This window comes from Balaenoptera musculus, chromosome 17 (genome assembly GCF_009873245.2).
Source record: "Balaenoptera musculus isolate JJ_BM4_2016_0621 chromosome 17, mBalMus1.pri.v3, whole genome shotgun sequence".
Lineage (NCBI taxonomy): Eukaryota > Metazoa > Chordata > Mammalia > Artiodactyla > Balaenopteridae > Balaenoptera > Balaenoptera musculus.
Genome location: NC_045801.1, coordinates 81,152,717 through 81,207,215, shown reverse-complemented (window position 1 = coordinate 81,207,215; position 54,499 = coordinate 81,152,717). Strand labels below are relative to the sequence as shown.

At 42.4% G+C, this 54,499-nt stretch overlaps 2 pseudogenes; both read left to right on the top strand.

Moving 5' to 3' along the window:
• Window positions 1–22,036: 22,036 nt before the first annotated feature.
• LOC118883372 lies at window positions 22,037–42,098 on the top strand (annotated as a pseudogene).
• A 10,966-nt stretch (window positions 42,099–53,064) lies between these two features.
• Window positions 53,065–53,415, top strand: LOC118883286 (annotated as a pseudogene).
• The last annotated feature ends 1,084 nt before the right edge of the window (window positions 53,416–54,499 follow it).

Genomic DNA, 54,499 nt, shown 5'->3' with positions numbered 1-54,499 from the left:
TCAGTAAAGCTGCAGGATACAAAAGAAAGAAAAATCAATGCACAAAAATCATTTGTGATTCTATACACTGATAATGAACCATCAGAAAAAGAATTTTTTAAAAAAATCCCACTTACAATTGCATCCAAAAAGATAACTAGGAGTAAATTTAACCAAGGACGTGAAGGACCTGCACAATGAAAACTGGAAGACACTGATAAAGGAAACTGAACAGACAAAAATAAATGGAAAGATACCCCGTGCTCATGGGTAAAAAGAATAGTGTGAAAATATGCATTCTAAGGTGGGACTTCCCTGGCCGTCCAGGGGTTGGGACTCTGCGCTCCCACTGCAGGGGGCGCAGGTTCGATCCCTGGTTGGGGAACTAAGATCCCGCATCCTGCATGCCACATGGTGTGGCCTAAATTTTTTTTTTAATTTTAAAAAATATGCATTCTAGCCAAATTAATGTACACATTCAACACAATCCCTACCAAAAGTCCAAAGACATTTTCCATAGAAACAGAGCAAACAATCTTAAGATGTGTGTGGAACCACAAAGGACCCAGAAGAGCCAAAGCCACCCTGAGGAAGGAGAATGGGCTGGAGGCATCTCGCTCCCTGACTTCACACTTCATTACGAAGCTACATTCCCCAAAAAGTGTGGAATTGGCACAAAAACAGGCGCACAGACCAGAGGAACAGAGCAGAGAGCCCAGGAACCAACCTACAGGTATGTGATCAGTTAATTCACAAGCAAGGAGCCAAGAACATACACCAGGGAAAGGACAGTCCCCTCAATGAACGGTGCTGGGAAAACCGGACGCCACTCGCCAAAGAACAACGCTGCACTCTGTCTACACCACACACAAAAGCGGCCAAAAACCCAGTTTTCCACATCAAGCCCTTCCTCTCCTGGGTCCTCTGAAGACAGACACCCTCAGCGGTCAGCAACGCTCAGGAATCTTCTCCCCACATTCCCTCACCTTTTCCCTCAGTGGTGTCACCTCCCGGCAGGTCCTGAGGAGACCAGGCTCCTCTCAGCATGAACTGGACCCCACAGTGTCCCAAAGCTGAAGCCTCAGGGGGTCCTGAGGAGACTCGGCTTCTGTTAGCGTGGACTCAACCCCAGCTTGTCCTGAAGCCCGGCCGTCAGCGTGGACGCAACCCACGTGTCCCAGAAGCCAAAGCCCCAGTGGGTCCTGAGGAGACAGGGCTCCTCTAAGCATGAACGTGAACAGCATGATCTGAACAGACATCCCGCCATAAAAAGATATACAGATGGTAAAACTCATACAGAAACAAGCTCAACATCATATACCATTAGGGAATTACAAATTAAAATCATGAGATATCACAGCATACCTATTAGCACTGCTAAACTCCAAAAATATGAAAATACCAATTGCTAGAGGGTGAGGAATAAAAGGAGCTCTCCTTCATAGCTGGGGGGATGCATGTGCAGCCACTTTGTAAGGCAATTTGGCAGTTTTTTCCAAAACTAAACAAGTCTCACGTTGGGATCCAACAATCATGCTTCCAGTATTCAGGCAACTGCTTTGAAAATCTATGTCCAAATGCAAACAAGGATGCAATTATGCACAGCAGCACTTTCATAATGGCTAAAAACTTGAAGAAATCAGGATATCCTTCAAAAGATGAATGTATAAGCAAATTGGGGTACATCCATGTCAAGGCGAGTAGAATATGCCACCCCAAAATATGTCTCTCTGGCATAAGGATTATTGGTCTGCTTTAAAAAAAAAAAAGGGGGGGCTTCCCTGGAGGCTCAGTGGTTAAGAGTCTGCCTGCCAATGCAGGGGACACGGGTTCGAGCCCTGGTCCGGGAAGATCCCACATGCCGCAGAGCAACTAAGCCCGTGCTCCACAACTACTGAGCCTGCGCTCTAGAGCCCACGAGCCACAACTATTGACCCCGTGTGCCACAACTACTGAAGCCTGCACACCTAGAGCCTGTGCTCCGCAAGAAGAAAAGCCACAATGAGAAGCCCATGCACTGCAAAGAAAAGTAGCCCCTGCTCGCCACAACCAGAGAAAAGCCTGCACGCAGCAACGAAGACCCAATGCAGCCAAAAATAAAATAATATATCCAATAAAAATATCTCAGAAAACTGAGATTGCTGTTTTATGAAAGACATTTACAATACAGAAGTCTCCGTTTATAAGGGTATGTCCCTCTTTGCACCAAAAATGGAAGGATAATTAAATCTTAAGTAACTCTTTTCAATGGAGAAGTCCTGACTTAAATGTGCAAACAATCATACCCTTGTTTACTGTGCTTTGCATGATAACCTGCCATAAGTGGTCTTCCCCCCTTCCCCAGCATATTTCTTCTGTTTTTAGCTGAAGAGGTATTTAAGGGGATGGTTTTGGTCATTTCAGGGAGTGACTCAGTTTTCCTTGCTATCCCCCCTGTATTCAGAAGGTATACATGTAATTAAACTTCTGCTTTTCTCCTGGTAATCTGTCTTTTATTTCAGGGGCAGGGGGGCCTCAACCAAGAACCTAGAAAAGTAGAGGGAAAATTGTTTTTCCGCCCATACACATGCAGTGGAATACTACTCAGCAGAAAGGAATGCACCATCAGCCTATGGAAAGACATGGATAAATCCTCAGTATATACTGCTACGTGAAAGCATCCAGGCTGAGGAGGCTGCACACAGTATGACCCCATTGGTGACACTCTGGGAAAGGCAAAGCTACACAGATGATAAGCAGATCATGCGGTGGGGGGTTTGAAGTATTCCATGTGACACTCTAGGATGGATACCTGTCACTATGCATTTGTCTAAACCCATAGATGTGTGTAGCCCAAGGGGTCAATCATAATCTATTCAAATTTAGTTATTTAGGATGTAGGAGTGTTGCAGGATGGAATACATTATGTGACAGAGTCGAACTGTATTAGAAATATATGGAAACAACTCACCGTAGGGGATGGGATCAAAGGTGCTGACCTAAGTTACCTTTGGAAATGAATGGAATCTGTAGATTAAAGGCAAAATGGACAGTATATAAACAGTGGGCTTTATTTTACGAAGTTCTTTCCAGGGTGTAGTAGCTAACAACTCTGAAACCTCTGCACATGTAACCTGGAAAGGAGCAATGCATACAGAAATGGCAGATGGTGGGAGCCAGGCTCCTCACTGTGGGAGCGGGAAGTTACAGATAAGCAAGGGGAGAGCCTCTGCCCTCGTAATGCTGGATCTGGGCTTCCTGGGCGGATGTTGACTGGCCGGGGAAACACACAGATCTTCACGCTGGGAAGACCCTGCAGACACAGGAACTTCACGCCCCATCTTTCCACCCATACCTGCTGGAAACACTCAGCCCTCTATCATCAGTCAATTGCAGCGTTTAAGACATTCTCGCCCCCAGGCAGATAAAGGAACATGAGGGTCTTGCTTACCCCTAAGCTGTCCCAGAATCCAGGCCCTGGGGGTGGAGCCAGGTTGGGGGTGCCTGGGCCTCTGACCAGCAGGTGAGAGGAAGGAGGAAGACCAGTCCTGAGGACAGAGGTTCCCTCAAGTCTGTGAGCCCAGGAGCCCCGATGGGATTCATTCCCACTGAGGACATGGGCGGGGTCTGCAGTGGTTCTGTGTTCCCCCTGGGCCCCTTTGATGAAGCCATGGCAGCACTGGGCCCAGACATCTACTGGCAGTGTCTCAAACTCTGACACAGTGGTTTTACAAAGGAACAAGAGAATGGAGCTGAGCCCCTGACGGCCACTCCTTTCTGGCTCTGAGTTGCTTCCAACAGGACCGCAGTCACCTGCACATAGTCTGCTGTGACCTACCTGCCCCCACTGGCCTTTCCTCTCCCTCCCTGCGATGATTCCCGTGACATTTCCAGCCTCGACCCCTCTCGCAGGCCAGATGCCTCTGTCCAGTCACTGCACCCCCATCTCACCTTGGGGGCTAACAGGCCCCTCAGAGGACTGGGATCCTGCAGCTCCCCACACCCAGGAGCAGCCCCACCTTCCCAGGTTGCCGAGCCCAGGCACCGGGTGTAACCGAGCAGGACCCTACGGGGCCTTCCTAGGACAGACCCCTCCCCGACATCCTCTGCTGTAGCTCCTCTCTGAAGTACCTGGATAACAGTATCTGATGCACGCTTCCTGAGTTGTTTTACAGATGCTGAAACCACCACCAAACGGAAGAAATTAACTACCTGATGATCTTGAACAGGTAGCCCCGGAACTTCTGGTGCCTAAGAATTTATAATGTTAACCGCCTGTTACCTCACCATCAACCAGAGAATTGTGCACCAGCTGATCGCATACCCTGCGACCCCCCCTCCTTCACTTGGCCTTTAAAATTCCTTTGCTGAAATCCTTCAGGGAGTTTGGGGTTTTAGAGCACAGGCCACCTGGCCTCCTTGTATTGGCACTCTTACAATTAAAGCTGCACTTCCCTTCACCACACCCGGTGTCAGTAGACTGGCTTTACTGCACTCGGGCAAGCGGCCCCAAGTTTCGTTCGGTAACACTGGGGTCTCCCAGGCTCCCACTCTCCTTGTGCCCCACTGACTGTCATCTGCTCCTCCAGAGTCTTGTTGCAGCAAAAATAGAAATGAAGTTTTCCCTCCCCTGAGAACAAGGAAAACAAAGGGAACAGTGAATAGGCTAGAGAAGAAACATAATCTGGCCTGAAAGAGTTAATCACTCCTTGTTTTACTTTGTCACTACTTTGTAGTAACTAGATGTGTACTTTACAAAGCTAATCTCACTCCCTGACACTATGTAATTTACCTCTGGCACCCATTACCCCTAACTCTGTGTGAGTTCCATCCCCTGCCTCTCACTCCCTAACCTTATTATGTCCAGCACTTACATTCTATACGCCCTTCATAACAAGTCACCCCCTATAGTTTTTGCATTTCAGAAACAAGGTCACCGGTCGATAAACCAGAAGCAAACGGACGCAATTACCAGACTGCCGGACCCCAATTACCGGGCAGCCTGATGCCAACTATGACTGTTTTGAAATAATGCAAAGGAAAGGAGGAATGCAAGACCTTCACTACTTCGATCCTCATCCTATACCCCGGACTGCGAGAGCCCCACGTATAAAATCTTCCCTGATTCTCAAGGAGGGGTGCCCAGTTCTTGAGGCGCTAGCCGGCTGTGTCTTCCCTGTTGTCTGGCAGAAGAATAAAGCCATCTCTCTCTTCCTCCAAAATCCCTGTCTCCGTATTTCTGTTTGGCCTCGGTGCACAGGGAAGCCGAGATTTCGACAGCAGTCTGTGGCCAGTTCCCACACTAATTCACCTCTACGCCCACAGTCCTGGCCCAAGCCCGATCTTGTGCCTGGTTCCTCCATCAGGCCCTGACAGAACTCCCTGCCCGCACGGTGCACCTCACATCCCACCCCAACGTGGTCTTTCTGAAGCATAAACGAGACTGTGACTCTCCCCCACCTGTAATCCCCCAAAAGTTTCCCCACTTTCGCTAGGGTATCTGCTGGGAGAGACATCTGCCAAGGCCCTGAGAGTCCCCGGCATCCCCACTAGGCTGCTGGCTCCTGAGTTCCCTGACAATGAGCACCTCAGCCGGCCAGACGACACGGCAGGAAACCCCAGAACTGCTCACCTCAGGAGGGGACTGGCACGGCCACGGCCTGATCAGAGAGAGCAGAGAAGGGCTCCCCAGCTGGGACACAGACTCTGCACGAGTGGCCTCTCCCTGAGCCACTACATCACCTCGTGTGACTTGAGGGAAGGAAGGACCGAGGCACACTTGGCTCCTAAGGAGGATGGGATAGGCTCAGCCATGCCCCCCAAATTCACATGCTGAATCCCTAACCCCCAGGACCCCAGGATGTGGCTGTATTTGGAGATGGGATTTTTAAAGAGGCGATCAAGGTAAAAATGAGGTCACTAGGGTGGATCTTAATCCAATAGGATTGGTGTCCTACAAGAAGAGATTAGGACACAGATAGGCACAGGGGGAGACCACATGAGGACCTGGGGAGAAGATGGCTGTCTAAGTACCAAGTAGAGAGGCCTCAGGAGAAACCAGCCTGCATACACCTTGATCTCAGACAGCATCCAGGACTGGGAGATAGGTCTGTTATTCAAGCTGCACAGTCTGTGGTATTTGTTACAGCGGTCCTGAGCAGACTCACACACAGGGTAACTCAGGGCTCAGACTGGACAGAGCCCACTCTCCATCCCCCTGTACGGGAGTTACAGGATCCTCAGGAACTGAGGAGGGGGTCCCTGAGGAGAGGCACAAGATAGAAGGTGCTAGGCATTAACATGACTGCATTCATGTTAAACGTGCCTGAAGTCCATTCACACGAGATGGTTTTGTCCTGTATGTACATCGGCACCTTCGGTCTGAACTGCAGATCTTTAGCTTCACCACCTCCACTGAGAGCATTAGCTTCACCTACTGTGGACCATCTCCTATAGGATTTCCAGAACCACAAAGCATCGAACCTTCACAGGACCCAGAGTCTGTGCGCTAGCGTCTGGGCGACCCTCACAGCAGGGCCGCGCAGCTACCCATCAGGACCCATTTCCCTTTTTCCTGTTCACAGCTACCCTGCACCTCCCAGCCTTCCCACTCCTTACAGCTAGGGTGTAGTGTCTCGTGTTACCAAGGGGAAGGGGTGGAGGTGGTGAGGGCTTGGCCAGCCTGCATCCTAGGACGGAGGGCATGATGCCCACCTGGTCACCCCACCCTGCTGGTTGGAGCCCTCACCTGGAAGCAGGGAGGAGAAACAAGGGGGACAGAGCCGGGGACCTGACACCCACCTGCCCTGGACTGTCACAAGAAGGGGAAAGAGACAGCTTGAGCTTCAGCCCAGTTTTGGGAGACACTTTGTCCAGCAACAAACTTCTGCCTTAAAAGCCAAGGTGCTTTACAAACCCCTCCCCAGCTGTCACAGAAAGTCAGGCTTAATCTCATCACACTTTTCTCAAACCCCAGCTCACGCTGAGACCACCTCTCAGGTGATGGTGCTTCAGAGCAGCCCCTTTACAAGATCTCTGGAGTTCAGCTCTCCCAGCCCTGCCTTCAGTTTAAGGGAGAAGTTTCCTTGACAAACCTGCTCAGTTTCCTTGACAACCAAGCTTCGCAATCTCCCAAACTCTTCTCCTTCAAACATTCCTATTCTAGGCTTGATGAGCCTAAAGTGACTAGTGCTGTCATCATGTGCCAGAGAGTGACTCCTCCAAGCCCGTAGTTACTGGTTACATGATGCTATTGATGATGAAATCCCAGAAGAGCCAGCTTTGCAAGGTAACCACTTCTGGACTCGGCACTGGGTCCCTTTCCACGGACAGAGTGGAGTGGCTGTTTCCACGGGCCCCGTGGTGGAAGAGCTCACCTAATGCAGCCAGGACTTCATCCCTTCCAGGTGATTCCAGGGTCCTCATTCTCCGCAGACCCCCACCCACATGGCTGCTGTCTATGCCAGTCTATACGGGACCTTGGTAATCTCCTAAAATGAGGGTTATTTTATACACAGGTAATGGGTTGAATGCTGGCCCCAAAAGATGTGTCCCCCGAGAACACGTGAACAGGACCATATCTGGGAAAAGGGTCTTTGTATATGTAGTTAAGGATCTCAAGGTGAGGTCATCTTGGGTTAGGGTGGCCCTCAATCCAACTGAGAGAGTCCTTATGAGAGACAAAAGAGGAGAGGCACAGACACAGAGGAGAAGCCACGTGAAGACAGAGGCAGAGACGGGAGGGATGCAGCCACGAGCCTGGGGACGCCTGGAGCCCCCAGAAGCTGGAAAAGGCAGGAAGAACCCTATCCTGGAGCCTTTGGAGAGACTTCCGTCCTGCAACACCCTGATCTCAGATGTCTGGTCTCCAGGACTGGGGGAGGATGAATTCCTGTTGTTTTAAACCACCCAGCTTGTGGTCATTTGTTACAGAAGCCACAGAACAGTCACACAGACCCTGCTCTGTAGGATCCTGGAAGTGCGGGTCTCATTAAAGGCCAACAAAGGCTGGATCGCAGAGCCCTGAGAGTCAGCATTGGGCCCCAGAAATCCTAAAGCAGTGGCTGGACACCAGAACGTTGAGGGGTCAGTTGGAAGCCCATCCCTAAGGGTGCCGGCTGCACATGGCCTCCCCAGGTTTTTACGCCTGTACATGCGTAAAATAAGTATTTCCATCCTGATTCAGGACCTCTGATATCACCGTTCACATTGCTAATTAAGAACCCACTAGTTACACCGATGAAAACCCTATCAGGGCACTTGCTCCAGTGGTAAACAATTCTGAAGTTGGTCAGAGGTGGGGAATCGTCTCCCATGCAGCCAGCAGCCCCCCCCGCAAGGAGCGTCCTCATTGCAAAGCTGGGGGACCGTGAGAAGGCGTCTCTGAGTAAACGTGAGCTGAGCCCCAGGCCAGCTGCTGCTGAACTTTTCCCACCCTTCCCAGGTAAAACACCTGAATGTGTGCAAGGACTTTAAAGCCTAGAGGAAGGGGCTTGGAGTCACACCAGCGACAGCACGCAGGCCCGAGTTGGTGCCTGCAGGCCAGCCAGGATGGTTGTGGCCCCAGGCGCTCTTCTGGAAGCGTTCCATTTCCCTGCCTGAGGTACCCCTCCTGTCCTGGCCCCCACTGCTTTTTTCCTTCCTCACCTCTGCCCGGGGAGAAATTGCAACAGCAGGTATGGGTGACACATCCTCTTCTTTAGCAGGTGGCAGCCTGGCAACTCCTGCAGAAAGTCCAGCAGAGCCCCACTCACACCGGGCCACCCATAGAGCCGTGGGCCCTACTCCCTCCCACCAGCCCAGCCCCGAGACTGCTGACGGAGCAGAGAATATGGCGTCAGGCACAGCTGCAGGGGCTCTTGCTGCCTGGAGGGGTGTTTATATTGACCTCAACCCAGGCACACCTGGGGAGGGCTGGCCGGCCGGGTCAGGCTGCCCAGGTCAGCCAATCCTCGCCCCTCAGGGGCTCAGAGTTGCAGAAAATGGGCCTTGCTGCACCGGCCAGATCCAAGGAACAGGTGTAGGGTCCCGAGAGTCAGGATAGACAAGGGGCGGCAGCCCTGGCTTGTTTTCTAATCATTTTATCTGGTCCATGAGTGGGAGACAACTTCAAGAAGACCCTCTCCTAATGAGAGGAACCCAGGAGTCAGGGAGAGGAGGGGTGGTGGGTGGAGACAGAGGCCTGGTGCCCCGGCTGCAGTAGAAGCCCCTGGAAGACCAGGTGGAGGCAGGGCGCACAGAGTGAAGCCTAGGGTCACAGACCTGTCGGAGCTGCTGTTTGTTAGTTCAAGCCCTGCTCTGAGGTGCTCTGTGTCAGCTCTGAGCGACAGGTGTGCTGGGGGTGCTCTGCAATGAGGGCTATGTGCACGGTTCCTGTGTGCCCAGCCCTGCCGGGGTACCTGTCCAGGGGAGCTCCATATCCTGGGAGAGGCCTGACCACAAGAGCCCCATAGACTGCTGGGTGCCTGCTCAGGTGAGCTCCATATTCTGGGAGGGGCCTGACCACGAGAGCCCCGTGGGCCGCTGGGTGCCTGTCCAGGTGAGCTCCATATCATTGGAGGGGCCTGACCACGAGAGCCCCGTGGGCTGCTGGGTACCTGCTCAGGTGAGCTCCATACCCGGGGAGGGGCCTGACCACAAGAGCCCCGTGGGCTGCTGGGTAACTGCTCAGGTGAGCTCCATATCCTGGGAGGGGCCTGGCCGTGAGAGCCCCGTGGGCTGCTGGGTACCTGCTCAGGTGAGCTCCATACCCTGGGAGGGGCCTGACCACGAGATCCCCGGGTGCTGGGAGGGGGGGCGTGTGTATGAGCGTCCTCTCTGTGCAGCCGGCACAGAGTTGCTTAGCAACTTCCCTGTGGGCGGTGCTGGGATGAAATGAGAACCAGGAGATGCTGCAGGCCCCATGAACCCCTGTCCATCCAGAGTGATGAGGTCAGTAGGTGGGTGCTGGCCACTGTGCTGCATGAGGGAGGCCCCACGGGTACCTCTTGTGTCTTCCACCTGACACCATGGAGGTCTCCCCAGGACAGAGCAGACAGCCTGCCTGGGGCAGGTGGGAGCTCCTGGTGATGCTGCAGGGGACATGAGAGGGACGGACCAGGCAGGAGGGGGTGGGAGCCCAGGCAGAGCCATGGGGCTCGGGGCCGAGGGGGCTTTTCTGGGTCTGAGCTGGGAGCGGACGTGCAGGTGGTGAGTGTGGTCCAGGAAAGCTGCCGTGGTGACGTGAGGCTGAACCTGCTTCAGAGTGACAAGCTTTCCGGGTGATCCCAGAACAGGATAGTGAGACGGATCCTGTTAGAAGAAGGTGAGTGAATCCCCCCAAGAGGAGGCTCTGTGAGCTGGCCCCGGGAGGGGGGCGAAGGGAACAGGTGTGGAAGCTGTGGGGAGTGGGCAGTCCCCCTGGGTGGGCGGCGGGTGCAGACCCCACTCCGTGGTCTCCCATCTGTGCTTCCGGCTGGATTACTTGGCCTCTCGGAGCCTCAGCTTCCTGGTCTGCTCGTGGAGTGATGGTAGCGTGGACTGACTAGTAATTTGCTCAGAACAGGGTAGAAAGGGGTCTAGTGGAAATTCTACGGAACACCATCAGTATGGGAATCGCAGGTCCTGTTTCCCGCAGGTCTGTTTTCAGGATCAGGAGAGCAAATCCGAGCAGACTTGCAGCAGAGCCTGGGGATGGGCTCCGTTCGGTGGGTCCCCCGGTTTCCTGAATCTCGGAAGGAGCAGCTCCAGTGGGCAGTGGCAGGTTCATCCCACACCTGGAAGCATCCAGACCTCAAGGCCCAGCAGCCCCCGAGCCCTGTGTCTGGGCCCCCAGGAGGCAGACGGGACAGGCCAGCCTCCTCCTCGGCCCTCTTCCTGCCCAGAACATTCGAGGTCCAGGCCGTCATTAGGGAGAAGCAGGGATTCTGGCGTCTCTGAACTTGAAAAGTTCTGCTCTGGATACTAACCCCCTGGTCTCAAGTAGATGGGGAAATAACACCCCTGTCTCCGGCTATCCACGGCTGCAACCATTCCCTAAGCACCGCTTGCTGAATTCATAGCCCATTTCGGGTTACCGTTTCGTTTTATTAAGGCCGGTCCTTGCCTGACAAAGCACACCACGTACGAGCTTTATTTGAAAAACGCCGCGCGGGTTTTTCAGCAGCTCCCTGACCAGGAGGCGACGGCGGCGCTGCGGCCAGTCCAGCGCGTGCTCTGCCGGACCCGGGCCCAGTTACAGGCAGGCCGAGCAGCGCAAGACAACCCGGACCTACAGCTGGTGCCGGCGCCCGGTTCCCAGCGTCCCCACTGTAGGTCAGGGCCAGGAAGCATGGGTAGCAGGGAAACCACGCCCCCGCGCGAGCGTCCGCCAATCGCAGAGTGCAGTGCGGCACGGCGCGCTGGGAGGGCAGTGCGTCCGGAGAAGCCCCGCCCCCAAGCCCGAGCGTCCGCCAATCGCAGAGCGCGGTGCGTCCCGGCGCGCCGAGTTGGTTCGGTGACGCGCAGCCTTCCGGCGGCCTGAGGAGGCGGCGCGCACGGAGATGCCCCGCGGAGGCCAGGCTCGTGGCTGGAAGGTAGGCTGTGGACTTCTGGGCGCCGTCTCCTCGGTCCCCCCACGTCGGCTGGGCCCACGGGGCGCGTGTGGCTGGCCCCGGGCTGGTGGGCGGCCGGGGCATCTGTGGCGTGGACGCAGCCCGCGTTGGAGGCGGGGTGGGAGGAGCCGCCTCCCTGGAGGGCGAGGGTCGCGGCTGCGGGACGACCGGAGAGGGTGAGCCCGGCCGTGCGGCCCGAGTCCAGCTGGTGCTCGCGGGTCTCTGCTGGGCCGTAGCGCGACGGCGGCGTCCTGGGGTCCGGGAGGGCCTGCGTAGCCGCCGCGTCTGCGCCGCGCTGCCTCCCCTGCCCCTTCCGACGCCGGAGCGGGAGCGTCTCGGCCGAGTCGGGCGCGGGGTCCGCCTGATGACCGCGCTGAGAGCGGCGCAGCTACGTTCTGAGTGCATTGCGTTTGTCCTGCGTGTGCCCTTTACCTTTTGAAAGCGATTTCTGAGCTCCTCGCTTACCGACATGCTTGTCTCATCGTACTGAAAACTGAATGAAAGCAGACACTGACTCCTCTCTTGACTCCTCTTTTCTTACCAAAAAAGTTCCTGAAAAAATAGTCCGCGCACGCTGGTTCAGCCGCCGTCTCACTGCTGTGTCTCCTTGCTCCTGGAATACCATTGGTTGTCACACACGCTGTCAGTTTTGTGACTATACATTTACGAAGTCCAGGAAGCCCATGACAAACATACCTAACCCTGATTTCAGAAATACTAAAATGTGAAGAAAGAAAAAACCAAGGAATCAAGGAAGTATGTTAAATTGTTGAAGCCCATGTAACTTGTGTACTTGGTCAGTGTAGCATTTGACACATTTGCCACTTGATTCTCTTCCTGTATTGCAACTGCTCATTTACTTCTTGCTGCCTTCCTGCCAGGTTCTGACTTCTGACTTTGCGCCTTTTTCCTCACTTTCCAAGTTTGTTCTGGGCAGTCTCACACATTGATGTTAGCTGCCCCTCTGTATGGATGATTTTCAGATGTGTATTTGACCTTTCCTTTGAGCGCGGTTTAAACGCAGTGCACCATGAAGTCATCATTCTCTCGCCCTTAGTCCCCTGGGCGCCAACACTTCCTCCTGTGTTGTGTTGGCCTCAGCCTTTTGATACTGATGCTCTCTAATTGTGATTGCAGGGTGCACTTCAGCAGAAACCGTCAGGAGACTAGGAGGAGCAAGGTTCATTACTCACGGATCCTGGAGGGTGCATGGTACACCCAGGGACCGCACGGCGAGGTCGGGGGGCGAGACACAGAGGGAGAGAGGGACGGCACACCTGGGGTCTGCCTTTATTAGGGTCTGAGGGTTAGGTGTCTAGAATTTCGGGGATTCATTCTTCATTGGCTAATTTAAAGCAATAGCAGGGAGGGAGAAGCACGGTCACTCAAATGGTCAGTTATTTAGGTTACCAGGGCTTGTTGAAAGAGGAACCTTCATGGGTGGAGGCAGCCTAGTTCCTTACCTGGTGGTTTTGCAAGTAGCTATGCCATACAGCTGGAGATACTTTTATTCAAGATGGATTTCTTCTGAAGTGGATGCCACCTGGCAATCAGATGCTTAATGTCAGGCACTTACGCTACATCCTCACTTAGAAATCTTCATGTTTTTGACTTGATAGTCACTTTTCCCCTCGTCATTCTATCAGTTTTCAAGACCTTATCATAGCACCTGTCATAATCCCTTGAACATATTAGATACCTAATAGATATCTGATGAATGAATGAAAGGAGAACTAGTATAGAAGTTTGCAAGTATTGTAGATATGAAGAAACATGGGGAAATACCCTGGTCAGAAGACTTGGGTACCAGTCTCAGCTCTACAGCTAACTAATTTTATAATTCTGGGCCAGCCATGTAGATCTTTCTGGACTCTTGAAATGGAAGTTGATATGTGCCTGAACTAACATGGTAGACTTGGGAATAGTATTGGGAAAGGCCTGAGTTGGTAGATAATAAAAGGAAGATGAGATTTAAGTACCTGAAATTGAAAGATGAAGAGGGAAGAGTCAGTGGTGACTCAAAACTTGAACCTGTGAAAAATGGGAAGCTTGGGGAGAGTTAGTTGCTTCTTACCTGATGTTAGGATATACAGATATGGGAAACTTAAGGCCCAGGGAGAGATTAGGCTCCAAGTTGCTCCACGGCTGGGTATATTTTATTTCTTTCTTCCCGCCTGCCTTCGCCCCCTCACTGTCCTTTCAAGTGCTATGATTCTTATTCCCTTTAAGCTTTGTCTTCTCCCTTTACTTGCTAAATAGCCAAGAACGACCACAAATACTCCCTTTACCTATCAGTCGCTTACCTTCTGAGATTTCCTGATCCTCCCCTCACTCTCACAGTTCCTTTTGCCTCCTCAGACTGAATTATAGCTCTCCCCCTTCTCTTTCTCACTGAAAGGAAAACTATCTTGGTAAGGTCATAAAAGAGAAATAAAGGAGCATCATATCTTTCTGATGACACCCTCCTTCTCTATTCCTTTGGGTCCTCATCAGAAAACCTTATTTTATTTCTGGTGCTTCTTTCATAATAGCAAGGACATAGTAATTATTAATTAAATGCAATGTACGTGTCATTTCAAAGAACTTTTTTCTTTTTCAAGAAAGGGAAACATTGCTTCTTTGAAGCAGGAGGGGGAGGAGCCAAGGGGAGAATAAGGACCTGGCTCCTGTTACAGAAAGGGGTTAGTATTAGGTAATAGGAATATTTTTCCTCTGAGACTATAGGGAAGAAGGAGAGCTCAGTAGATGGGAGGTCTGCTGAGTTTTATAGTGGCTTATTTTAACCTTAGGGAAGATGTGATGACTTGCGCTATGATGGTGACAAGGAGAGGTAAAGGCAGGCATGGGTGTGGAACTTGTGTATGTAAGTGTGTGTGAGAGAGTAGAGGGGTAGGGAATGGTAAGAGTGTTTACCAGCATTGACCAAGGACAAGTAATAAGAAAATATGAAGAGGGCCACTCTCATTTGTGGGTCTTTTTATACTAGCCTTGTGGCTTGGTGATTGGTAAAGTGAATTGGTAGAAGGGTAGGAGTCGTAATGCTTGAAAGGAAACCCTGAAGTAGTTAGCCAGAAGAATGCAGAATGGCAGGTGAGACATCATGACTAGGAGGAGGCTAGTGACTGATACCGTGACTGCGCTTGAGCCTTAGGAGTTCGGTGATGTTCCCGGGTGCTCAACCCGGTCAGAAAGCTCAGCCGCTGTTATGTGCCTTCGTGTGGAAGGTGCACATGATAGTTATTGCTAGACACTTTTGTTAAAGTGAGATAATGCAGAATCAGTGGCTAGAATCTTTATTTCTGGAATTAGACATACATGGGAGAAAATCCTGACATGTTGCTAACTAGCTCTCTGACCAGCACAATATACACAGCATTTCTAAGTTGTAGCTTCTTTGTCTATCAAATGGGGATAATACCGATCTTGCAAGGTTGGTATGAGGGTTAAATGATGAGAACTGCATGAAATGATGTACTGAGCGTATAAGCACTCAATTAATGTTAGTGATAATGAAAGCAATTAATAATAAAACACCATGATAATGAAAGAAATTTCTAGATGAGGACAAAGCTATTGTTCATCCTCTACTGTTTTGCCTTTAGATTTCTCCAGAATTGCTTCACTCAGTTTGTTGAACAAGGAATAGGAAGAGGGCTTAGTTTTAAAGTTGTTCAGTGGTGGAGAGAGATTCTCTCATAGTTATCTTGGTAGGAGTACCTTATGGTTCCAGTTTTAGCCCTTGGTAATCCCATTGGATGATTTACCAGTGGCTCTGCTTCTCAGAATTAGACTCCTTAGTACTGATATCTTAGTCTAGAGGTTGTCTTATCCTTAAAATGGAAGGAAAGGAGAACTAACATTTATTGAAGACTTTTCATATGTCAGGTACTTCACATATATATTGCCTGTAAGGGAAAAAATATTTTAAATCAAAATAATATATGCTCATAGATAAAGTAGTAGTATGAAAAAATTTCTCATGAAAGCCAGCAATTGTTGCCCTGCTCCTTCCTGCACTAAGTCATGTCCCTGAAGGCAATCCCTGTTTAAAATAGAGGTACTCAAAGAATCACATACAGTTGTAAGGAATTATAGACATCTCACGTATTCTTTATCCAGTTGGCCACAATGGTAACATTCTGCAAAACTGTAGTACAATATCACCACCAATATACTGACATTAATACAATACAACTGTCTTATTCAAATCTCCCCAGATGTGCGTCTGTGTGTGTGTGTTTAGTTCTATACAATTTTATCACATGTGTAGGTTCATGTATCTACTACCACAGTCAAGATACTGAACAGTTTCATCAGCACAGGATCCCTTTTATAATCACACCGACTCCCATTAACTCCCACCCCTAACCCCTGGCAATCATTAATCTATTCATTATCTAAAAGTTTTTGTCATTTCAAAAATGTTAGTGGGATAGAATCATACAGTTTATAACCTTTTGACATTGTTTTCCTTATTTTTTTTCCCACTCAGCATAAGACTCTTGTCCAAGTTGTGAATATCAGTAGTTTCTTCATTTTTATTGCTGAGTCGTAGTCCATGGAATGGATGCACCACACTTTCACTTAGCATTTTACCTGGTGAAGTACATCTGGGCTGTTTCCAGTTTCTGGCTATTAGAATAAAGCTGCTGTGAACACTTGCGTACAGGTGTTTTTGGGAACATAGGTTTTTATTTCTCTAAGATAAATGCCCAAGAGTGTAATTGCTGGGTCATATCGTAATTTGATGTTTAGTTTTATAAGAAACTAACAAACTTTTCTAGAGTGGCTGTACAATATTACACTGGCAATGTATGAGTGATTCAATTTCATAGATAATAAATTCATGCTTTTAAATTACAGAATTCAGTGGTTTTTAGTGTATTCACTAAAATAGTTGTGCAAATATTTCTTATTATAGAATATTCTCATCACACTGAAAAGAAACTCCATGGCTATTAGCAGTCATTCCACATTCTCTCCTTCCCCATCCCCCTGGCAACCACTAAGCTACTTTCCATCTGTATAGATTTGCCTATTCTGGACATTTCATATAAATGGGATAACATAATGGTCTTTTGAGACTGGCTTATTTCACTTAGCCTAACGTTTTCAAGGTTCATCCATTGTTGTAGCATGTATCAGTATTTCATTCCCCTTTATGGTTGAATAATTTTTCATTGTATGGTATACAACATTAAAAAATTCCATTCATCAATTGATGGATATTTGGATTATTTACACTTTTTGGTTGTTATGAATGATGCTGTTATGATCGTTTGTGTACCAATTTTTGTGAAGATGCAAGTTTTCATTTACCTTGGATGTAAACCTACCAGTGGAATTGATGAGTCATATGGTAATTGTATGTTTAAATTTTGAGGAACTGCCAAACTGTTTTACAAGTGGTTACATTTTTTAGTCTCACCAGCAAGGAATGAGGATTCTAATTTCTCCACATGCTTGTCAATACTTGTTATTGCGTTCTTTTGACTTTAGCCATCTTAATGGGTAGAAAGTGGTATTTTATTGTTTTGGTTTTGATTTGCGTTTCCCTAATGACTAATTATGTTGAGTATCTTTTCATGTGCTTATTGGTAATTTGTGTATCTTCTTTGAAGAAATGTGTATTCAAATTACTTGCCCATGTTTTTTTTTTTTTAATTTGGCTGTGTTGGATCTTTGTTGCTGCATGCGGGCTTTCTCTAGTTGTGGCGAGCAGGGGCTACTCTTCGTTGCGGTGTGCGGGCTTCTCATTGCGGCGGCTTCCCTTGCTGAGGAGCCGAGGCTCTAGGTGCGCGGGCTCTAGAGCGCAGGCTCAGTAGTTGTGGCACACGGGCTTAGTTGCTCTGCGGCATGTGGGATCTTCCCAGACCAGGGCTCGAACCCGTGTCCCCTGCATCGGCAGGCGGATTCTTAACCACTGCGCCACCAAGGAAGCCCTTGCCCATGTTTTAGTTGGATTTGTCTGTTTATTGTTGAATTGTAAGGGTTCTTTATAAATTCTGTATACAGTTTCCTTATCAGATAGGTGGTTTGCAGATATTTTCTCCCATTCTGTGGGCTTGCTTTTCATTTTCTTGATGAGGTCATTTGAAGCACAAATGTTTAAAATTTTTGATGAAGTCCAGTCTTTTTACTTTTGTTGCTTATGCTTTTGGTGTCATATCTAAGAAATCACTTAGGTCATAAGTCAAAGGTTTATTCGTATGCTTTCTTCTAAGAGTTTATAGTTTTAGCTCTGACATTTAGGTCTGTGGTTCATTTGGAGTTAATTTTTGTATGTGGGGTGAGGAAAGGGTCTACCTTCATTCTTTTGCATGTGGATATTTAGTTGTGCCAGTACCATTTGTTGAAAAGATTATTCTTTCTCCATTGAATTATTTTTGAATTTTCTTTTTAAAATCAATTGACCACAAATGTAAGGATTTATTTCTGAAGTATGATTTCTGTTCCATTCATTTATGTATTACCCTTATGCCGCTACCATACTTTCTTAATTACTGTAGCTTGGTAGTAAGTTTTGAAGTTAGGAAATCTCTAGCTTGTGTTCTGTTTCACGATTGTTTAAATTATTCTGGGTTCCTAGCATTTTCATGTGAATAGTAACATCAGTCAATTTCTGCAAACAGCCATCTGGGATTTTTATTGGGTAACTCTGTAGAGAAATTGGAGAGTATTGCTGTCTTAACAGTATTAAGCTTTCCAAGCCACGAACATGGGGTGTCTTTCTATTTTATTTAGCTCTTTCATTTCTTTTAACTATGTTTTGTAATTTTCACTGTAAAAGTCTTGCACTTCCTTGATTAAACTTATTTCTAAGTATTTTATTCTTTTTGTCGCTGTTAATGGAATTTTTAAAAAATTCATTCTTTGTGGTCATTGCTAGTGTATGTAATTACACTTGATTATTTTGTATTCAGATTGTGTCTTGCAACTTTGCTGAAGTCATTTGTTCTAATTGTTTGTGTGTGTGTGTGTTTCTTAGGATTGTCTATATATAAGACCATATCATCTCTGAGTATTCAGAGATAGTTTTACCTCTTCCTTTACAGTTTGGATGTCTTACTTCTTCTCCTTGCCGAATTGCCATGGCTAGAACCTCTAGTACAATCTTGAATATAAGTGGTGAGAGCTCACATCCTTTTCTTGATCCTTATCTTAGGGAGAAAACATTCAGTATTTTATTACGTATGATGTTAGCTGTGAGTTCTTTTTAGATATTCTTTATCAGATTGAGGAAGTACTGTTCCATTGCGAGTATGTTGAGAATTACTATGGAAGGGTGTTGGCTTTTGTAAGTTGTTTTTCTGTTGATCCAATTTTTTCCTTTGTCCTTTATTAATATGGTATATTTATTGAGTTTTGGATGTTACATCAATCTTGCATTGCTGGAGGGAAAATCCCTGTTGGCCGTGGTGTATAACCCTTTGTATATGTTGCTGGATTCAGTATGCTGATATTTTGTTGAGCATTTTTGCATCTATATTCATAAGTAATAATGGTCTAGTTTTTTTTGATGTCTTTGGTTTTGTTATAAGGATATTTGGTTTCATAGTATGAGTTAGGAGTTTGTGAAGCATTGATATTAATGCATTTTACATTTGGCATAAATTATTAGTGTAGCCATCTGAGTTTTGGTTTTTCTTTGTGGTGTTTCCAAATTACTGATTCAATCCATTTGTTATGTCTATTCAGTTTTTAAAAAAATTAATTAATTTATTTTGGCTGCATTGGGTCTTCGTTGCTGAGTGCGGGCTTTCTCCAGTTGCGGCGAGCGGGGCCTACTCTTTGTTGCGGTGCGCGGGCTTCACTAGTTGTGGCATGCAGGCTCAGTAATTGTGGCTCACGGGCTCTAGAACGCAGGCTCAGTAGTTGTGGCGCACAGGCTTAGTTGCTCTGCGGCATGTGGGATCTTCCCGGACCAGGGCAGGAACCCGTGTCCCCTGCATTGGCAGGTGGATTCTTAACCACTACGCCACCAAGGAAGCCCTATTCAGTTTAATTTCTACTTGAGTCAGTTTTGCTAGTTTGTGTCTTTCTTGGAGTCTGTGTATTGTATGGTAGTTACCTAATTTGTTGGCGTACAGTTTTTCATATTATTTCCTTAGAGTGTTTCCTATAATCCTTTAGTTTGGTAGTGCTTTTTCTCTTTTATTTTTTGTTTTTGCAATTTGAATCTTCTCTCTTTCCCTCTTTTTTTTTTTCTTTTTGTCAGTTTAGCTAAAGGTTTGTCTGTTTTGGTCTTTTCAAGGAACCAACTTTTGGTTATATTTGTATGTTTCATTATTTTGTTTTCTATTTTATTTCTGCCTAATTGTTCTCATTTCCTTCCTTCTTGCTTTGGGTTAGTTGCTCTTTCTAGTTTTCTAAGATGAAGGGTTAAGCTATTAATTTGAGGCCTTCTTTTTTAAAATAGGTATTTACAGCTATAAGTTTTTCTGTAAGCATTGCTTTTTCTACATCCGCAAGTTTTAATATATTTTATTGTTTTCATTTTTCTCATAATATCTTCTAATTTTTCTTGTGATTCTGTCTTGATCCACTGGTTATTTAGGAGTGTGTTGTTTAATTTCCATATTTTTGTGATTTTTGCAGTTTTATTTCTGTTGTTAATTTCATTGTATTGTTGTCCAAGAATAGTAATAATATGCTCTCAGATACTCTTTCTGCTTCCTTTTTTTCTGGGACTCTTATGCATATATTTGTATACCTGATGGTGTCCCACAGGTCTCTGAGGTTCTGTTCATTCTTCTTCATTTTTCTTTCTTTCTGTTCTTCAGCTTGGATACTCTCAATTGTCCTGTCTTAAAGTTTGCTGACTTTTTCTTCTGCTAGCTCAAATCTGCTCTAGAGCCTCTCTAGAGAACTTTTCATTTCAGTTATTGTACTATTCAATTCTTGAATTTCTATTTGAGTGTAGTGGTTTCTTTCTTTCTAAAAAGTAATTATGTCTTTATAGTCTCTATTTGCTGGGGTATTTTAACTTTTTTAGACAATTTCCTTTTTTCTTTGAGCATATTTACAGAAGCTGATTTAAAGTCTTTGGTGAATCCAACTTCTGGCCTCCCTCAGGTACAGTTTTTTTTTTTTTTTTTTTTAATTAATTAATTAATTAATTTTTAAAAATATGGCTGTGTTGGGTCTTTGTTTCTGTGCGAGGGCTTTCTCCAGTTGTGGCAAGCGGGGGCCACTCTTCATCGCGGTGCGTGGGCCTCTCACTATTGCGGCCTCTCTTGTTGCGGAGCACAGGCTCCAGACGCGCAGGCTCAGTAATTGTGGCTCACGGGCCCAGCTGCTCCACGGCATGTGGGATCTTCCCAGACCAGGGCTCGAACCCGTGTCCCCCTGCACTGGCAGACAGACTCTCAACCACTGCGCCACCAGGGAAGCCCCCAGTTTTTCTTGACTGCATTTTTCTTGTTATACCTTTCTGTTTCTTTGTGTTTTACGATTTTTTGTTGAAACCAGACATTTAAAATATAATGTGACAACTCTGGACATTAAGTTCCCCCATCCCCTCCCCAGAGGTTTTTTAATTTGTTTGTTATTGGTATTTGTTTGTTTAATGACTTTCCTAAAGTTTCTTAAAGTTTGTAAAGTTTCTGTTTTCTGTAGGAAAAGGGGCATTTCCAACTTTTCCTGCTACCTCCAGGAGATGGGTCCATTAAAGGACAAGGGGAGGATTGCCATCAAAGAGCTGGAAGTAAAGGAGCCTTGCTGTCCCAGCCCATTCCCTGCCCTGTGAACCAGGACCCACAAACTGCATAAAATGGAGTGTTGGTGGCTGTTTGAGGCTTACAGTAAATGCCAAAAATTTGGGGAAAAAAATATTTTCTGTTTGTAGTTGCTGAACACACTACACTGTCTACTTGTCTGTGAATTATTGGACAGAGATTTCTTTAGATGCTTTGAGCCAATAAGTCTTTCATTGTTTACTGAAGAACTCTGTGTGTGTTGAGGCCTGCCTTCTATAGTCTGGTAGTTTATAACCGACTTAACCTTAACTTTCTCCTTGTGCAGGGCTTTGACGTTATCCAGAGCTGAGATATTAGGGCCTTCTCAGGTTTTTCCGGGGCATACACACAGCCCTGCACATCAGGTAGCATTCCAGATCCCCTGGAACATGTCAGATCTTTTCAGTGCTGCCTGTGGACATTTCATTCTTCAGATATTTCTTCGTTAGTACTTTCGGCTGTTTGGTCCCTGAAACCACTATTGCTGCTGCAGGCAGCTATAATATGAATTGCTGTCAGTTGTTTTAGACAAATGCCCTGGTGATAGGGCTTTCCCATTGAGTGAGCTCTGAGTCAGGTCGAACTAAGTTCTGTGAATAAGTTTTTTTTCTCAAGAGCTGCCAGGCAGTTCAGATAGTGATAGTACTCTGTGGATAGGGCCTTTTGAGGACCTACAAACCCAGTTTGCTCTCTCCTCTGACTGCTGGGCTGCCGGTTTACACAGCTTACCCTGGTTATGAGGCTGCTGTTTTTCAAGGCTAGAGAGGGGGCATGAGGTGAGGGCAAATTAAAACACCAAAAAGTTCACTGTTCTTGTCGATATTAAGCTCCTTTTCTTGAGTGAATGCTGTTCAGATTATGAGCCTATGGTTAATTTCCAAATTTTTGAAAAATTAAACTTTGACTATTTTTTTCTTCCACTGTTACTATTTCTTTTATGAAGGAACAAATTATTAGAGGTTCTTATTCTCTTATTCTGGAAGTTTGCTTATCACGTTTTTATTTTAGCCATCATGATAGGTGTGTGCTGATAACTCATTGTGGTTTTAATTTGTATTTCCATGATGGCTAATGATGTTGAACATGTTTTTATGTGATTATTTGCTATCTGTCTATCTTCTTTGGCAAAATACCTGTTCGTTTCTTTTACCCATTTTTAAATTGGATTTTTTGGGGTTATTGCTGAATTTTGAGAGCTTAAAAAATATTCTAGATACTAGTCCCTTATTGGACATGTTGTTTCCAAATATCTTCTGGCAGCAATATTTTTAAATTTTTACCATGTTCATTTGATAGTTTGTGCATTTGCTATAAAATCTATAAGAACTCCTTGCTTAGCTCTAGAACCCAAAAATTTTCTGTGTTTTTCTAACAGCTTTATAGTTTAGTGTTTTACATTTAAGTTATGACATATTTTGAGTTAATTTTCATATAAGGTGTGAGGTTTAGGTTGAGGTTTTTTTTTTTTTTTTTTGGTCTATGGACTTTCAGTTGTCCACTACCATTTATTGAAGGTCTGTTCCTTCCTCCATTGAATTGCTTTTGCACCTTTGTCAAAAACCAATTGCGCAAATATGTGTGGGTTTATTTTTGGGTTTCTGAAGTGGTCCAGTCATCTATGTGTCTATCTCCTTGCCTAGTAAGCATTAACATTGGATAGAGTGACTTTCCACTTTATTCTTCTTCAAAACAGTTTTAGCTCTTCTAAGGCCTGTGGCTTTCTCTGTAAGTTTTAAAATAGTTTGGCTATGTCTACAAAATACTTTCTGGAATTTTGGTAGGAAATGAATTAAAGCTATCGATCAATCTGGGGCAGATAGACATCTGTGGGTCTCCTAGTCCATGTCTCTCCATTTGTTAATCTTTGGGTTCTTTCATCAGCATTTTGAAATTTGTAGCATGCAGGTGCCATACATGTTTTGGTAACTTTATACTTAACTATTTCATTTATTTTGGTGTGATTGTAAATTGTATTGTTTTTAATTCTAGTTTCTACATGTTTATTGTTAGTATTTAGAAATGGATTGGTTTTTGTGCACTAATGTTATATTTTGTAGCTTTGCTGAACTCACTTATTAGTACTAGCCATTTTTTTGGTTAGATTTCTTGGGATTTTCTGTGTAGACTATCATGTCTCAGTAGTTTTGTTTTTTCTTTTTCAAACTGTATGTTCTCAAATCCACTGTCGTCCACTGCCGCCCTACCCACTTCCCCCCACTCCGCCCCATCTCCCTGCCTTATTTTAGCAGCTAGAACTTCCAGTACCATGTTGGATAAGAGTGATGAGAGTGGACATCCTTACTTGTTACTGATCTTAGGGGGAAAGCATTCATTCTTTCCTGGTTAAGTATGATGTGAGCTGAGGGTTTTTGGTAGTTGGTCTTAAGTTGAGGAAGTTTACCTTTATTTGTAGTTTGTTTACAGTTTTATAATGAATTGGTGTTGTATTTTATTATATGCTTTTTTTGTGTGCCAGATGCTGCAGTTTTTCTTTTCAGCTTGTTGATATATGGTAGATTACATTGGGTGAGTTTTTTAAAAAATTGATCCATATATATATTTTAATTAGTTAACTTATTCTTTTTGGCTGTGTTGGGTCTTTGTTGCTGCGTGTGGGCTTTTTCTAGTTGTGGCGAGTGGGGACTAGTCTTCCTTGAGGTGCTTGGGCTTCTTATTGCAGTGTCTTCTCGTTCTGCAGCATGAGCTCTAGGTGCGCAGGCTTCAGTAGTTGTGGCACGTGGGCTCTAGAGCACAGGCTCAGTAGTTGTGGTATGGGCTTAGTTGCAGGCTCACTAGTTGTGGTGCACGGGCTTAGTTGCTCTGCGGCATGTGGGATCTTCCCAGACCAGGGATCGAACCTGTGTCCCCTGCATTGGCAGGCGGATTCTTCTACATTGGTTGATTTTTGAATGTTGAATCAGCCGTGCACACCTGAAATAAACCCCACTTGGCCTTTTTGTACATTCCTTTGTAAACGTTATTAGATTCCTTTTGCTGATATTCTCGAGGGTTTTTTTTGCATTTAAATTCATAAGAGACATTTGGTTTGTAGTTTTCTTTTTTATATTGTCTTTGCCTGACTCTTATCAGGGTAGTGTTAGTTTCCTAAAATGAGTTTGGAAGTGTTCTTTCTTGTTTTATTTTCTGGAAGTTATTATATAAAGTCGACGTTAATTCTTTGTTGAAGGTTTGTTAGAATTGTGTAATGAAATCACTTGGGCCTAGTGGTTTGTTTTCAGGGACTTTTAAACTTCAAATTCAATTTATTTGTTGGTTATAAGGTCTGTTTACATTATCTATTCTTGGTTGAGTTTTGGAAGTTGTGGTTTTTGAGGAATTGGTTGACTTCTTCTAAGTTATTGAGTTTATGAGTGCAAAGTTTGTAGTGTTCCTATGTCTTTTTAATGGCTGTAGGATTTGTAGGGATGTATTTTTTCAATGGCTGTAGGATTTGTTGTGATATCCCCTATTTCAGACTCATATTTGTCATTTGTGTCTTCTCTGTTTTTTGTCAGTCCTCCTAGATGTGTATTAATTGTAATTATTTCTTGAAGGACTAGCTCTTGGTTTTATTGCTTTAAAAAAATAGTTGTTTTCCTGTTTTGAATTGAATTGATTCCTACTATTTCTCTCTTCCTTTCGCTTGCTTGCTTTAGTTATTTTTTGTTCTTCTAGTTTCTTGAGGTTGGAATTTAGGTTATTGATTTGAGAGTTTTTTTCATTTCCAATGAAAATAAGTTGACCCTTGAACAGTGTGGAGTTTAGGAGGCTGATCCCCTGTGCAGTTGAAAGTCCATGTGTAACTTCACAGTTAGCCCTCTGTATCCGTGGTTCTACATCCATGGATTCCGCCACCTGTGGATCATGTGGTACTGGAGTAGGTATTTATTGAAAAAATCCATGTGTGAGTGGACCTATGCAGTTCAAACCTGTGTTGTTCAAGGGTCAACTGTATTTAATGTTACGAATTTCCCTCTCAGTTCTGCTTTAGCTGCATCCCATATATTTTGATATGCTGTTTCTTTTTTCATTTAATTTTGTATGTTTAAAAAATTCTGTTAAAGACTGTGTTTTATTCATGAATCAGAAGCTTGTTATTTATTCATGTTTTTATCATTTATCTGTTTTGTTTTTGTTATTGGTTTCTAATTCATTTATGATTAAGCCACACATTCTGTATGATTTCAGTCTCTTAAATTTATTCTCTGAATATGCTTCATTTGAGTGAATGTTTTTGCTTTGTGTTTGGAAAAATAATATGTATTTTGTTTTTGTTGGGTGGTGTGCTCTCTATGTGTCAGTTAAGTATTGTTAGGGTTTTTTTGTTTGTTTTGTTTTTTTGGTGAGATCTTGTATGACTTATATTATTTTCTACCTAGCAGTTCTATCAGTTGCTGAGCATGGTGGGCACATGTCGAAATCCCCAACTATAGTGGTGGATTTGTGTATTTATTCTTTCGGCTCTATCAGTTTTGTTTTATGCATTTTGAGGCTCTGTTGTTTGGTGTTTATAAAATTAGTAGTGTTGTATCTTTCTGTTGAATTTATTCTTTTATTGTTACATAATTTCTGTCTTTGTTTCTAGAAATTTCCTTTTGACCTGAGGTCTACTTTACCAGATACTAATATAGCCACTTTTGTTGTCAGAGTTTACTTGTCATATCTTTCTATTCATTTACTTTCAACCTCCCTATAGTGTTGAACTTGAAATTAGTTTCTTCCAAATAGCATGTGGTTGGTTCATGTTTTTTAATCTACTTTGCCAGGCTTTGTCTTTTGATGGATGTATTTAGGTCATTTACATGTAAGAGAAAATTATTGATATGTTAGTGTTCAAGTTTGCCATTTTGTTGTTTTCTTCCTGTTCTTTCCTTTCTCTTTTTTTGCCTTTTTGGAGTTACTTAAACAATTTTAGGTTTCCATTTTGATTTATTTATAGTTTTTCTTAGCTTTTTTTGTTGTATCATTTTCTCAATGGTTTTTCTAGATATACAATAATACATGTGTAGCTTATCACAGTCTACATATGCAGCATTTTATCACTTCTAGTAAAATGTGGAGGCTTCACTTTCCATTTAAGTACCTTTAATGTTACCTAGTATTGTGACTTTTGTTTCATATTTCATATTCATTGACTATGATTTTTACAGTTCTTGAGGAGGATTGTGTTTTGTATTTATCCATACTCCTGCAGTTTCTGTTTTTCCTTTTTCCACACTGCTCACAAGATTTAAAGAAAAAAATCATTTTCTACTGTTTGAGTACTTCCTTTTACCAGTCTTTAAGTGTGTATCTGCTGGTTTCCAAATACTTAAGTTTTTTTTTGTTTTTTTGTTTTTTGGGTCTAAAATGTCTTTATTTCCCCTTGATTGTTGAACTGTTTACTGGATATCAAATTCTGGGTTGCTGTTATTTTCTTTAAGAACTGAAAAATAATTGCCCCACTTCATTCTGGCTCTAAGATTTCAGATCAGAGTTCTGTCACTAGAATTGGTGTTCCTATATAGGCAGTATGTTATCATGGCTCTTTTCCAAAGTTTTCTTTATCTTTAGAAGTTTAATTTTGATGTCTTGCTATTGGTTTCTTTGGGTTTATCCTGCTTGGGGTTCTTTCAGCTTATTAAAACTGAAGAAATATTATATCTTTTACCCAATGTAGGAAATTTTGAGCTGATATGTTTTAAAATACTTTCTCAGTTTAATTTCTTTTTCTTTACCTCTTGGAACAGTGATAGGAATGATGAATCCTTTGTTATTGTCTCACAGGTCCCTGAGGCTCTATTCATTTTTCTTCACTATATTTTGTCTGAATCTGTTGTTCAGATTAGTTGAATTCTATTGATTGGACTACAAATTACTGATTCTATCTTCTGTAGTTATGATTTTACTAAGTCTAACCAGTAGGTGTTTTATTTTGGTAATTGTATTTTTCAGTTCTATAGTTTCCATTTGGTCCTTTTTTATAATTTTTTTTTTCTAATTTTTCATTGTTTCAAGAGAACTTGCAGTTGATTATTGAAGCATTTTTATGACAGCTATTAAAAAATTCTTGTTAGATAGTTCCAGCACCAGATTGATTTACTTGTTGGCATCAGTTGATTGTTTTTCTTATTTGTTTTTTGATAGTATTGGTTCTTAGTATGAAGAACAATATTCAATTGTATTCTGGACATTTTGTCTATCTTACGAGATGCTGGGTTCTACTTAAGTATTTTATTGTCGCAGTGTGCTGCTAAGATCAAGCACACAGGTCCTGACCTACTTTTGTGGATTGTGGTTCTAATGATAGTTTAATTTTTAGAGCCTTTGTGATGTTGTTTTGGTCTGCTCGGCATATCTAGTGCCAGTAACCTTAGGGAACAGAAGGGGGTTCCCCAGGCTGACCTGCTAGGGTCTCTTGGTGAAGGAGCAGAGAATCTCAGGCACACAGTGACCAAGAAGCTTCCCTTGTCAGGTTCTTGCTGTGTTGGGATCCCCCATGCCTCTGAGAGACACAGAGAGTGATTCTTGGGTAGTGTGTGAGTTGTCAAGAGATCTTTCCTACTGACACCTAATCTCTCCACCTGTCTCCACTCTCTTTTTTTTCCTGGAATCTCTAATGGAAGGAGATCTGGGTCCATTGGGATTCCCTTGATCATTTATTATTGGCAGTGTTCCCAATTGCTCTCTCCCTCTGGTGGTGCTGGGCTTAGTTGATACTGTCAGAGAGACTCCTGTTTGATCAAGAGGAGGAATGAGCTAGGTTGGGGGTGGGGAAACATGGGGTCTGGGTCACCTTCTGTTGGGTGCTGGGACATAATTCACCTTGTTACTCTGTTATTCCTTCAGTCTTGGGCTCCCAAACCAGCTTGCTACTTCCAGAATTCTCACCAGTCTCTATGTTATTTTCAGCGATTATAGTTGTTTTTAGTGGGGAGAAGCTGGGAGAAATTTGATCTGTACCATCTTGTTTAGATCAGAAGTTTGGAAATCACTAATTCTTTTAGCTGTTTTTTTCTGGAGTTTATTTTCTTATTTTAAAAAACACATTAATTATTAGGTTGACCAAAAGTTCCTTCAATTTTTAAGTAAAAATAAAGGACACCTTTTTCATTTCACCAAGTACTTTACTGAACAACGTATTCACCATTTTGTTCTACTACTTTCTGCCATTTTTCAGCCAACTTCATAATTCCATCTTCCCACAACTTATTATCTTTCTGAGCAGAGAACTGTTCCAGGTGCCTTTTACAGTCTTCCAGGGAATTGAAATTTTTTTCCGTTAAGAGAATTTTGTGAAGACTAACATAATTAGAAAGCCGAAGGTGCAATGTCTGGTGAACACAGTGGATGTATTAGAACTTCCCAGCCAAACTGTAACAGTTTTTGCTTGGTCATCAAAGAAACATGCGGTCTTGTGTTATCTTGATGGAAGATTATGCGTTTTCTGTAGACTAATTCCAGACACTTTTCGTCGAGTGCTGCTTTCAGTTGGTCTCATGGGGAGCAGTACTTGTTGGAATTAATCGTTTGGTTTTCCAGAAGGAGCTTGTAGTAGAGGACTCCCTTCCAATCCCACTGTGTACACAACCTCACCTCCTTTGGATGAAGACCAGCCTTTGGTGTGGTTGGCAGAGGTTCATTTCACTTGCCCTGCTATCTCTTCTGTTCGACATTACTGTACAGTATCCACTTTTCATCACCCATCACAATTTGTTTTAAAAATGGAACTTTTTTTTACGTTTCAGTAGAAAATCAAATGTGGAAATACAGTCAAGAAAGTTATTTTTGACTTAACTTACATGGAATCCTAACATCAAAGCGACTAACATAACCAAGCTGGTACAAATGATTTTCAACACTTGAATTGGATATTTTGAGTATGTCGGCTATCTCCCACATGGTATAATGTTGATCTCAATTAATGTCTCGATTTTGATCGCTGTCAACTGCAGCTGGTCTACCCAATCATGGAACATTGTCCAGTGAGAAATCTCCAGCGTGGAACTTCGCAAACCACTTTTGACACGTTCGATGAGTCACAACACCTCCTCCATACATGACACAAATCTGTTCTTGCATTTCAGTTGAGTTTTTACCTTTATTGAAATAAAGCATAATATGCTGAAAATGTTGCTTTTTTCTTCCATCTTCAATATTAAGATGGCTACACAAAACTTCACCAACTTTGGTAAGTTTTTTTTTTTTAATTCATGCTGATACGACAGCTGTTACAATACAGTCTAACAAAATTGTTTCAAATGAAGTTAAAGACAACTAAGTGCTACTAGAGCCATTTTATGGAAAAAAACAAATGCACTTGGGCCCAACCCAATATTTAATCTGTTGATTACCTAGTATGGCAGATGAGGACTTAGCTGTCTTATGTGAGCATTCCATATCTCTGTTATCCTTCATTATTATGTTACAGCTTTTTGCTAAACCAGAAATAAATATTAATACTATGATCACGTAAATGTGGCCCATTGAAGACTCAAGTAGTGTACTTTGTTTCCTTCTTGTGCAACCATTATTTTAATGTAGTAAATCATTGCTACATGTTTGTCTTTACATCATTTTTTACTTAATTATAGGTAATTAAAAATTTTTTACGCCTGTTCCTACTCAGGCAATATGGCTTATTCCTCCTTTTGTGTGGTATATTCTCCAGTATCTTCCTAATAAAGTGTGTTAAAAGTTTTTTTGAGTTCTGCATGTCTGAAAATTTCTTTATTTTGTTCCCATAGTTGATTAATAATTTGGCTGAGTAGAGAAATTTAGATTAAAAATCAGTTTTCCTCAGAATTTTTAAGGCATTGTTCCAGTGTCTTCTTATGTCCATTTCATCTTAAATGACTCAATTTAATTAAAATATAAGTGCACATGGAGTTGGAGCTAGGTATATTCAAGGCCCACATACGTATTTAGGAAAAGCAGGTTAAAATTTAATTCAGTACTCTTAATACTTGCTTCATAATTTGGGTTTTGATCAGGAAAGCTAATGGGATGGGATGTAGGGAGAAAAGTTTGGAAGTGTGGAAGACATTCGTTGAAAGAGGTAGCTAAAGAAACTTAGGGAAGAAAAAGTATGAAGTGAGTAGTTAGATTTTTTTTTTTAACATCTTTATTGGAATATAATTGCTTTACAATGGTGTGTTAGTTTCTGCTTTATAACAAAGTGAATCAGTTATACATATACATATGTTCCCATATCTCTTCCCTCTTGCATCTCCCTCCCTCCCACCCTCCCTATCCCACCTCTCTAGGTGGTCACAAAACACAGAGCGGATCTCCCTGTGCTATGCGGCTGCTTCCCACTAGCTATCTATTTTACGTTTGGTAGTGTATATATGTCAATGCCACTCTCTCACTTTGTCACATCTTACCCTTCTCCCTCCCCATATCCTCAAGTCCATTCTCTAGTAGGTCTGTGTCTTTATTCCCGTCTTGCCACTAGGTTCTTCACGACCTTTTTTTTTTTTTCCCCTTAGATTCCATATATATGTGTTAGCATACTGTATTTGTTTTTCTCTTTCTGATTTACTTCACTGTGTATGACAGACTCTAACTCCATCCACCTCACTACAAATAACTCCATTTCTTTTTATGGCTGAGTAATATTCCATTGTATATATGTGCCACATCTTCTTTATCTATTCATCTGATGATGGACACTTAGGTTGCTTCCATGTCCTGGCTATTGTAAATAGAACTGTAATGAACATTTTGGTACATGACTCTTTCTGAATTATGGTTTTCTCAGGGTATATGCCCAGTAGTGGGATTGCTGGGTCGTATGGTAGTTCTATTTTTAGTTTTTTAAGGAACCTCCATACTGTTCTCCATAGTGGCTATATCAGTTTACATTCCCACCAACAGTGCAAGAGTGTTCCCTTTTCTCCACACCCTCTCCAGCATTTATTGTTTCTAGATTTTTTGATGATGGCCATTCTGACTGGTGTGAGATGATATCTCATTGTAGTTTTGATTTGCATTTCTCCAGTGATTAATGATGTTGAGCATTCTTTCATGTGTGTGTTGGCAATCTGTATGTCTTCTTTGGAGAAATGTCTATTTAGGTCTTCTGCCCATTTTTGGATTGGGTTGTTTGTTTTTTTGTTATTGAGCTGCATGAGCTGATTGTAAATCTTGGAGATTAATCCTTTGTCAGTTGCTTCATTTGCAAATATTTTCTCCCATTCTGAGGGTTGTCTTTTGGTCTTGTTTATGGTTTCCTTTGCTGTGCAAAAGCTTTTAAGTTTCATTAGGTCCCATTTGTTTATTTTTGTTTTTATTTCCATTTCTCTAGGGGCTGGGTCAAAAAGGATCTTGCTGTGATTTATGTCATAGAGTGTTCTGCCTATGTTTTCCTCTAAGAGTTTGATAGTGACTGGCCTTACATTTAGGTCTTTAATCCATTTTGATTTTATCAATGAATTTGGTAAAGTAGCAGGATACAAAATTAATGCACAGAAATCTCTTGCATTCCTATACACTAATGATGAAAAATCTGAAAGTGGAATTAAGAAAACACTCCCATTTACCATTGCAACAAAAAGAATAAAATATCTAGGAATAAATCTACCTAAGGAGACAAAATACCTGTATGCAGAAAATTATAAGACACTGATGAAAGAAATTAAAGATGATACAAATAGATGGAGAGATATACCATGTTCTTGGATTGTATGAATCAACATTGTGAAAATGACTCTACTACCCAAAGCAATCTACAGATTCAACGCAATCCCTATCAAACTACCTCTGGCATTTTTCACAGAAGTAGAACAAAAAATTTCACAATTTGTATGGAAACACAAAAGACCCCGAATAGCCAAAGCAATCTTGAGAACGAACAATGGAGCTGGAGGAATCAGGCTCCCTGACTTCAGACTATACTACAAAGCTACAGTAATCAAGACAGTATGGTACTGGCACAAAAACAGAAACATAGATCAATGGAACAGGATAGAAAGCCCAGAGATAAACCCACGCACATATGGTCACCTTACCTTTGATAAAGGAGGCAAGCATATACAGTGGAGAAAAGACAGCCTCTTCAATAAGTGGTGCTGGGAAAACTGGACAGGTATATGTAAAAGTATGAAATTAGAACACTCCCTAACACCATACACAAAAATAAACTCAAAATAGATTGTTTTCTGATGTCTTGTTAACTTGCTCTGAAGTTCGTAGTCCAAGTATCATTGTCTGTTTTTTTTCTTTTTAAAATTTCTTTATTTATTTTAATATCTTTATTGGGGTATAATTGCTTTACAATGTTGTGTTAGTTTCTGATGTATAACAAAGTGAATGAGCTGTACGTATATATATATATCCCCATATCCCCTCCCTCTTGCGTCTGCTTCCCACCCTCCCTATCCACCCCCAAGGTGGTCACAGAGCACGGAGCTGATCTCCCTGTGCTCTGCAGCTGCTTCCCACTAGCTAGTTATTTTACATTTGGTAGTGTATATATGTCCATGCCACTCTCTCACTTCGTCCCAGCTTACCCTTCCCCCTCCCCATGTCCTCAAGTCCATTCTCTACATCTGTGTCTTTATTCCTGTCCTGCCCCTAGGTTCTTCAGAACCAGTTTTCTTTTTTCTTAGCTTCCATATATGTGTGTTAGCACACGGTGTTTGTTTTTCTTTTTTTGTCTTACTTCACTCTGTATAACAGACTCTAGGTCCGTCTGTCTCACTAGAAGTAACTCAGTTTCATTTCTTTTTCTGACTTACTTCACTCTGTACGTATGACAGACTCTAGGTCCATCCACCTCACTACAAATAACAATTTCGTTTCTTTCTATGGCTGAGTAATATTCCATTGTATATATGTGCCACATCTTCTTTATCCATTCATCTGTTGATGAACACTTAGGTTGCTTCCATGTCTTGGTTATTGTAAATAGTGCTGCAGTGAACATTGTGGTACATGACTCTTTTTTTTTTTTTTGTCTTTTTTTTTTTTTTTAATTTATTTTTATTTATTTATTTATTTTAGCTGTGTTGTGTCTTCGTTTCATGCGAGGGCTTTCTCTAGTTGCGGCAAGCGGGGGCCACTCTTCATCGTGGTGCGCGGGCCTCCCACTATCGCGGCCCCTCCCGTTGCGGGGCACAGGCTCCAGACGCACAGGCTCAGTAATTGTGACTCACGGGCCCAGTTGCTCCGCGGCATGTGGGATCCTCCCAGACCAGGGCTCGAACCCGTGTCCCCTGCACTAGCAGGCAGACCCTCAACCACTGCGCCACCAGGGAAGCCCCATGACTCTTTTTGAATTATGGTTTTCTCAGGGTATATGCCCAGGAGTTGGATTGCTGGGTCATATGGTAGTTCTATTTTTAGTTTTTTAAGGAACCTCCGTAGTATTCTCCATAGTGGCTGTATCAATTTACATTCCCACCAACAATGTAAGAGGGTTCCCTTTTCTCCACACCTTCTCCAGCATTTATTGTTTGTGGATTTTTTGATGATGGTCATTCTAACCATTGTGAGGTGATACCTCGTTGTAGTTTTGATTTGCATTTCTCTAATTGTTAGTGATGTTGAGCATCCTTCATGTATTTGTTGGCAATCTGTATATCTTCTTTGGAGAAATGTCTATTTAGGTCTTCTGCCTATTTTTGGATTGGGTTGTTTTTTTGATAGCGAGCTGCATGAACTGCTTGTATATTTTGGAGATTAATCCTTTGTCAGTTGCTTTGTTTGCAAATATTTTCTCATGATTTGATTTAAAATCTTCGTTAGCTTCTAGACACTGCTCTTAGTTTTGGGGAACTATTTAAATAACCAGCAGGGGGAGTACTTACGTTCCTTTTGCAACAGGGACTCAAGCTGGAAAGATAGTTGGGATTTTAATATGTGCAGTTTAGAACAACAGTTTAAAATTTTTTTTTTTTTTCTGATAGTGAAAATAATATGCACCTATTGTAGAATAGCTATAAAAGAAAGAATACAATAGAAAATAACACATGTAAATCTACAATCAGGTGATATAGGCACTTTCATGTATTTCCTGTTAAACTTTTTTCTCTCAATGCTTTTTTTTAAAAAATAGATTAATTTATTTATTTTTGGCTGTGTTGGGTCTTCATTGCTGCGCGTGGGCTTTCTCTAGTTGTGGTGAGTGGGGGCTGTGCTCACTACAGGCTTCTCATTGCGGTGGCTTCTCTTGTTGTGGAGCATGGGCTTTCATAGTTGTGTCACGTGGGCTCGAGAGCACAGGCTCAGTAGATGGGGCGCACGGGCTTAGTTGCGCCTCGGCTTGTGGGATCGTTTTGGACTAGGGCTTGAACCCATGTCCCCTGCTTGGCAGGCGGATTCTTAACCACTGTACCACCAGGAAAGTCCTCTCAGTGCTTATATCTACTGCAAAATTGATGTTACTATTTTAAAACTTAGGGTCGTTAGTATTACATAGATACTTTTTTGAAAATCAATCTGAATATTCTTTTCCACCCTGATAAGATCAGAAACAGAACATTTATTCTTGTGTATAAATAAGGTTTCTATTGGCTTCTCATAAAGTTGTAGATTTTAATTTCTGTTCTTTTAAGCAGCAGAACCTCTAGAGCATCAGAAAATTCCTGTTAAGCAAAGAAAGGCAGCAGAATACAATGTTGTCTATCTTAGGGATACAACTAAAACATATAATCAGAAGATGCAAATAGGGCAGCAATGTATTAAAACAGTTGTGTCAGGTTGCTGGCTTGGTGCCTGGTACATAATTTTGTACTCAGTTTTTGGAATGGACAAATAGTGGAATAGGGTGATGCTTTTAAAATATTTATTGTAATTTTAAGACAAATAAAAATGGAGTACTTTGTAAAGATTGAAACACACATGAACAATTTCTTTAAAAAGTTATGTGTAAGAAAGCCTGTCCAGTTGGTGTAGCTCTAGATTATCTCTTCTTAAAAGCTATGACCAAGAAAAACAGTACATATTATCTACCCAATAATTAATTTATTTATAGAAAGAAGAGAAACATACTTAGTGCCTGAGTTCTGGCCACAATTTTACTAAGATCTCAAAATATTTATCTTTGAACATTCTGTATAAGTCCCTCCTTATTTTGAACCAGTTTTGTTGAATTCTGCATTCAGTTCTTGTCACTTATGCATTAAAATAACGTAGGTAACAATTGTATACTTATGAGTGTGGAGAAATCCATTAATCAAAGGGAAAACAGTTTTGAGGAGAGGTTAATGAAGAAATCACATTGCAGTAGTTGAAGAATAAAATCTTTGTGTTGACAAATCTCTATATAAGTGTGCTGGGGAAGAGAAGGAGCAAGGGATAGCATGATGGGATGAGAGAGAGTTAAAAAAAAGTTCATGAGAAAACTTGTGCATGGTTGAATGATGGCCTAAGGGGGTGGGAACAGGTTAAGATAGGAAACTTCGGAATCCTGAATGCAGTGTCTCATGACTGGCATCCTGTTTTTCATATTGAGGATTTTCTTCTTATAGCCTCAAGCCACTGGGATGTAAAGCTTTCTGTTTCTTCCTCAGCCTTTTTAAAAATTCAATAGAAGCCTATAGCATTTTTACTTTTTTACCCCCACATTGTGTATTTTACTGCAGCAGAATACTCCAAGCATGCGCAGAGAAGCTTGTTTCTGTGTTTTAGTTTACCTTATGGTAAAGCCATACAGGTTGGATTGTTTTTTTTGGCTGAATTGGGTCTTCGTTGCTGTGCATGGGCTTTCTCTAGTTGCGGTTAGCGGGGGCTTCTCGTTGCATAGCGTGGGTTCTAGGCGCGCAGGCTTCAGTAGTTGCGGCGCCTGGGCTCAGTAGTTGTGGCTCGCGGGCTCTGGACCGCAGGCTTAGTAGTTGTGGTGCACGGGCTTAGTTGCTCCATGGCATGTGGGATCTTCCCAGACCAGGGCTCGAACCCGTGTCCCCTGCATTGGCAGGCGGATTCTTTTTTTTTTTTTTTTTTTTTATTTATTTATTTTTGGCTGTGTTGGGTCTTCGTTTCTGTGCGAGGGCTTTCTCTAGTTGCGGCAAGCGGGGGCCACTCTTCATCGTGGTGCGCGGGCCTCTCACTGTCGCGGCCTCTCTTGTTGCAGAGCACGGGCTCCAGACGCGCAGGCTCAGTAGTTGTGGCTCACGGGCCTAGTTGCTCCACGGCATGTGGGATCTTCCCAGACCAGGGCTCGAACCCGTGTCCCCTGCATTGGCAGGCAGATTCTCAACCACTGCGCCACCAGGGAAGTCCCTAGAGGTTGGATTTTAATCCAGTGTTCTTGGTGGTGGTTCTCAAACTTTAATAGTGCCTAACTCACCAGGGTGGTTGGTGGGCCTCTCATCACTCAAGATTCTAATTTGGGGTTTGAGTATCTACTATCTCTAAAAGCATACGTGGTGATTCTGATGTGCATTGCCCTTGATTGCATTTTAAAAATTGTGGTCAAATTGAATGAAATTTACTATTATAACAATTTTTAAGTCTATGGCCTATGACATTAAGTACCTTCATGTTGTTCTGAAACTATCACCACCATCCATCTCCAGAACTTTTCATCATCCCAAACTGAAACCCTATACCCATTAACAACTCCTCATTTTCCCCTCCCCACAGCCCCTGGCAACCACCATTCTACTTTGTCTCTTGAGTTTGATGACTTTAGGGACCTAATATAAGTGGAATCATAATTTTTGTCCTTTTGTGTCTGGCTTATTTCACTTAGCTTAATGTCTTGAAGGTTATTCCATGTTGTATTGTGTGTTAGAATTTTTTACTTTCTTTAAGGCTGAATGTAGTCCGTTTTATGTATATACCACATTTTGTTTATCATTCATCCATTGAAGGACATTTGGGTTGTTTCCACATTTTGGCTCTTGTGAATATGGCACTATGAACATTGTTATGGAAACATCTGTTTGAGTCTCTGCTTTCAGTTCTTTCTGGTATACGCTGGATCATATGGTAATTATATTTGTAACTTTTGAGGAGCCACCATACTTTTATCCACAGTGACTGCATCATTTTGCATTTCTATCAGAATGTATGAGGGTTTCAGTTTTTCCATATCCTTGCCAGTACTTGTTATTTTCTGTTTTTTTTTTTTAATTTTTAAAATTTAACTTTTTTAATAGTAGTCATTCCTAATGGGTGTGAAGTGGTATCTCATTGTGGTTTTGATTCACAGTTCTCTCATGATTAGTGATGTTGAGCACCTTTTCATGTGCCTATTAGCCATTTGTATATCTGCTTTGGAGAAATGTCTCTTTCAGGTCCTTTGCCCACTTAAAAATTGAGTTGTTGGTCTTTTTGTTGTTGAGTTGTTAGGAGTTCTTTATGTATTTTGGATATTAGTTCCTCATCAGATCTTGGATTGCATCTTAAGAAATGCTGGCTTGGGGTAAGAGGAGTTGAATTGTGGAGTCAGCCCAGCCTGTGTGTGAATCTTGGCTCATGTGTAAGTTCCCTTGCATATTAAAAAACTGCCAGCTACCAATCTGGAGTGATCTACCTCCTTCTTTTGTCTCTCCTTGTCCTCTATGCATGGCACCAGTTCAGGCTTCACCTGGGGACTCCTGAGGTCGTAAACCTACAGTGTGTCAGGATTTCATTCCTTTTTAAGGCTGTGAATTAGTTTTTCTTTATATATACATGCTTATTTTGTTTATCCATTCATCCATTGGTGGATATTTGTGTTGTTTCCAGTTTTTTAGTTATTGTGAATAATGTTATTTTGAACTTTGATATTTAAACATACATTTGAGGACTTCCCTGGGGGTCCAGGGGGTACGACTGCACGCTCCCAATCCAGGGGCCTGGGTTCGATCCCTGGTCGGAGGAACTAGATCCTGCATGCATGCGCAACAAAGAGTTCGCATGCAGCAACTAAGAAGTCTGCGTGCTGCAACTAAGGAGTCTGCATGTCGCAACGAAGATCCCGCGTGCCGCAACTAAGACCTGGCACAGCCAAAATAAATAAGTAAATATTAAAAAAAAAAAAAAACCCAAACATCCATTTGAGTCCCTGCTTTCAGTTCTTTTGGGAAATTGAATTGCTCAGAAGTAGAATTGCTAGATCCTATGGTAATTGTATGTTTAATTTTTTGGAGGACCCACTGTACCATTTTCTATAGCAACTGCATCATTTTGTATTTCTACCAGCAATGCACAGGGGTTCCAGTTTTTTCCATATCCTTGCCAATACTTATTTTTTGACAGTAACTATTATAACGGGTGGGAAGTTGGTATCATCACACTGTGGTTTTGATTTGTGTTTCCCTAATGACTAATGATATCAAGCATCTTTTTATGTGATTGTTGGTCATTTGTATGCCCTCTTTGGAGAAATGCCTATCAGACTTTTACTGAGTTTTAAACTGAGTTATTGAGTTGTGGGAGTTCTTAATATATTTTGGGTACTAGATTCTTAGTTGGATATGTGATTTGCAAATATTTTCTCCATTATTGAATTGTCCTTCTACTTTCTGATAATATCTTTTGAAATTCGTAAGTTTTAAATATTGATGAAGTTTAGTTTATTCATTTTCTGTTAACTTGTCCTTTTATGTCATGTCTGAAACCACTGTTTATACTAACTTCTGTTATTTTTTGTCAGACCCTTGACAGAAATCATTTGACCACAGATGTATGGGTTTTTCTGGACTATGAATTCTGTTCCATTGACTGGGTCTATTGTTATGCCTGTACCACACTGCTTTGATTACTATTATTTTGTAGTAAGTTTTGAAATTGGGATGTGAGTTCCAATCATGGAACTTTGTGGTTTTCCTCACCAGAGTCAGGATGAGTTACATGTTTGGTATCAATGTGTGACCGTATAGGTGGGTTATTGTCAAGCACGGAACCTCACCTGAGCCTTGGTGTCCAGAGTTTTTACTGGGGCTTTGCTATGGACTGCATATTTGTGTTCTCTATTCCCAACCCCCATTCATATGTTGAAACCTAATCCTCAATGTGGTAGTATTTGGAGATGGAGTCTTTGAAAGGTAAATAGGTCATGAGGGTGGATCTCTCATGAATGGGATTAGTGCCCTTATAAAAGAGGTTCCAGAGAGATCCCTCCTCCCTTCAGCATCAGTGAGGAAGTGAGCCTTTGCCAGATTTCACCACTAACACTGAATCTGCTGACACCTTGATCTTGGACTTCCCAGCTTCTAGAACTTGAGAAGTGTTTGTTGTTTATAGGCTACCTACTTTATGGCATTTTGTTATAGTAGCCCGAACAGACTAAGGCTCCTTTACGTAGACATAAATGGCTGATCTCAGTCTCCAGTTCTTCTGTGTGTGACTCAAAGCCTCTACTCTAAATCATACTGTCTTTCTGGTGTCACCAGCCCCCATGGTAACAGTATTGGGTGTGATTAGCCACCACCCTAAATCACATTATTAGACTGTCTGGTGTAACTGAAGCTCTCAGGCAAAGAAAGACACTTCTATCAGCCATGGTATTCCAAGGGCATAGACATTACTTTCCAGGAGCCAAGGACAAAGGCTAGACTTGTTTGTTTGTTTGTTTTTTGGCTGCTCCGTGCAGCTTACAGGGTCTTAGTTCCCTGAACATAGATCGAACTCAGGCCCCAGCAGTGGAAGCACCGAGTCCTAATCACTGGACCACCAGGGAATTAATTCCCTAGCCTTCCTTTTAGGTGAGGTTAGATTCTTTACTGCATGTTTACTTTTTCAGTCTTTTCCTAATAAGTCTTTTACCCATGGTTGCCTTTCTTTTCACACCGTAAGAGCCCATGTTTGTGACAAACACAAATCCTCTTCTTAGTCTGCAAATGTCTCTCCCTAATTCACATTCATGTGCCCTCATTTTGAAGTGAATTTGTGATTGCTGCCTTAACTCACAGAGTTACTATAAGGCTTCAGTGAGGGAAAGAAATTAAAAAGTGGTTTTTAGAATTAATCTCTGCAACCTTCATACTGCTTCTGTATGTTTATACTAACTTCTGTTATTTTACTTCTCTGTATTGTGCTTTGTGACAGGTCTAATGATCATATTGATTTCTTGAGGACAGGGTTCATGATATTTCTCTGTGTCTTCTGTGCTTAAGTGATTACAAGCACTGGTTTGTTGAATTTAGTTTTCAATAATGGTAAAAATATATTGAAATTCCATTTGTTTTTAACCACCAGAGTGACTGCATTTGGTTGTGCAGGTTGAAAACTGCAGTGCCCGCAGAGGCCCCATTCGTAGTGATGTCCTGCAAAATTTGTATACTTATTATGCCACTCTTTCAGTAGATGGCAATAAAGCACCTTTCCTAATAAAATCAGTACATTATGACAATTTCCAAATATATGGAAGTACAGTGACTTGAGAAGGGAGTGTCTTTTTCTCATTTGCAGAAAAATGTAGCCCTATTAAGACCCTAACCCTAACCCTAAACTAGCTTGAATTTTGATACTGGCTTTGCTATTTACAGGTGTATGATCTTGAAAGATGTCTTCAACAGTTAGTTTCTTTATCTGTAAAATGGAATTGATACTACTCATTTCAGCCTAAAATATCACCTAGGATCTATATGAGGTAATAGACATGAAACATTTGCAGTGATGTCTGGCAGCTACTGAATTATCTTAGTCTGTTCAGGCTGCTGTAACAAAAATGCCATCGGCTGATGGTTTATAAACAACACAAATGTGTCACAGTTCTGGAGGCTGGGAAGTTCAAATTTAAGGTGCCAGTACATTCAGTGTTTGTTGAGGGCCCACTTCATGGTTCATAGCCATCTTCTTTCTGTTCACACATAGTGGATCTCTCTAGTACTTCTTTTAAAAGGGCACTAATACCATTCATGAGGGTTCCATCCTTGTGAACTAAGCACCTCCCAAAGTCCTCACCTCCAAATACCATCACATTGGGGATTAGGTTTCAACATATGAATTATGGGGGGGACACAAACATTCCATCTGTAGCATAACTATTCAGTTTGTGATAGCTAAACGATTGTGCTTTTTTTCATTGGAGGTGGTTTTACTTTAGTAGTGTGTGATTACAGAATTATATCTGAGGTGGTTTACAATTAGGTAGAAGTAATTTATTTATTTATTTGGTTGCATTAGGTCTTAGTTGCAGCAGGCGGGCTTCTTAGTTGCAGCTCGAGGGCTCCTTAGTTGTGGCTTGCCAGCTCCTTAGTTGTGGCATGCGAACTCTTAGTTGTGGCATGCATGTGGGATCTAGTTCCCGGACCAGGGATCGAACCTGGACCCCCTGCATTGGGAGCGTGGAGTCTTAATCACTGCGCCACCAAGGAAGTCCCATAATTAGGTAAAAGTCTTAATTCAGGGGGGGGGCGGGCTCGTGCGTGGGAGTCCATGTGGGCACCGGCGTGGCAGGGAGCAGCGCAGGGTCACCGTGGCAGAGCTGCAGCAGCTCCGGGTGCAGGAGGCGGTGGACTCTATGGTGATCAGTCTGGAGAGAGAACATCCGGAAGATGCAGGGCCTCATGTTCCAGTGCAGCGCCGCCTGCTGTGAGGACAGCCAGGCGTCCATGCAGCAAGTGCACCAGTGCATTGAGTGCTGCCATGCACCTCTGGCTCAAGCCCAGGCCCTGGTGACCAGCGAGTTGGAGAAGTTCCAGGACCACCTGGCCCGTTACGCTATGTATTGCAACGACAAAGCGAAAGATTCAATAGATGCGGGGAGTAAAGAGCTTCAGGTGAAGCGGCAGCTGGAGAGTTGCATGACCATGTGTGTGGATGGCCACATGAACCTCATCCCAACCATGACCAAGAAGATGAAGGAGTCTCTCTCATCCATTGGGAAATAGATGTCTGCTATTGGCCATCGGGGCTGAAGGCAGCAATCTACTTAAAAAGAGGAATGGGGATTTGGGTTTTCTAAGGAAAGTTTATGAATGAGGAAATTAAGGATGGCAGCAAGTTTAAGGCCTATATCACTTGCCTTTGGACACTGGTTCCTTTGTGTTTGAAACCTAGAAAGTGAAAAAACCTGGTACTAAAATTGGGGTCAGAGATAGCAGGGGAGAGTTTTTGTGAGCCTGAATTTCACGTGGCAAGTGCTTATCCTGGCAACAGGGTGTCTCCCTTGTACCAAATCAGAGCCCTCCAAGGTACCAGATTCTCGTAGTACACAGTTACCAACAGGCTGGCACGTTCATCTGACCTGCTTATGATCTGGTAGAGTGTGAGGAGAGGTGTTTCTATTCGTTGCCAATCTCCTGTTTACCAGAAGGATAACTACAACATTTTCCACAAACTGGAAATAAAACAAGATCCAGGAGGTCACTAATTTAGAATGGGAAAGGGGGCTTCTGGGGCTTTGTTTTGCATGGTTTTGTCTTATATACAAGGGTATGAAGTTACTTTAAGATGTAGAGTTGGTAGAGGTAGTTTGGATAAAAACTTTGAAAGGGTGCTTGTGGATATTCATTTCTGGCCGTCAGGATGTGGATGCGCATTTCTTAAAATTCTCACACATGACATCTTTCAGCCTGGAGACCCTGCTAAATTATAAGAAGCTCTCTCACACTGGTAGGGGAAGCATGTTGCTGCAAATGGCATTATTTCATTCTTTTTTTATGACTGAGTAGTATTTCATTGTAATTATATACCACATCTTCTTTATCTATTTATCTGTCAGTGGACATTTAGGTTGCTTCCATGTCTTGGCTGTTGTAAATAGTGCTGCTAGGAACACTGGGGTGCATGTATCTTTTTGAATAAGAATTTTCTCTGGATATGTGTCCAGGAGTGGGATTGTTGGATCATATGGTAACTCTATTTTTAGTTTTTTAAGACACTTCCATACTGATTTCCACAGTGGCTGTACCAGTTTACATTCCCACCAACAATGTAAGAGGGTTCCCTTTTGTCCACACCCCTCTAGCATTTACTATTTGTAGACTTTTAATGGGATGGCCATTCTGACCACTGTGAGGTGATACCTTATTGTAGTTGTTGATTTGCATTTCTCTGATAATTAGCAATGTTGTGAGCATCTTTCATGTCCCTATCGGTCATCTGTATATTTTCTTAGGAGAATGTCTATTTAGGTCTTCTGCCTATGTTTTTGATTGGGTTGTTGGTTTTTTTGTTAACTGAGTTATATGAGCCGATTGTATATTTTGGAAATTAAGCCCTTGTTGGTTGCATCGTTGCAAGTATTTTCGCCCTGCCCATAGTTTGTCTTTTCATTTTGTTTATGGTTTCCTTTGCTGTGCAAAAGCTCATAAGTTTGATTAGGTCCCATTTGTTGATATTTGTTTTTATTTCTATTGCCTTGGGAGACTGACCTAAGAAAACATTGCTACAGTTTATGTTTAGAGAATGTTTTGCGTGTGTTCTCTTGTAGAAGTTTTGCGGTGTCCTATTTTTATACTTAAGTGTTTAAGTGGTATAAGGAGAGCCATTTTGAGTTCATTTTGTGTATTGTGTGAGGAGTGCTCTCACTTATTGGGTTTACTGCGGCGTGTCCCAGCTTAACCAACGCCATTTTGCCAAAGAGAGACTGTCTTTTTCTGTTGTATATTCTTACTTCCTTTGTCAAAGATTAAATGACTGTAGGTGTGTGGGGTTTAATTCTGGGCTCTCCGTTCTGTTCCACTGACCTATATGTCTGTTTTTGTGGCAGTACCGCGCTGTTTGATTACTGTAGATTTGTAGTATTGTTTGAAGCACCGGGAGGGTTATGCCTCCAGCTTTGTTCATTTTCCTCAGGATTGCCTTGGCAGTTCTGGGTCTTTCATGGTTGCATATAAATTTTAGGATTATTTGTTTTAGTTCTGTGAAGAATGTCATGGGTAATTTGATGGTAATCGCATTAAATCTGTAGATTGTTTTGGGTAGTATGGCCATTTTAACGATATTAATTCTTCCAATCCAAGAGCAATGGTGTATCTTTCAGTTTCTTTAAATTATCTTTAGCTTTCTTTATCAATGTTTTATAGTTCTCAGTGTATAAGTCTTTCACTTCCTTGTCAGTTTTTATTCTAAGTATTTTAGTATTTTTGATGCAATTTTAAAAGGAATTTTTTTTAACTTTCCCTTTTTTGGATATTCATTGTTAGTATAAAGAAATACAGTCAATTTCTGAATGTTAATCTTGTATCCTGCTACCTGCTGATTTATCAGTTCTAGTGTTTTGTGTGTGGAGTCTTTAGGGGTTTTCTTACATATAGATCATGTCATCTGCATATAATGACAGTTTTATCTCTTCTCTTCCAGTTGGATACTTTTGTTTCTTCTTCTTGTCTGATTGTTGTGGCTGGGACTTCCAATACTATGTTGAATAGAAGTGGTGAGAGTGGCCATTCTTGTCTTATTCCAGGAATCAGCAGAAAGGCTTTCAACTTTTCACCATTGAGTATTATGTTGGCTCTAGGTTTGTCACAAATAGCTTTTATTAAGCACCTTTTTAACTGCTTGCTTTTAAGTTAAAGTCTATTGTAATTTTATTCAGACTTTCGTCTTCTGAAGAGTAGGCGGGTTAGGGTTGAACTGTAAGTAGAGATTTGGTTAGAGGACTGTGAGGGAAGGAGGGAAAAGACTTGAACCTGTAGCCTTGAAGGGGTCTTTGCTGATAATCCTTGCCTTTGTATGAGAATAAATTTATCACAGTTGGAGTTATAGGTGTTCTGTGCTTCAACTTCTCAACAGTGAGGAAGCAGGAATGGGAAAGAACCAAGGCAAAGTCATTGTTTGCTTTTGAGTGGGGAGTGATTAGTAAAATAAAATTGGACCCAGAGTGTGATATATTAGCAGCTGTCATTGTTTTATGTCTTTTAAATCCTTGGATTAAGAGTAATGTCAGTGGAGCCAAGAGTGGTTTTAGGCAGCCTGGCATGGGAACTTGGTTTCTAGCAGAGGAATTTTCCATTTCAGAAAAAAATAAGTTTCAGACTAATGGTATTCTGAGCTGGTGTACAGGGCTAGTGGAAAATAATTCTGCTTTTTTCCTTTTCAAGTGTTGAAAATTAAATACATCACCATATTTCCAACATTGTTTACGTTAAGAAGTTCCGGATTGTTGAGAAGAATGAGAAAAAGCAGGGCTAGGTTGCTAGAGGTTGGGATTCTAGCATCGGAGTCTTAGGAATAGCTGTAGTAATTAGTCTGGTTTGTTTGAAACAGTTTAGGTGTTTGATGACACCAAAAACTAGGTGATTATTGTACTGTAAGGTTAAGCATAATTGTACATTCCAGACATTTAGTACTTAGTCATAGTTATCTTAAGTTTGAAAGTACATGAAAATTATACAAAATGTGGCAAACCGTTTCCTATTATTTTCTCTGATGACAGAAGAAGAAATGAATTTAAACTGCTACATAATTTAATGCCTTCTTACCGAAAACTTTAAAACACTGGAATGGCTATGGGATTCTTTCCTGAAAAAACTCTTCCATGAATGGAAAAGATAGTATAGATAATGAATATCCTTAAATGAAGCAATGATTTAGGTGACCCCTAAACTTATTTAGCATATGCTGAAATTATTTAGCGACAGGGATAACACACAGCAAGTTCTGGAAGCTAGCACTTTTAGAGTTTGCCACCTGTAGAACATAAGTTATAAGTTGATCCTGGTTTTGGGGGCATAGAAGACATAAACACATGAAAATAGCATTCTCTATTGTGGCAGTCGTGGTGCTATTGGAAGTGCTGATTTCCAAAGGAGTGGGTTCAAGGAGGATGAATGAGGGGCTATAACAGTACAGGAGGATTCGTGAAGAAGGTAGTCCTTGGGCCAAACCCTGAGGGGTCCAGCAGGTCAGACTGAAGAGAGTTGGAAAGACAGCCGGGCAGGAAACAAAGGAAAGGGCAAAGTTGTCTTGACCTTATAGGCAGTTTTCAAAAATTTTGTTATGCCTTGTGAAATTTATTTTACTTACATGTTTTTTCTCAGACTTGTTCTAATACCCTTATTTTCTTATTTATTAATGTCTGTTGTCCCCATATCAGGAGGGTCGGACTTTCTTAATCGGCATTGCCTGACTGTGAGAAAGATGAGAAGGCTAGAGCACTGGTTATGGGGGAAGCTCATGGAATAGTGACTTTGATTCTGCAATAAACTGGCCTTTTCCAGTGAGTCATTTAATTCCCTTCTTCTTTATTTTTAATGTTTTTTTGAATATTTATTATTTGGTTGTGCCGGATCTAAGTTGCGGCAGGCGGGCTCCTTAGTGTGGCATGTGACTCTTAGCTTGTGGCATGCATGTGGGATCTAGTTCCCTGACCAGAGATCGAACCCCGGCCCCCTGCATTGGGAGCGCAGAGTCTTATCCACTGTGCCACCAGGGAAGTCGCCTAATTCCCTTGTGCTCGTTAAACTGTCTGAGAGGCCGTAGAGTTCTAATCAGTAAGCTGCTTTTTCTTATTTTTTGAGGTTTGAAATATTATAGTTGGTCATTAGATTAAGACAGTATTTTTATGAATCATAGTGTGTGAAAATATAAGCATCTTTATAAAAAATGTCTAAAGTACGTTCTCATATTAATTCTCCTGAATGTTAATCAGCTCTTCTTCTACCTTCCTTATGGTGTTTGTGGTACTATTATTTCAATAGTATTGTCATTAGTGTCAGTTTTATCTTGGTAGTGGTCTTGAGGTAAGTATATTTATTATTCTCATTTTACTGATACAGAAACTGGATCGTGAGAAGTGTCAGTGTAGCCAACCAGTAGCGCAGCGGTGACTCAGGCCAGGTCTGTCTGACAGCACAGCTTGAAGATGGGAGGCTGAGAAGGATTTGTGTGCTGCTTTGAAATTGTCCTGGATGTTTCTGTGCTTGAGGAGGATAATATCTCAGGACATTTGGAATTAGGACTAGCTGGAAATCAAGGATCCTATGGGTAGCCATCGCCAAGTACATTTCTTCCTTTGTTCAAGTCCAAGACAGCTTTCTCCAGGAAACATTCTCTCAATCTATTTTTGAGCTCATCAGCCCAATTTGGTCTATTTCTTCCTCCACTCTAATTATATCCTTAGAACCCAAGGTTTTTTGGAGATGGAAACTGTCTTTAGCTGTATACCTTCAGAGGGCTCAGTGAATCATTTCAGCTCAGTAGGAATATTTACTGAGTATTGTGGTCCAGCTCTTTCAGTAGCTGGTGATTGAAGGCCAACTTCAGCTGGACAGAGGCACAGAAGATTGGTGGGTTGGCTTGCAGTTGACAGCATCTGGGCACCTGGGCAGCTCAGGGACCTGACTTACAGCCTGGAGCATGATTTGTGCCTCTTCTTTCTTTCTCAGGTTTCTTCATATTATATGGGGCAAGGTGGCTGGCTGCTTTGGGGTCACACTCTTGGCCAAGTTGGGAAGAAGAGAATCTTCTCCAGTAGCCCCAGTTAGAAAAGTCCTGGAGAGGGCCTCTGACTGCCTCAACTTGGGTCCCATGGCATCCCTGGACCAGTTACTGTGGCCAGGCTGATGTCCTATGATTATCCTTGGCCAGGTTGGGCGCCCAAAACTGTGGTGGTGGGAGTGTGTTTTGTCACTAGAAATGTGGATGGATGAGAAGGCTGGGTAGTGAAGTTGCCTGTAAGCACCTGCTCTGCGGCTGAGTAAACACTGTGGAGAGAGAAATACACATGTTTTAGAGAGCTGTGGCGGAGGTATTGTTTATGAGGATAAGTAGATGAAATGGAAATGACTTTAACGCAGCCTGAGGGCTGTGTTTACCCTTAGGCTTATACTTACTGACTTATTTACTTTAGATATTTTAGATTTTGTGACAGGTGTGGTAATAGTCAAGAAATTTGCATATTCATTCAAGAGTCATTTAGTGAGTACCTCAGTGGGGAGTGCCATGCACTGGGGATAAGATGAAGAGGCATGAGACTCCTGCCCTCAGGAGCTCTTATTCTAGGGAAAGGAGTAGATGGGGCAGGAAACAGGCTGTTGTCCCAGAGGGAGGGATTAAGTGGAGGCACTAGGGATATTTCATGGAAAAGATGAGCTGGGATCCGTGGCAGAGTTGGAGAGACTAAAGGAAGAGGAGAGGTGATTTCTGGCAAAGAGTTCCATGGATGCAGGGTGGTGTTGGAAATGCTCCCTTGGCAGCAGCAAGGGGAGTAGAACAGATTGGCTGGGGAAGCAGAAGGGGAGGCTGAAGAGTGCTGTCGAAGGCCCGGATAGTAGGTATCAGAAACTTGGGCTCAGGCCTCGCGTCAGTGAATTTGTGGGAGGGTCTCTGTTGCCACTGCCTGAGCTGCTGGAGGGCAGTCTTTCTTGCTCGTCTTGTATCCCTGGGGCCTGGCAGAGTGTGTGCCTGCAGTGAGCACTCAGTTACATGTTTACTGACAGACTGAAGATGAGGACATTAGAATTCTGTCTTTATATTAAGTTAGGAGGTTCTAGTCTGTAAAGATCTGAGTATGGATGAAATCCAGAGAAGCAAAGGACAAGTCAGATGTAACCAAAGTAGTGAGTGACAGGCCTGAGAAACGTTCTGTTGCCAGAGAGAAGGAAAACACAAATGCGCAATAAACTTGATGGGACAGGCTCTGAGCATCACAATGCCTCCCGACTAGCTGACGTGGTTAACACTTTACATCTGTTCCTCATATTTGACAGGAGCAGATTTGAGAGCCACTGAATCATTGTCTCTGCTTTAATGTAGATCAATTTCTGGGTGAAAAAGGGTGACCTCCTTCAAGTATGTGGCTAGAGCCATTGGGATATATTGGGATACATATATTATTCAGATACCCAAGGAAACTTCCTTTTTGGATTGTTAGACATCTGATTTGTTCCCCAAATTTATTACATGATATCCAAAACAATATTTAGAAATTTTCACTTCTTTCCAAGGGAGTATCCCACAGGTGTATAGTGGAATGCATTTGGTTTTATAGGGAGTAAAGTTTCAAAATGAGTAAATAAAATACATAAGCATGGTGTACTTAAGAAATAAACGGAATAAAGACACAGACCTACTAGAGAATGGACTTGAGGATATGGGGAGGGGGAAGGGTAAGATGTGACAAAGGAGAGAGTGGCATGGACATATATACGCTACCAAACGTAAAATAGATAGCTAGTGGGAAGCAGCCGCATAGCACAGGGAGATCAGCTCGGTGCTTTGTGACCACCTAGAGAGGTGGGATAGGGAGGGTGGGAGGGAGAGAGATGCAAGAGGGAAGAGATATGAGAACATATGTATATGTATAACTGATTCACTTTGTTATAAAGCAGAAACTAACACACCATTGTAAAGCAATTATACTCCAATAAAGATGTTAAAAAAAAAATGAAAAATTGAGCAGAGCACCAATAATAGGAAAAGTGGTCTCTGAGGGGCTGATGTGGATAGTAAAACAGTGAAGCAGAGTTTAACCTTTTGTGTTTTAATTGGTGCTTTTTTCTGAAGTATGCTCTATTCAAAGTAGAGTCATCCTCATTTTCAAAGATTCTATATTTATGAAATCGCCTACTTGCTCAAATTTATTTGTAATCCCCAATCAGTGCTCTTGTGCTTTTATACTCATTTGCAGGCATATGTAGAGCAGGGAAAATTTGAGTCACCTGACACCCATGTTTCCAACCGAGGTCCAAGGCCCCACTCTGCTTGTTCTAGCTCTCACACTCTAAACAAGGGCCCTTTTCTTGTCTTTTTAGTGCCACGTTTTTTCACATTTTTGTGCTTTGTGTTGGTGATGTCACTGTTTAAAATGGCCCCCAAACATAGTGCTGAAGTGCTGTCTGGTGTTCCTAAGTGCAGGACATCTGTGATGTGCATTATGGAGAAATATGTGTGTTAGGATAAGCTTTGTTCAGGCATGAGTTATAGTGCTGATGGCCATGAGTTCAATGTTAATGAATAAGCTATATATATTAAATAAGGTGTCCTTTAAACAGGAACACACAAAAAGTAAGGTTTCATATTGACAGGAACTGCGCTGTATTCCCTGAGGAGCAATGGTTCAGTATTTTGCCAATTTGTTGTTTTGGTGACTTTAATAGAACATTAACTACTTTGAATAATGAGAATTGACTGTATTTGTTTCCCATTCTTCTTCCTGGCAATCAACCTGGGCTTATATAGTTATTTGTGTGTGTGGTGGGGCGGGGCAGGATAACTTTTTATTTTGACAAAATTCAAACTTACAGGAAACTTGCAAGAATAACATAATGAAGTTTTTTCTAGTGGAACTGTAAGTGGGTTAATAGTGTCCCCTGCAAAATTCATGTCCAACCAGAACTTCAGAGTATGACCTTATTTGGAGATGGGTGTTTGAAGATGTAATTAGTTAATATGAAGTCATACTGCATTAGGGTGGGCCCTAATCCAGTGACTGGTGTCCTTATAAGAAGAGGAGAGGACACACAGAGATACACACAGGAGAGAATACCATGTGATGATGGAGGTGGAGATTGGCATGATTGCAGCTACAAGCCAAGGGATGCCAAGATGCTTAGAGCCACGGAAACGAGAAAGAGGCAAGGAAGGATTCTTCCCGAGAGCCCCCAGAGGGACTAACACGTTCATTTTTGGACTTGAAGCCTCTAGAATTGTGAGAATTTGTTGTCTCAGCCACTGATTTGTGTAACCTGTTAGGTCAAACCCTAGGAAACTAATACAGTAACCCTTTATTCTGATTCACCAGTTTGTTATTATTGGTCTTTCTGTCTGTTCTCTTTCTCTACATGTGTATATCTTAATTTTTTCTGTACTATTTCAAAGTAATTGAGAGGACATAGTGAACCTGTTGCCCCAAAATGTTTATTTCCGAGGAGAAGGACAGCTCTTACATAAGCATAGTATAATTACAAACTAGGAATAAAAATTGATACGATACTGTTTATCTAATCAGTCGTTTTATGCTCTAATTTTATCAGTTGCCTAATAATGATCTGTTTTCCCTGGTTCAAGATCCAGCCCAGGATCATACGTTCATTTTCTTTTCATGCCTCTTTAGCCCTGCATTAATCTGGGATAGTTCCTCAGACTTTGTGTTTCTTGACCTTGCCATTGTTGAGGTGTATAAGCCAGTTATTTTGGGCTTGTCTGATATTTTCCCTGTTTAGATTTAGGGTATGCATTTTTGGTGGTAATACTGTGGAGGTTGTCTTGTATTCTGGTTGGTGCCTCATATTAAGAAGCATTTGATGCTGCTTTACATCAACATTCATGACTTGATTAAGATGGTGTCTGACAGGTTTCTCCACTGTAAGGTTACTGTTTTTCCCTTTGGAATTAATAAGTAATTTTGGGGGAGTCATTTTGTGATCATGTATATATCCTCTTCATCCTCAAACTTTTACCTACTAGTTTTAGCATTCATTGATAATTTTCTAAATCCGTCATTTATTTATTTGTTTATATCAATGTAGACTTACAGTCTTATTTTATTCAGTAGGTTATAATCCTTACTGTCATTATTTATTTGATGCTGGAATGTCCCACATTTGGCCAGTGAGAGCCCCTTCATTCAGGCTCATGTGTCCTTTTTACATGTCCTCATTATTCCTTGGGCACTTTCTCACTCTCTGGCTCAAGATATTTCAGGCTCATTTTGTCCTTCCCTGTCCCATCCCTGGTATCACCGACTGGTTAAAGAGCCGACCTGGGCTGATTTAATGTATTAAAGAGGTATTCTGGAGTTTAAAATATATGTGTGTGTGTGTGTGTGTGTGTGTGTGTGTGTGTGTGTGTGGACTCTGAGTAGACCAAGTGATATTTTCCAATTTCTTTACTGTTCTAGATAACTAAGTGAGCTTTCTCAGAGCTGTCAGATAACTGAACCCTGACAGGTGTCTGTGGAGGGTAGCACCTTCTTGAGGATAGATGCCTCTTCCTCTTGCAGTCTTGCCCCACCATAGGAATTTCTGCATGAGAAGGAACATGCTTAGACCTGTTAAGTATTAAAATACCATCTATGTTATGGCTGAACTTATTTTTATGAATTTGTTCCTTTCTTCCTAGTTAAGAAAGTTTTAATGTTATATTTTAATCTTAATTTATTTTTTTAAACTACAGTGGCATTGGATGAGGGATTTTATTTCTGATTAGGTGATCAGCTCATAGTAGTTGACCTTAATTTGATTCCCAATGCAAATCTAAAATTTTCCTTAAAATGCAAATTTAAAAACTTATAAAGTGAGTATTTGTCTGTCGTAGACATTTAAAAAAACAAAACAAAACACAATAGCTTGGGCTTCCCTGGTGGCGCAGTGGTTGAGAATCTGCCTGCCAATGCAGGGGACACGGGTTCGAGCCCTGGTCTCGGAGGATCCCACATGCCACAGAGCAACTAGGCCCGTGAGCCACAACTACTGAGCCTGCGCGACTGGAGCCTGTGCTCCGCAACAAGAGAGGCCGCGATAGTGAGAGGCCCGCGCACCGTGATGAAGAGTGGCCCCCGCTTGCCACAACTAGAGAAAACCCTCGCACAGAAACAAAGACCCAACACAGCCAAAAATAAATAAAAATAAATTAAAAAATAAAAAAATAAGAAAATAAAAAAAAACACAATAGCTTGAGGAAAGAAGTCAGTGTTGTCACTGTTGGTGGGTATAAACTCCTTGGCTCCTTTGGGTCTTCTAGGGTGGAGCCCTTGCCCTCTCTCTTTCTGGTGCGTTCTCAGGCTGCCTGCTCCCCTTCCTGGTGAACACCAGATGTCTGTGCTCAGTCCTCCTTTGGTCCCTTGCTTCTCTCAGCTTCTTTCCTCTCAGATATGATACCATGCAGAACTTTGGAGCGTTCATTGTTTGTCCTCACACGCTTGTATTATGGAGTTTGTTGTCTAGTTGCATTGTCCACGTGCTTTTGGTTTTGCTATCTCGTGACCCTTTCTTTCTGTGGCGGTTCAGAGACATTTAAAAAAACTGCCAGTCCTCTCTCGCCTTCTCACTTCCAGGATGACCAAGAAAAGAAGGAACAGTGGTCATGCCTAAAAGGGCCACAGACTTGTGCAGCCTGTTCGCTGCACAGCTGTTCGCGACGTGTGCCCAAGGACAAGGCTGTTAAGAAATTGGTCATTTGGAACACAGTAGAGGCCGAAGCTTTCAGGGACATTTCTGAAGCCAGTGTTTTCGATGCGTGTGTGCTTCCCAGACTGTATATGAAAGTACGTAACTGCATGAGTTGTGCCATTCGCTGCAAGGTAGTCAGTCAGGAATCATTCTCAGAAAGTCTGGAAGGACTAAACACCGTCACCTTGTGTTAGATCTGGGGGTGCTGCCCCACAACCTCCACCAAAGCCCATGTGAGGAGCTAAGTCCTTAAAGACTGAAGAAATACTGTTCTTTGAAAAGACAATAAAATGGAAATTATACTTAAAATAAAAACTATGCTCTCACCGACGCCATTTCTGGGCTTCCACGGTGTTAATTGTTAATGTATATTTAATGAAGTTGATTTCACTGTTTTTTTGCTTTGAAAACCATTTCTACAGAGAAAAAGAAATTGGGGTGTAGAATACCCATCCTTTCCAGGAGAGAGCCCACTGCAGTGCAGACGAGCAGGGCTCAGGACTGTGGGGGCAGAAGCTTCCCTCTCTGAAGCATGGCTCAGGTGTGGAGAAGGATTTCAGGAGACTCCTGAGACGCTGGTAAAGTCATCATATTTTTTTTCCTTGAATGCTGAAGGGCAAAGCCTAGATTCCTGAGAGTTCAGGCCACTGTAATTATATTTCTTTGGAATTCCCTTCCTTATTTTCTTTCAGAACACTGTAATTGGTGTGTTACTTTTTTCTCCTCATCCTTGAATTCCTTAAAAATTGTGGCAAAGCAGTATTCACGTCTTTCTGTCATGCAGAACCTTTGTACTTCTTTGTAAGTGAAGGATACATACTGAAACTGTTCTCAGAGGATGAAACTGTTGAGCATCCTGCTCTTTAAAAGACGTATATTTATGAAATGCTTATATATTTAGAATCTAATGGCAGCGAGATATTCTGGTTAATTTTGGTTTCTGTGGTAACTTTGAAGTACTCACTGTAAGAAGGAGTACTCACCGCTAAAGTTTAGACACCTAAAGGTTAGATAGCTCTCTGTTTAGATTCTGGAAAAATACAAAAATGCATTATAAGTATTTGCTTTGGGAATACTTGTTGGTAAATAAAGGAAAACAGAGGAATATGTTAAAGGGGTGTAGTGTGAGTTCTTGAGTATTTTATGTAATATTGTTGGTTTTTAGCCCTTGTCACATAAACTACTACATCATCATTAATTATTATTATTGTTATCATTATCTGCCTGCAGTCATTAACAGCTGAAAAGAAGACTACTACAGAAAAACACCATGAATTATCCTCTGGACCCAAGACAGGTAATATTTTGTTGATTTCTTGAC